The sequence below is a fragment of the Pinus tabuliformis genome, chromosome J (assembly GCF_031772625.1).
Source record: "Pinus tabuliformis cultivar Carrire ecotype Pingquan chromosome J, CPIR1, whole genome shotgun sequence".
Lineage (NCBI taxonomy): Eukaryota > Viridiplantae > Streptophyta > Pinopsida > Pinales > Pinaceae > Pinus > Pinus tabuliformis.
This window is the reverse complement of record NC_142295.1, coordinates 1,549,298,226-1,549,370,314: the sequence shown is the minus strand read 5'-3', so window position 1 is coordinate 1,549,370,314 and position 72,089 is coordinate 1,549,298,226.

The following is a 72,089-nucleotide window of genomic DNA, read 5'->3' as shown; positions in this document are numbered from 1 at the left end:
TATCACTTTCTCACTCTCCTGTTTGACAGATGCATTCTTTTTTCCTTTTCCCTTGGAGGTTTTCTCTTTGCTTTTCCCCTTGGGGGGCTTGTTTCTACCCTCTTCAAATGTGTTTTTTCCCCTTGCCTCTAAATGGGTAGCTTGGACACAAACCTCGTCCAAGCTAGTAGGGTTAAACATCAAGATGGTGTGTCTAAGGTAGCTATGCAAGCCACCAATGTATTTCAGCAAGGTTTCTTGGGTCTGTAAATCTACCCCTAACAAGAGAGCTCTTCTCCTGAATTCTTGGGTGTAGTCTTGGACACTCTGACCCTTAAGTTGTCTGAAATTTTGCCAGTTCATAATGGCTTTCTGCATGTGAGCCAGAGGATAAAACTGTTTTTTAATGGCTAACAGAAATTCAGGCCATGTTAAGGTAACCTTACCAAATTTCTTGATCTCCTCTTTAGTCTTGGCCTCCCACCAGACCAAGGCTGCTCCATCCATTCTCAAAGAAGCCAACTGAATCTTTGTGGCATCATCATGCATATTCTGGATCCTCAAGTAAACTTCCAACTACCTAATCCAGTTGTCAAGCTTTTCTGCATTCACTTCACCATTAAACATAGGTAATTCGAATTTTACATCAAGCTTCAAAAAAGGACTTTTTCCAGAGGATCTATGCTTATGAACAGAAGAAGACGAGGATGAAGAGGAAGAAGGTGAAGATGGGGGTGGTGGATCACCATTTCCTCCATGTCCTTTCTTGGAATGATCATCATTCTTCTTACCTCCTGAAGAGCCCTCTCCTTCATGTGGATGTTTGGACCCTTCTCCAGCCAATTTCTCATTTCTTTCTTGGTACAATATCCTCACCATTTCAGTGAGATCTAAGAAAGCCTTTCTGAAGACTCTTTCTTCTTCTCTTGGATCTGTCTCTATAGGAATTTCTCCTTCATGTTCAGACATCCTTGAAGCTTCTGCTGAGACTCTTGAGGATGAAATTGAAGGTGGAGGTGATGGCTCTCTGGCCTTCCTTGACTGAGGATTCTCTCGTTCTCTAGTCAACTGTCCTTCCCCTCTTTTAAGTTTCAACCTGGTAAGCATCAATACTTGCAAGACAGTTAGAAGATCTTTGCACAAAAATAATCAAAAGACAACTACACCAGAGATTGACTGAAAAGAGCATTTATCTACTTTGCAATTGTATAACAAGAGCATTTCGAAGGCTTCCTGGCTCATTTCAGGCTCTGTCTATAGCTTATTTGACTGATTTTGATACAAAGAAGCAACAATCTAGCTCTGATACCAACTTGATCTGAATTTGAAACTACTTGATCTTTGTTTGCAAGGTATTCAATTCAGAAATAAACATGTTTAAAAGACTTCCATGTCTTGCAGAAAGGAAACACATGAAATTTTCAGCCGTTTATGACCCATCTAAGCATAGCAGAATTATTTCCTTTCACTGTTTAACACATTAAAACGAATTTGTTCTGCAAAATAAACCAACCACAGATGCAAAAGAAGTTGATAAAGTAGTTCATCCCCTCCAGGGCTACGTCTGCTGGGTCCAAAGCCCCCAAATGGGTTTGTCCTTGTTTTTATAAAATGCTAAAATTGAAAATACAGCTGAATAGAAGCATCTACAGGAGAAATAGATGGTAGAAATGGATTCAGAACACTTGAATCCTTCAGGATTGACTATTGGATCACCTCCAATGGATACCTGCAACCCTGTACAGTCTTCCCAATACTGGCCCCTCGTGGCTCCTAGAACTTTCACGGCTCCAAAACGTATGCAAATGACCTCTGATGGCTGTAAGACCTGCACTAATGGCTTCAGAAATGACCTCTGATGGCTGTAAGACCACACGTGGCGGCCTGTGATTGGCTGTCGAAAGGGAATATTCCCTAGAATATTCCAAGGAATATTCCAAGGAATATTCTGCGGAATATTCCTTTTTTTTTTTTTTTTTTAAAAGTCAATTTTTCTAATGTTTTGGGCAAAATATTCTTTTGGCCATATCTTCCTCATACGGCGACCGTTTTTCGAACCGTTTGCGGCCTCGGAATCGGGAGGACGAGCAATTTCCAGTCATTCAGCTTTGAACTAGTTCTGAGCACTTTTAATTTTGAGCATTTTTACGACACTTAGGACATGAGCACCTGATCAAGGCCTCCATAGATGTCTTCATTCCAGTATATGGTGCGAGCTTCTGTTCTACAAGTATACTGCTATATTGCATGCCTCAACCCACAAATGCAGTGGTAGGCTTTGGTCATGCAACATCACTCGAGCTGCTCCCACAATCAATCTATTCTTCCTTTTGGCCACCCCATTCTACCGTGGGTTATTGTGTGCCATCAATTCCCGTTTAATTCCTTCTACAGCGCAAAAGTCTTTACACTGTTGGGAGACATAATCTCCACCATTGTCGCTACGCAAGGCTTTTATTTTCTTTCTAGATTCTTTCTCTGCCAAGGCTTTTATTTTCTTTCTAGATTCTTTCTCTACCAAGGCTTTAAATTCACAAAACCTCAAGAAGGTCTGATCCTTCTTTTTCATAAAGTAGATCCAACATCTACGAGAAAAATCATCAATAAAAATAACATAGTAACTTTGTTTAGCGGTGAAGGCTGTAGAGAAAGGTCCACAAACATCTGAGTGAACTCACTCCAGGATTGCTCCAGCTCTATTATCTCAATCTGGAAAGGAATATTTCACATACTTACCCAAGGTACAACCTTTTCATGTAGTCGTCTACTCAAGTTTTCCCTTGGGTAATCCGGTAGAAATCTACTGCATGATCTTCAAGGCTCCACGGTGCAAGTGACCCAGTCTTCTATGCCATAGCTCACCAACATCTTGGTTCTACACCATCTCATCTTTGGAACTCAAAGCAGCACAGTCGTCTACCTCCAGCTTGTAGAGATTTTTAACTCGAATCCCTATTCACTTTGTCTGTCAGTACTGATATGCCTCAGGGATACCTTTCCTTTACTAAAGACTACATCATAGCCTTTATCATATAGCATAACGACAGACACAAGATTATTCTTCAAACTTGGTACATACTTTATATCAGTTAGGGTGAGGGGAGCTCCATGCTCCCTTTGAAACACAACTATACCTTCACCTGAAACAAGGTACTTTCCATCATCGCCCATCTCAATCCACATCTGGAGATCCTTCTCCTCCAAGGTACTGAAAAGATTCTTGTCACCTGACATGTGGAATGAAGCTCCATTGTCCAGGTACCACACACATCCCACCATGGATGAAACCATGCATGCGATAAGTGAGAAATATAGCTCAAACTGTGAGGCCAATGCCTCACCATCAGATACCTTCGAGGAACCTTTCTTGGATTTTTTCTGTGGACAATTTGTAGCATAATGGCCCACTTCATGACAATGAAAGCATCACACTTTAGATTTGTCAATCTTCTTCCCACCATGGGAAGAACTAGATTTGGAATGGGACGCCTTCCCTTTCCGTTTCCTCGCCTTAATCACTAAGGCTAGATTTTCCTTATCATCTTGCTTCGATGAGGATCCATTTTTGGTGCTTCTTCTTATTTCCTCCTGTATAAGATCCGACCAAAGTCGTTCCCAATCTAACAGTTTTTCTCTTCCATTAACCGAGTCTTGGTAGCTATGCCATCTCTTCGGAAGACTGAGGAGTGCAAGACTCACAATTTCATCATCATCGGTCATGATCCCTACACTTCCAAGCTCATCCCTGTAGGTGGTGATCTTGTTCAGATATGTAGAGATCGTGTCACACTTTTCACACTTGATCTTATGAAGCTTGTCTTTTAGCGCCAGCTTCCTCTGATTGCTGTTGTTCTAATATAAATCTTTCAATGTTTTCCACATCGAAAATGGTGTCTCCTTCCCATGGAGGCTCGAGACAATGCGATCTCGAACTCCCTCCGGGAGGATTCTCCTTGCTCTAGCCACACATTTCTTCCATTCTGCCAGTTGAGTAGCATCAGTCGGCTTGGGGACTTCTTGATCAATGAAGTCCTTTAGACCGTTATCCTCTAATACTACCTCCATGCAATCCTTCTAGGCTATATAATTCGAGTTTCCATCAAGAGCATACTAAAGTCTTAAACCACTAAACGCCATTGGTGAAATTGAGATATGATAAGAACTCGTTTTCTATATTTAGGAACCAAAAACTTTGAACTTCTCCTTTTTGTATACTGTTCTTCGCCTTGATCACCTTTGCTCTGATACCATGTAGAAATTCCCACTATAGATCAACAGATTATGCAATATACTAAAACACAATACAAGATCTACTTCTACAACACTTTGCGGAAGCTTAATTGAATTGAGCAAGATCAAGAGAACACATATAACTGAGAATGAGAAATCAATCACACATAACACAGAAGAAATAACCCGGGGAAAGCCTCAGCCTAAAACCCCAATCTATGTATTATCATACAAATGGAAATTTTGTTCAAGTTACAGAAAGAATCAACTCTCAAGCTATCCTGCTCTCTCTGCAATCAAACAATACATCTCACAGACTAAATAAACACTGCATATGTCCTCCTCAAGCCCTCCAAGCCTCCTATTTTCTTGCGCAGTTTTTCTTGGGGTCCAGTGAAGCCACATGTGTGAATTGGCCTCATCACACTCACAAAACCTGAAGAAGTAACTGCGCAATCCTCAAGGAAAGAATTCCTTCTGCATGCAAGGAATATTCACAATGGAATATTCTAGCAATTGATAGTACACTGCCCCTCCATATAATCTCAACTAGGTCTCTGTCTAAACTGACATGCATGAGTTATTTATGAGAGAATATTCAGTTATCTGAAGTGCAGTAGTTACATGCATGCATGCATTAACTAACTGAACTTACATTAATTCAACAAACTATTTGAATTAATCTAACTGGACTTGAATCAGTTAACTGAGCCAACTAATTACAACTCATCCTTATCTCTTTAACTGATGGATAAATTCCTCAATTAATCGAGAAACTATTGCATGTCCCCTCATAGACTTCATGTTTGATTTTTCTTAACTAATTAACTCAAGATGAATTAATTAATTATTTTACAAATAGCTGCTAAGATCAAATTCGAATTTTACTTCACTATTTTAGTTTAGGGATTGACTAAAATAGGAAGGTATCCTGAAATGATATTTATAGAATTCTATTTTTTGCACTTCCATTTTTCATTCCTTGTTGTTATGTTCAACACTGGCTAAACTACTATTTATAGCAGTGCTATTTTTATCATTTCTATTTTTCACATTTCTTGTTGCTATTTTCAAGAGAGACTAACCCATGAGAAACCACTTTTCCAAGGTACATTAAAAATCAACACTCCCTCTTACCAAGGGAAGTGTTTCTCACCACACCCATTTTGTCACCGAAATAGACATTCTTTCCTCTTGGCAAGGACTTCGTGAGAACATCGACCACTTGATCATCCGTTGATATATACTCCATCTTCACTGCCCCCTTCTGAACATAGCCCTTGATGAAATAATATCTGATGTCAATGTGTTTTGACCTATCATGAAACACTAGATTCTCCATGAGTTTAATGCAACTCTGATTAGCATAGTGAATAACCATAAGTGTTAACTCCTGATCAAATAGGCCATACAACAACTTGTGAAGCCAAATGGCCTCACAACTAGCCTGACTAGCATCCATATACTTAGCCTCAGAAGATCTTAAAGAAATTGAATTTTTCTTTCGACTGAACCACGACATAACTCTCAAACCCAATTCGAAGCAACACCCTGAAGTGCTTTTCCTGTCAGAAGCACAACCTGCCCAATCTGAATTTGTGTAACCTGTCAACCTCACTCCATCTCCCCACCTATAGTCCAGACCATAATCAACAGTCCCTTGCATGTAGCGAAGAATGTGTTTTTCAGCTACCTAGTGCACCTTCCTTGACTCAACCATGAACTGGCTAAGTGTGTTCACTGTAAAGCATATATTTGGCCTAGTGTTAACTAGATACATCAAGAACCAATAAGTTTCCTATACAATGTGGGATCCACCAAACTAGAATCTAAAGCATGAAGTTTCTTCCAGTTGGTGATCATAGGTGTAGAAATGGGTCTACAGTCTTCCAGGTGAAATCTTCTCAACACATCCACAACATATTGCCTTTGCCCCAGAAAGATATGCCCCTCCTCCTGCCACACCTCAAGCCCCAAAAAGTAATGCATCAAACCAATTTCCTTCATTTCGAACTCCATAGAAAGATCCTCCTTGCAACCAATAATTAGTCTCTTTGCCCCAATAATGAACAAGTCATCAACATACAACACGAGAATGATCAGATCATCCCCTACAAGAATGTTGTATAGGTTCGGATCTGCATCACTCTTCATAAAACCCATCTGCTACAACTAAGTATCAATCCTTAAATACCAAGCTCTTGGAGCTTGCTTAAGTTCGTATAGTGCTTACCTCAACTGACATACATGGGTCTCTTGCCCAAGTACCTTAAAACCCTGTGGTTGCTCAACATACACCTCCTCCTCTATAACTTCGTTCAGAAATGTGGTCTTCACATGCATATGATGGATCCGCCAACCTATTTCTGTAGCAATAGAAATAAGGGACTGGATAGAAGTGTACCAAGCTATGGGAGCAAAGGTCTCATCATAGTCAACTCCCTCTATCTGTGAGAATCCTCTATCCACAAACCTTGCCTTGAACTTCTCAATGCTTCCATCCATAGCATGCTTGATCTTGTAGAGCCACTTGGGAGTCATAACTGACTTCACCTTAGGCCTAGGCACCACTTCCCATACATTGTTCTTAATGATAGAGGCATACTCCTCCACCATAGCCTCTCTTCATACCTCCTGGCTGGCAGCCTCCTCATAGCTAGTAAGCTCAGAGTCAACAATGTTGGCAGCCTTGGCTACATAACTGCAAAATTGCTCAGGTGGCACACTCTCCCTGCTCACCTTCTTTAGAGGACCAATGGACTTCGCTTCGTTCAAGTGTCTTAAAGCCACTTGGGTCTCCTCTTCCCTGAAGAAGCTTCCCCATAGGGAACCTCATCCTCTGCCCCCCATTCTAGTGAAGTTGAAGGTCTGCCAACTGACCCTGGTGTGCCTGCACTAGCACCTATCCTCGAAGAACCTATACTGGCACCTGTGCCTGTGTCAGCTTAAGTTCCATGTGAACTTTGTACCAGTTGACTCCCTAAAGAAGTGCTCGGTGAACTCACCAATGGTGCCCCACATGTCACTGACACTGAAGTACCTCCTATACAAGTCAATCCAGAACCCTGAGGTCCTACTCCCTATACCTGACCTCCCTACAGAGGAGAAGTCTATGACTCCCTCTCATCATACTCCCATGATCTTGAATAGTCCCTCTCCTCCTCAAACTTCACATCCATCTTAATCACCACTCTCCATTTAGAAGGAATGAAGATCTGATAGGCCTTCGAAGTCTTGCTGTAACCCATAAACATACCCTTTTTTCCAGTGGTTCCAACTTCGTCCTCTACTCTTTGGGGATATAAGAATATGTGAGACATCCAAAGATATGAAGATGTGCCACATGAGGCTTCTCTCCAGTGAAAGCCTCCTCTGGAGTCATATTCCCCAATACTCTATGAGGACTCCTGTTCTAAAGATAAACAACAGTATTGCAGGCCCTAGCCCACAAAAACAAAGGCAACCCCTGATCATGAGTCATCACTCTAGCAGCCCCAACAATAGCTTTGTTCTTCCTTTCAGACACCCCATTATGCTGGGGATTGTAAGGAACCGTGAACTCTCTTCTAATGCCCTCCTGTGCATAGAATTCAAAAAACCCACCATCGGTGTACTCACCACCATTGTCTGACCTCAAAAAATCTTCCTACGTGTCTGCTTTTCCACAAGATCTTTGAACTCTTTAAAGCAACTGAAGCCCTCACCCTTGGTCTTCAGGAAATGTATCCAAGTCCTCCTATAGTATTCATCAATGAATATAACATAATACTCAACCACCTAAAGACATACGACCACTATCATTAGTATGAATGAAGTCTAGTATACCTGTAGATCTGTTATCGCTTGTTGAGAATGGTAACTTGGTGTACTTTCCCAAAGCATGCCTTCTACAGAGCTCATAATGCTCGACACTGAAATCAGGAACTCCAGTAGTGATCTCCCTTCGTACTCTCAAATCTCCATGATGCATATGCGTCATCCTCTGGTGCCATAACTCGTACAAGTCTCTACCACTGGTGGTACTAGTGTGAGTTCTACCATATGTGCTACTCACCAATGCTCCTACCGACTAAAAATTGAACTTGTATAGTTTCTCATACCATACTCCAATCACTTTGGCCTAAGTGATGGAAGCTCCAATGGGATGCATCAATACCTTCCCTCCTGAGAAAGTGACGTCAAACCCCTTATCCTCCATAGCAGACACTGAAATCAAGTTCTTCTTCATCCCCATAATATATAAAACATCCATGGAATTCAAAGGAGGAAACGACTCCCTCTCAAAGGTCATGGTGCCCACAACAATAGCTCTAACAGTGCGGTCATCTCCTAGTATAATATTAATATCAAGTGCCCTCTTTGAAGACTCTGAAAAGAACTCCCACGAACCTGTCATATGGAGGGAAGCCCCATTGTCTATGTACCACACATCGGATGATGTACTCCTACTAGATGTAGAAGTAATAAATGCAAAGTCCTGGTCAAACTGTGAAGAACTGCTCCACCTCTACTAAAGCTACAATAGCCTTCTTCAATCTGTTCTTCCTCTTAGTACACGTAGCAGCATAGTGTCCCATCTTCTGACATTCCCAACATTTGACTTTGGACATATCTACATCTTTCTTCTTCTTCTTCTTCTTTCCCTTAGCCCCATTTGATGAGGCCTCTTTCTTAGCCTTCCCTTTGTTCTTCCCCCTGGCTGTCAAGGTTACATCCTCCTCATTTGCTATCATCACCCCACCACTATCAGTCTTTTGTATCTCATGTTGCATACAATCATCCCATAATCTATCCCATTTGGGAAGATTCTTCCTAGAGGTAACAACATCTCCAAAGACCTCCCAAGACTTAGGAAGTCCCGCTATAGTTATCCTGACTAACTCCGTGGATGCAACTGTATAACCAATAGCAGTCAAATCAACACGTACCTGTTTGACCTTGCCAAAATAATGAACTACACTTTCGATGTTTGTCACCTTTGATATTCTTCAATTGTTCTTTGAGTACCATCTTCTTGCTCTCAATGGTACTCTGATAGAGAGTGGTCAGAGATGTCCACATATGATATGCATATGTGTTTCCCCTCACCTAAGGAACCACATGATCCTTCAGATTGTCTATCAAAAATCCTTTTTTCCTTTGCATTATTTTTTGTGAATTCAACAAGTTCATCTATAACAGTAGGAGGTACAACCACTTGCCGCACTATGTCCCAAACTGCTGCCTCCTCAAACACTGTCTAAATTTTGTCCTCCCAAACAACATAGTTGGATATCCCATCCAGTCTATCCTATATCCTTAATAACATCGCCATGAATGTTGTCCAAAATTTACAAACCAAGAAAATGGAGAAATGAACTTTCCAACACACCTTGTTGTCCCAAAAGTTTATTCTGTGTGAAATTTCATCTTCCTGTCCCAAAATATCAATTTTTTGTCCAAACTAAGTAAGCTGTCCAAAAATTTAGTTTGTTGTCCAAACTAAGTAAGATGTCCAAAAATTTAGTTTGTTGTCCCAAAATATTGTTTGTTGTTCAAACTGAAATTTTCAACCTATACCTCTGATACCATGTTGAAATTTGATGACTAAAAAAAGTTTCCAACAATCCCAACTCGGTTTTAATTTCACCTTATCACTCCCATTCAGTTAAATGCCATTTCCCATAAACATACATTCAACATATAGAATTCTGGAAAATAAATTTTTAGATTAAAACACATGGGACGTTCAACACATGCCGAAAATAAATATGGACATAACTAGACCAGCAACACACATAAAAATACACACAGATTTTTATTCAACTTAGACCTAGGCAAAACCCCTTCAATCTTCTCTGGGGAAAACCTGTTAGAGAGCTCTTCAAATCTATTTATATTTCAAGTTTAGGAAAAATAAATTTGGAGACAAAACAAAACAAAAAAATACAACTTATCTCTTCAGCCCAAAACTCCTTGAAAATCGTGCCCACTTTGCCTCGATTTCCATGCCCACTTGAAGCTAAAAATATGTATTATATGGATTTTCGTACCATTGTATAGAGTGTATAGATTTTTATTTTTGTTTTATTTTTTCAAAAACTTCTCTCTAACAATGTGAAACTCACAACATTCAATGATGTTCATACTGTACCTTATGTTGTCTTCTAAACCTTGATTTCCATGCCCATCTTTCCCCAGAAATCACTCCTTCAGCTTGCTACAAAAAATTTCTCCTTCAGAACTTTTCTCCAGCTCTCAGCCTCCTTTCTCTAATATGCTCATGAAGAATGAATGCAATCTCTTTTTTATTTTCCCACTTTTGTTTCTCTAAATGACTTTTGGGCAACCCTAAGATCTAAAGGCTCAGATTCAATTAGATCAAGGGATGAGAATTAATGTGCATTTAATTCTCACTTTCTATTTTTTAACTCACTGATTAAATAAAGGACCCACATTGTACTTTATGTCTAATGTCACTTTTCACTTTATAATTTAACATTGACTTTACCACTTATAAAGTCACTTTCACTTTATAAAGTCACACTTAGGAAAATAATTATTTTGGACACTTTTCGCTAAGTAGAGACTAACCCATGGGAAACCACTTGTTCAAAGTACATTAAAAATCAACATATGTTATTATTTATCTCTGCTCTTATGGGTTGAATTCTGATTTCTGAGTAACTATTTACTCATAAATCTATCTTTTAATATTGATTTAACAAATAATGATATGTTGTGAACTATTTCCTCATATTATTGTTTAATTATTTGAGTTACTGATTTAAAAATCAATATCATTTTGTGAACTACTTCCTAAATGTTGTTGGATAATTATTTCAGTTAAGAGGCCTCTGAATATAATGCATTTTGATATTCATAATGTCAGTTAATTGAAATACTTCGTTAGCATGATATTCATTATAAGCCATACATATTTAAATCCCAATCATTAAATATCTTGCTCTTGGTTGGGTTAGATCTATATCTGCCTAATTGAGATAGGATTAGGATTTAGTTTCTTTTGCTTGCATTTTAGAATAATTTTACATTTATATTAATTATACATTCCTCCTCTTCACAAAGAGGCAAACTTTAGTTGTGGCTTGGTTGAGCCCCATATCAGCTTTGGGATCACTTTCTTTCTTGATTAGCAAGAGGGATGATTTGATGTTTCTTCTCCATTGGTGGATGAAAGTCATATTTTAAGTCATTGGAGATTGAGAGAAGGTAACTGGAACTAATTAAACCAGTCGAAACCACCATTCCAAATGGAAAAAGAGTTACTTTAAGGTCTGCATCGGGTGGTCATCCCCAATGTCGTTGCAACGATTTTCGAGGCATCAATAGTACCATATCAATCAAAGCAATTGGTTTCTCATATTGTCGTATGTGTTGAAGCTTATTCTTTAAAACTGAGTGTGAGAATATTTAATATTCTATTACGCACATGGCTACATTGGAAGTACCCCTACACTTGAAGGATACCTTCCTTTCTTTAAATTAGGGTAGGGTAGTATTAGAACAATAAATAAAAATTCCATTTGAAATAAAATTTTATAGCAACACTCTTGAAACTGAAATTCTTAAGGCACAACTACTGAAATTTCTATTTTTAAGCACCCTTGTGGTAAGACTAGTCAGAAGCAATTCACTCTTAATGCCTCATATTCTATAAAGTGACTATGATTGTTGGTTGAGATTAATCATTGGGTAGTTCGGGGGATTGTTATTGTTATATTTAATATTTTCCATTCATAAGCTTAAAAACTTACTTTTGACCTATTCATTCTAACAATCTGCCATCCAAGAAATCATTTCAGGTTTCTGTATGAAGATATTGATGGAAAGCTTCTTATGGTAGACCACTCCTATAAAACCCCAATGATCTCTCATGAGAACCCTAGCACAATCAAGTCAAGGAATATTTCAGTCATTATCTGAGATGTTTTCTTTAAAATGAGTCTTTAGGGTAGAAGGACCAATCAGTAAATATTAGTAATTAAAAACTTTTCATGCCATCCCATGCTCTTAAGGAGCATATTTTCATTCCCACCTGTTAAGTAACCTATTTAAGGTTAATTATAATCATAATTTCTTTTAAAATGATTAATTGAGGGATGGGAGGTCTCATTACGAGCTGACCTACCATGATCATGGGTCCTAACGAGAATGACATTACTACTACTGGTCACCAAGCCAGGGTAATGGTTTTCAGTTAAAAAGCTGGAAGACAAGAGGTCTCATCACAATTCGACTTGTTCATTCTTGTTAGTTCTTGTGAATGACACTGTTGTTAGCCAGTTACCAAGCCAGAAAATTGGCCTTCAATTAATTTCTAAACAAATGTAAAATGATTTCAATTGACTCTGAATTTATATCTAATATATGGGACACAAGTATCTTGTGGGGTTACAAAGCATCCCTGTCAAGGCTATAGACGTCTGCTAGTAGCAGGGCCAAGGTTGTGGTCTTAAAGTTAATTTTACATTATGATTTACTTGGTTTTTTTTGTGTTTCCCTAAAGTCATTATCATATCTCTCTGAGAATGGATTTAATATCATTTCGGTAATGTGATTTGGAGTTCTATATTTCAAAAGTATGAAATTTTTCATAGATGTGGGACCCTTAGTGCAAGTGATTCACTTTGCTTAAACAAGAGAAGCTTCAACTATATGCTTGGGTAATGGTAATATGGTCATCTTGGGAAGGTATTGTTTTTTCATATTTCTTTTTCCCTATATCCATCCATTTTAATGCTTTGGCTTCCATATAATGTCATTTCCATTCATAATAATGAGGTTATTGAAATTGAAGGCTTGCTGATTTGGACTGCTCTTGAGATGCTTTGCGGAAATTTTGATAGTTGGTTATTTCATTATGACACTATCCTTGTAGTTTAGCATTTTTTAATAGAAGACCTGGTATTAGACTTTCTTTGGATCAAACTTGAAGAATAAATAATCCAATACAAAAACAAACCAGCATGCATTATCTTTTAGAACAATCAAATCTAGCATGGAACATTTGTTTACATATGGTTGCAGGAACATTTATGGTTCAACTTTGGTTCTTTGCAAGGGAACATCAGTATAAAAGTTGATTCACTTACATGAGGACATGCAAGTTGATCATCTTGGGGGGGTGTTAGGCCCCAAAATTGTTGTACTTAATGTACCTTTTTTATTCATATGATGCCCTACGTATTCCCTTGTTTTACCAGTTTATGAAATATTTATACGTTCTTTTAATGCAATAACGAATATTTGCACTTGGGTTGTATTTTATATAATAATACATTCGTTATATGCATTTTTAGGATTAATGTTCATTAAAATATTGTTAATGTAGAATGTCTTATTTTTGCATTGCATAGGGATCTTCCACCGAGTATATGTGGGCTACTTCATCATTCAAATTTTCCACAGAGGAAAATGCTAATTGGTAGTATAAACACACATCTAGATTATCTTGGATCCTTTTTGACAGTCATAGGTGCACTTATCTTTCATTGACCTGTTCCTACACAAAAGTGCAACATTCTTACGCTAGAGAGCAACCAATTTGGAGCTTCGACATCTCAACATGCTTCCGGGGAGGAAGTTATTGTCCAAAATGATGTTCTAACACCTTCCCATGAGTTTGATTACACCTAGGTCACACGTGTGGGTCTCTAGAAGAAAATAAAAAAATCTACTCAAAATTCGCATAGTTTTTAAACTACCGAGCTTGACCTCAATTTCTGTGCATCTAGAGGTGAATCTCAAAAATACGAGCAAATGGGTTTTTCTTACCAGTATAAAAAATTATCTAGAACTAAAACCATTTCTCAATATTCACGTTGGCTTAAAATTTACACAAGGGTATTTGAGGCAGTTTTATAAAAGAGTATTGTTTTTCCAGAAATTTAGGATCTTACCCAAATTTGCAAAAATAGCTAAATAGTCAACTTCATGCACGATTTCCGAAATAATGGAGATGAATAAGAAAAATAAAAGAGAGCTTATTGTTGAAAACATGACAAGTTAGGTTGCCTCCAAACAACTTTCCCAAATTTGCATTGGTCTAAGAATTACATGAGGTTCTTTGAGGCAGTTTTATGAAAAATATTGTTTTTTCCATAATTCCAAAATATGCTTAGATTTGCAAAATTCACATCATATTTGTGTTTCTTAAATTATATCATGGTTGAACTAGATTTCCCATCCATGACATATTGTTGGGATTTAATCTCCATATTCTTTGCAAAGGATTGAGTTGTTTAAATCCAAACTTGTAATGTAAAAAGATTATAAAAACAAATCTATGGCTCCAAACCTAGATAGCAAACCATTTCTTTACACGTTGATGCTACTAAGTTGAGTGTTGGGGGTTCTATGCCCTTCCCTTTGATCAATTGGAGGATATACCACCACAAATTTTGTAAAAGACTGAGTTTTTAATTTAATGCCAGGTTCATACGTCTCTTATGTCTATTTTTCTATATTGTTAATTTTGCTTGCATAAGCTAAGAGTTTAACTTAAAGGGAAATGAGCTAGTTGGCTAGGGCTCAGCCAACCCAACTCGTTCTCCCCGATATTATCTCAGTGCGTTTAGATGTAGTGATACTATTTTCCATAGGAGTGGTTTCTTTATGCCTGAGTTTGTAGGTATGGTGAATCTTTTACGAATGCATTTCTTGCTTGTGTGATCTCAGATATGAGGAGTTATGCGTGTGTTGAGTGCTTTATTTCAATTCCATCATTTCCATTCCTTTCTTAAGCATTGTTGCATGTCTTTCCTTTTCTGAGAATTTTACTTAAATCATTTCTGGAAGGTAGCTAAGGTTACAATTTTGATGCTTTAAGTTTTGCATATTTTCTTTATGGAAAATCATACCGTAGTCAAAATATAAAGTATAGCCGTGAGACGATTTCTCTGTATGCTATCTTAAAAATCGTTATAATATCCATGAATGACTATAACTAAATATTGTTGAGAACAATAATCGTAATCACTTTTCTTGAGTTTACATATTTCATGTGAATACATTTGATCTTGTGCAGAATACATATATATTACACAGTGAAATAGATTCTGAAAGGGGTTTATGTTCAAGCTTGAATGGTGGTCTTTCATTTCTACGCATGAGTTTTTCATTTCTACAAGTGTGAATTTCCTTGAATCTTTGCATTGTGTTTTTTAATGAAGTTTGCAGTTGATTTAGGTTTACTTTCATTATGGCTGAAGTTGAAGTTCCTTTCTTGCATTTGTTATTTTATGGTTTACTACATTGGCACGTTAATTTAGGAATGAAAGAGTGTCGAATGTAAGAGTTTTCTAGTGCAGGAATAAGGTGTTTTTGTACAGGAACAGAGTGTTCCAATGCATGAAAAAAATGTTCCAGAACAGGGACATAGTATTTTGGTACAGGAATAGAGTCATTCTAATACAGGAACAAATTTATTATAATACATAAACGAATTTGCTTTGTTTTCCTAGTGCAAGGATATAATTGTTCCAGTACAAGAATAGGGTTATTTTGGTACAGGAACAGAATTGTCATAACATAAACTAACTCACTATGTTTTCCTAGTACAGGAATCACAATACAAGAATAGACCTTCTTTCTAAATCTTTTGAGTTTTGCAATTGATTTATTGAGTTTATTTATTTATTTTAAGAAGTATTTTTCCAATGAAATATTTTACTGCTATTTTCTAAGTGAGACTCTAGTTTCTAGTGTGGTGTGAGCAGTTTCTACACAAGTTGGGATTTTCTTTTGCAGGTTGCTAGAGTCATTCTTTGGCATTTCCAGTGCTGCACCTCAAAGTCTACAAACTCGTGGATTGACAATTAAATTTTGGTCCATTAATATGCTCTATATTATACCATGGTAAATTTTAGGGGCGAATTTTAGCCCAAGGGTGAAATTTAAGGGGTTTTTAATTTTGGAGAGGCAAATTTTTTATAAAACACCCATCTGCAAATATTTAGCCCAACTTTTATTTAAAAAATAATTATTTTTTCATTTTAGCTCAAAAAAGGGGCGGATAAACTATGAAAAGACTCATTTGACCTGATTCGTCTGGTTTGGGAGGTTATATTCCATTACAATTGCTTGATTTTCTTCTTTGCAATGTTAAGTTCATTTGCAATCGCCCATTTTCTGGTTTGAGAGGTTGTATTTGGTGCCACTAAATAAAATTATAAATAAAGTGGAGGTATGATAAATAAATAAAACCTCTTTTTATACTTACTCCAAAGGTATCGTAAATAGATAAAAATATAAATAAACTAGAGGTATGGTAAATAAATAAAACCTCTTTTTATATTTAGTCCATAACCCTCTTTCTATTTAAGAAGGCTCAAAAAAGAAGTTTTATTTAAGTGAATCTTATGGGCCAAATACCATATTTATAAAAGAGGTGTGGTAAATTAATAAAAATATAAATAAATGAGAGGTATGGTAAATCAATAAAACATTTTTTTATATTTACTCCATAAGTCACCTTATATTTACGAACACCCAAGGGTGTAAATAAATAAAAATATAAATAAAGTGGAGGTATGGTAAATAAATAAAACCTCTTTTTATACTTACTCCAAAGGTATGGTAAATGAATAAAAATATAAATAAACTAGTATGGTAAATAAATAAAACCTCTTTTTATATTTAGTCCATAACCCTCTTTCTATTTAAGAAGGCTCAAAAAATAGATTTCATTTAAGTGAATCCTATAAGCCAAATACCATGTTTATAACACCGGTATGGTAAATTAATAAAAATATAAATAAACGAGAGGTATGGTAAATAAATAAAATACTTTTTTATATTTACTCCATAAGTCACGTTATATTTATGAACACTCAAAAAATGCATTATATTTAGGTGAGGCCTATGGGCCAAATACCATGGGCCAAATTATATTTAATACCATGCAAAAAAACATTATTAACCCTAATAATAGTATTAATAAAAATAAAGATGGCACATGGTATTGACCCATGGTATTCACGTGGAATATAGCCTATTTAAAGGGGGAATTAAACTGACATAGATCCATCTTTACTCATCTACTAAAGAGGGATCAAATATCGTGATACGCAAACTAGCATAGAGTGAAAAAATATTTGATCCCTCTCAGGGCTTGGTAGATAAGAGAAAAAATGGATCTTGCAATTTAATGTCACTTAAATATTTTAACTTGGTTAAAATAAAAATAAAAAATAAAAATCAATTATTAATTTTATTAATTTTTATAAATTTCTAATAGTAATAAAAAAACAAAAATCAATTATTAATTTTATTAATTTTTATAAATTACTAATAGTAGTTTTAAGCTCCAGGTTTATGATAACCCAAGGTATTGACCCATGGTAATACCATAGACTATTTAAAGGGGAAATTCTATCATCTTAGATCCATCTTAATTTCCTGTCTACCAAGCGCTGAGAGGGATAAATAGATTTCATCCCTCTAAAAGTGGTAGATGTGGAGTTAAGATGGATATAGGTTGGTTTTTATGATAATGAAGATATTAAATAGACTTAGGAATTATATTGTAAAAAACATCTTTAGGTGAATGGTTAAAGCTACATTTAGTCACTTCACAAAATTTAGTAAAAAATACCAATATCTCCATTAATATTTGTTTTTTCTGATTTTAAAAAAAAATTCAAAACAGTGAAATCTTATCACTCTTTTGGCATCACCTTCGCAGAAGAGAGATAGTCGCTGCCTAGGTTTCCCACCATTTTTCAAACGTTCTCAATATGATATCTTCATGAAAAAGTTAAGGTACTAATGTTGGATTAATTTTTTGAAAAATATGTTGGTTTGTACAACCTTTCATCTTCTCTGTTATTCTTAGTTTGTCGTAATGATCTATAGGGGTTGCGCCATTGCACCATCTTATCCTAATAGGTGGAGATTGTGTACCAAAAAGGAAATTAATCCACATGTTACAACGTTGTTAAAAAATGCAAGACATATGAAGGTAGTGAATTATGCTAATAAGCAATTTAGATTGGGAGAGACGTAATTAAATTTTATTATTTAATTGAAGATTTCCAATTAAAATAATAATAAATCTACATTTATATATTTATATATTGATTGGAAGGCTTCTGACAACGATCACTTCTTTCCATTAGATCCCCTTCAGGCTTTTGGGGTACCTACTACTTTCTTATATTATATAGTTGGGGCTTGCTACTTCTTGGCGTGTTGGGGTAAACAAACTTGATGTGTGTTTTTTGATCTTGCAGTTGGAGTCTATAGAATAAGAAAGAAATTTGATAGCTTGACAAAAGTGGTAGAGAAAAGATTAATCTCTCCTACCTTGACAGAATTGGTCGTAAAGATCAAAACCTACAAGAAATATGTTGTGGAATATTATCAAAACTAATAAAAGGATATCAAAGAGTGTACAGTAAGAATCTTGACAAACACGACCACTGAAACTTGCAACATTGTTTGTAGGAAGAGAAAATTATGTTTATTTTTTCCGAACATGTATGTTAGTATATTACAGTTTAATGAATATGTTTTCCTATTATCATATATGGTTTCATACTAACAAAACATTCGCCAAGACTTCACAATGTTTTATTATTCAGTGAAAGATTTGCCAAGATCTTACAAGATTTTATAATTCAATGAAATATTCGCCATGACTTTACAAGATAATATAACTTGGTGAGATATTTACCAAAAATATATATATGCATATTATATTATTGATAAAATCGCCTCCCATTTTTCCTATGTATCATGGGAATTCACCCATTTATTATACATATAAATTTAGGGTGGTTCTTAAAGTTTTCCCTGTATTACACCCAACACACCCTATCATTGGTCCATCCATTTTGTGATCCTTATAATTATGGGTTTCCTCCCATCTGTGAAAATTTGTAAATAGTAGGGAGCCTTAGCTGAGGCGACAATGGGTTATCACTCCATTATTTCTCTTAGCATATTAGTAACCCTTCAAGGATCCCCTTTTAGGACCCCTGCTAGTTTGAGTGGTAACATTTTGGCACCATTGATGGGGACACAAAACGTGTGTTTTTCCCCATATGACATATTGACATACAATTATTGACAAGTCCATTGAAAGAATGAAGCCCTATTTATTTGATTAACTTTAAGGTCAATGCTTATAGGGTGAAGCAAGCATTTTTCTAGGCATCTTTAAATTCACCCTTGCAACTCCTACATATTTTTTATGTATATCTCAAGTAGGTTGTGTTTCTTTGATAAATTTCTCACTTTGGACATTGCTAGCATTCCTGGGCACCCTAATCATTGTTGAAGAAAGTGTAACTAGGTTTGGTCTTCATAATGACACAATCTTTGTAAATGGTGTAATAAAAGAGAATACATTATTTTTGTATGCCTTGCTACATGGGTTTCATGAGCAAGAAGTGTCCTAGGTCAAAAGAAGTCTTCTTGATGCCATTAGGATTTATTAATATGTCAAAGAGTCATGTCATGTATAAAGACGCTCTTTATGAGCCTATGTAAATGTATACAAGTCTACAAAAGTGTGTAGCAACCCTCCAAAGACCAAGATCAATCCTCCATTAGCAAGCACAAGAAGTCTGTAAGCAAAACATCAAGAAGGTCATCATGTCAGCTTCAAAAAAAATGAATTAAATATATATTTAAATATTGCATTGGCTCAATATAAGGACATGTCGATTCACTTGACAAGTCAGCTCAATTTTTGAGGACAAACCACTATAAATAGGTGGCTAAGATATCTGCAAATATGAGGCATATAACTTGCATTCTCTTCTCTGAAATTTCAGTTTGATATGAGGTGCAGGAAGGAGATCTCAGTTGGGTACATGATCTCGGAAGACCTCATAAATTTCAGTGATGATCACAGTGATAGTCCTCTCCTCCTTGGTGGTGCTCATTTTAGTGGAGGGGATCACGGTCATTGTTTTCTTGTGGCAAAGAAGATATCTAGAATCCTACAACAGTATTAACAATATCAGCATGATTGTGACAAGAAAAATCTCGGAGCATACCATAGTGAGAAAATTTGGATCTGTCTTCTAGCAACCTTGGCATACTAATACTAGTGGTATCTCTGTTGCAGTCTCAGAATAATAAGAAGAAATGACTAGGGTTACAAGAAATAACAAGGGTTACATTCTTATGGTCTCGAAAATCCTACAGTTTCAATATAGAGGATCATGATGATCCCACAGTAAGCACATATACCCTCTCGGCATACTCTCAATCAGAAATGTAATGATACTGGCATTCTAGATAGACGCAACGTATGATGATTCATATCACAATCGTATACATTGATGCTTACTATAATCACACTTGTAATATATTCGTGATAAGGAGGGATCTCTGTGATATGTTCTCATACACTGTCCTGATCTTGGAATAGATGTAATCATGGTAGTTATAGGATCATGATTTTGATCTCGATATAACTCTCATATCTCAATGATCTCATTGTCTCGATGGTATAGTAATGATATCAGTGGTACTGCTGTGAAGGTCTCAGTGTTGCAGCAATAGTGATCTCAATGAAAATACATAAATTATGATCTTGGTGAAGGAGCAACAAGGATGACCTCAGTAAAATCGCAGTAGTAGTGTGATGACACCAGTATAGCAACAATGATGATGTTGATCTCAGTAGTGACATAGAAATGGATTGATGTCTTGGTATTGGAGTGGCACGATGGGTCAAGGGTCATGGTCTTGGTATATGTCAATCAGAATTTTTATAAGAAGAATTTTGTGCCGGTTTTTCTCTCTAAGACAGAGAGGTTTTGGCCCTGGAATAATGCCAAAGATATTTTGTTCTTGTCTCTTTGTTTTTTATAGAAGTTTGATTAAGTAAAGATGCCTACTAATAATGACAAGAAGATCAAGCTAAGATAAAATTGTAAAAACACTTCACAAATTGTTTTTTTTTTTTGCAATATCAGTTATGGTTTTATATATTCCAAAAAAGAAAGGGGAGAAATCTCCTATTACATTTGACGTTGGATGGAGTCATGCAGAAGGATAGAAGTTTGGGAACGTAGTCCCGGAAACCTTTAGACATGATTCCAACAATTCCAGAGATTCTTATTACATTTCTGGCAAACTACCTTACAAACCGGGACAACACTAAAATACACTTACATAACATAATTATTAATGACTATAATAGTTCTAAAACACTTAAGGACAGTTTAATATTTTTTCACTGATTGCTCTTTCTGAGATCTCTATTTATTGCTCTAGTAGTTTGAGATTTCTCCCTCCCGATTCAGCGTAATGTTTTTAAGGTAGTTGACTATCTCCTCAAGGTGAGTGCATTTTTTGTTGAGGGAATCTATTTATGCCTTCTAACTCTCCAATTTTCTCTTCCGATCACAGTTCTCAGCCCTCATTTGAAACCTCAAATCTTGAATTGTCTCTTTTATCTTCTTGATCATAAATTTATTGGCTCGCAAGTGGCACATTTATCGTTTTGAGAGGCTCGATCAACTAGATTTAAATCCATTTCTAAGCGATATTCAAATTTCCTTTGAAGAATGATTTGATCCTTTGTTTTGTTTTGATGGTTTCTAATATCTCTGCTTAAAAAATGCCCTGCTAATTTTCCCCCATCCTTGTTTGATTTCCACCAATGGTCTTTCTTGTTGTAGAGATGTTTTATTACCTTCCCTTTGGAGAAGCAACAACTTGATGGTTTGGACTGAAACAAGGGGCAAAGAAGAATAATCTTAGCATCACAAACAAAGATGAAGTAGGGGGAAATGAGGATGCCAAAGATGAGTGTAGAGATGCGTAAACAACCACAATGAAAATAGAGCAAAGGAGTTAAGCTCACTGAATTATTTAGGGGAAGAGGAGGGGATCGATCGACAAACAAAGCACATGGAGAAGGAATGAGATCACACTTTGGGTTAGCAAGAAAACGATCAAGAGTGGAGCCCAGACTGCGATGATAGGAGATAGAACCAGAGAAACATGGAGCTCGTTGGGAGGAATGTTCAGCGGGATGAATGGGTAGTAGATTATCTGTGAAGATATTATAGGGAAGCCCGAGATATAAAGGAGGGAGGATTGTGAAGGAAGGGTCATACCGCTTAGAGATGTTGCATACCTAGAGGAATGTGATTGGATGTACAATGTCAATCTTCAAATCGTTGTAGTGGCATATTGTGTGCATAGAGGTTAGTGTGGATTCACGGGACCTCCATGCTGTGTCAATTGAGAGTATATCGTTGCAAATATATGTAATTTTGATGCATATTTGCTTTGTTTTGAACCACAGATTTTCATAGGGATATGATATTTTTTTCATGATTTTCTTGCAGAGTCAATAGCACTAAGGAATAGATCTATGATACACCTACACATTCTCTCTTGTTTCCCCTTCGGGCCTGGAAAATTCCATATTTGCATGGTGGTCTGATGTATTGTTGTTTTCCCACAGTATATGCTTGAATGTGACATTTCCTAGGCCTGGCAAATTTTGCCTTATTCTTTTAAAGATTTGACGCATGACAATGTTTTGAGGATTTCTTTTGCTAAACATGGATTCAATTATAATTGATGAGTCTCCCATTATTATTGGATCTATGATTTCCTTTTTTTAGGATCTTGGTTCCCATTAGCAGGCTATATGCCTCTACCTTGTTGTTGGAGGTTTCCCCCAACCCCCACTCATAAGTGACAAGATTTCCCCCCCTGGCTCGAGGAGGATCCCTCCTACACCTGCTCTTCCCAGATTATTTTTGGAGGCCCCGTCGAAAAAGAGACAATGCCTATTCAAATTTCCTTTCCATGTTATGAATTCTTCCTCATTTAATCTTATTTTCCAGTTCTGGATTGGAGGTCTGTCATTGGGACTGATATTCCAGTTACTTCTTATAGTTTCCCTGCTGATCCAATTCCTTTCTTCTTGCTGGAGAAAACTACTGTCTATAGCTTTTAGTCCTTTCATGTTTAAAAATTCTAAGGTGAGTCCCCAATTTTTTGATAGAACTCTTCCAATCTTTAGGACTTGGTCTTTGAAAATGCTGGCTTGTTGGGGCCTGACCCAAGTTTAGAGGTGATTTAGCCAAAAAAATCCTGGTACTACTGGCCCTTTCGGCAACAGTCCACGGAGCACGGACTGAGGTCTCACCTGAAGTAGTATGGGAGGGTGCTAGAACTAAGTTTCCGCACCCTGGAGATGTCTGATGGTTTCAAGTGGTCCACGGTTCAACCCTGCATGTATGTTGCTACGCGCACTTACTGGTTCCTCGTAGCCTGAGGTGCTGCCTTCACACAGTGCTACTCGAGGGCCGAACAGTGTTATTACCCAAGTCCTTACTAGTAATCAGATATTAGTTGATTAACTTAGCTTATTTGTATGCTTTCAGTTATAATTAACAATATTCATCCTTCATACAAGTGCGCGCAGTAAAGAAATACTATATTCGCAAATGATATCAAACATATAATAACTCAGATCAGATAAACAGAATTGGTAACAAAACCTTTCTTTGTTAATCTCTTCTCTGATTTCAGACTCGACTCCACCCTGCACACTCAACTATAGGGGTCCGTGCACTCAGCTGCGGACTCTACTAGGCCTTTGCGCACTCAGCTGCAGAGCCTTTTCCTACTCTATGACCTAAGACACACTTCGTACTTCGACTTAATATCTAGGACCTTTCATACCCATTCTCTATTAAATTCTATCTCCCTTTAGAACTTAGAGCCTCGCTCTATTTATACAATCCCATGGTCTGCAAACCATGGGTAGGCTGACCTTACATTCAAGACTAGGGCGGAAAACCCCATGATTCTAACATACATTTCACGTCTGTAATTCATGGAGCTTTACAACAATATCAACTAAAAACTTGGGCTTTGAGCCCCAAAACATGCCATAGGGGGATTCCATGACCAACAAGCCCCCAACACAAACATCGTGACTCGCCCTTGAGTCACTCTGTCAGTGCGGTGATCTTGTCGCGGAGTCCCTCCAACTGTTCTCGAATGATACTAATGTCCACAACACACTGAGCTATTGCTTGCTGAACTTGTTGCATCCGTTCTTTTGAGACCTCTATGTCCAGTGTGCTTCCCTGCATATGCATGTGCATCCCCTATATGTGCATGAGCTTTCCTTCAATATGCGCCATGATCGTGAAGCCTTGTCAATCCATGGTTGAATGGGCACTTTGATAATTGCCTCCTTGTGTCACAGAGTGTCCACCTGCTCCTTTAATGCCTTAGTTTGTTGCATCTTTGCAAGCTACTGAGTGAGGATGATTTTCTGCGCAGTTCCTCGGACACTTTCATATTGTTGCTGGAGTTCTCGCACCTCTGTTTCCAGGCGTTGGATGTTGGGGTCCTCCTGCAAAGTCGTGAAGACCTCAAGTGCTTGTTCCAACATGCCAGTACAGTCTCGCACTGCACTCCCAATCTTTTCCAACCCTGTTGCGATAGCGCTACCCCACTGTTCTCTAACTTTTGGGGGAGTGGAAGGTTGCGCCTTCAACCGCAGCTCGGAGATCTGAAGATTCAACTCCAACTGAACCTTCGTCATTTCTTCCCTAGCCTCATGGACTCCGGTTTCCAATCTATGGATCCGCACCTCTACCGATAGATATACTAGCATGGCTAGCTCTAGGATGCATCGGCAAGCATCATCTACACACTACTCCAAGTGTTGATTTTGCGACACCAATTCATCGCGCTACAAGGTGAGTTGTTCCATGTTTATCATCTGCTCTGTTAACACCCAGGTTGTTCCCTTTGACTCCTGAGGGAATACGGTCGGGGTAACCACTAACCAAGCTTTGGATTACAGGTTCTAGCCAACCGGTAATCAGAGAGGGCTCTCTCTTATAATTTTGTTAACTTTGTTCTTAAGGTTTTTAGGCTAGTTATGAAGTGAGGGTTTGGTTTTAAATTTTGGTTGAGTGATGTCTTTCAGTACCTAAGATGATCTCTTCAGATAGTTTTAGTCCATTGGGCAATGGAGTCTGTGGTTATAGGCTATTTGAGATGTTTAAGTGGGATTGTTGAAACTGCAGGGCCATTTAAATATTTCATGAAACAAACTTGAAATTGAGATGATGAAGTATGTTTAACCAGTGGAAGGCAATTAAGAATTTTCCACTAAGCTGGTGGTGTGAGAAAGATATGTATTGCCCAGGAGCAGGTTCGAATTCCTGAACGATAATCACTGTGAAAGGTACAGTCTGAAGGTGTAGCAATTAAGAATCACACTCTTATAACTATAACTGAGGAAAACATTCATAACAGCATAGATTGAGTCCAGGGTATTCTATGAATAAATCCTGAAACTATTCTTTTTCTTTGCCATTAAACTGTGAAACATAGAACATGAATGGATTATGAAGGAAATAACAAACATAATGAAGAGGTTAAAGAAACTTATTGTGCCATGAAATACGCAGGATTTTTGTAGCATTCAACAAACACACCATAACGCATCAGACAACACAGAACTTTGGAAATTCCATCAGATTTTTTGTATTAAAACTCTGAACATTTACAACATAGGATCTCCTGGAGGGAAAATCAACAACCCCTGCAAGCTTGTGCGAGGGGGAATATATACAATTGGTTTTACAAAATATCAGAACCGTTGAGTCATTTGATTAATAAATACGTTTACCAACTTTCTGAACAGCAGATAAGGAAGTTATTGCTGCTTTAAATACAAAACGAATACTCTTTAATTCTGTCAGAAGTCTTTTTGACCTTTGGAGGTCACTGAGTCGGTTGAGCATTTTGCATTAATGCTGAATGATGTGTCTTTATGGCTGTGTCGTGCTGTAGCTTTCTCAGCCTTGTCACCTGTAGCTGTCAGTGTTGCTGCGGTGGCCGAATCTGTCTGTTGAGTTGGCTCAGCCCAGTCTTTTTCAGTCATACTGAATGCATCAAATTTTCTGAACATGATGACTTGCATTTGGATGAAAAAACTTGATGAAAGCATGTTGTTTACAGTAATAACCTTATCATGCTGGTCCACCATTCCTGTGTAGGCAATTGATGTCTCAAAATTGCACCTAAGGTTTCATCTGCCTCTGTATATTTGTAGAAATTTGGAGGCACCTCGAATAAATGTCTGATTTCATTCATAATAAAAAACAAATTCTCCACTTTTTCATAAAGGCTCTGCCCAGATGCAGGCCCTACTTCCTCTGGAGTGCTTGATCCTGCAGTGATCTGATTGGTGGCAAATGCAATTACCCTTTTTGCATAGTTCTCATGTGATAGTAGCCTTCCTGCGCTGTTCAGTAAGCTGGGAAGGCCTCTGTTATGCAATACTGTGAATTTTTCCATGAATTTATTTACTTCTGTTTGCATTTCCTGGCATCTTCTATCCAATGTTTGCACCAGGCTTCTCAAAGTGAGCACTCTTTTTATCAATAATATGGTGTCAGTTCTACCAGAGATACCCATGGTTGTCAGCTGAGAGCCTGTACGGTTGTTGAGGACGTTGATCATCCTGTTGGCTATCTCAGGCATGTTTCCAAGAGATGCCCTTGCCTTTTGAATTTCCTTGTGAGCCCTGCTGATGAGATCCATCTGCTCATGAATAGTCTCTATGTACTGCCATTGATCTGTTATTGACTGGCCAATATTGGCCCATAAAACTTTCTTGACCTCAGCCACCACCTTGTCAAGAGTGAGCTCTTTTTCCAGCTCCTTTATCTTCTCCTTAAGAGCTTTTATTTCTCTTCCTTTTTCAACTACACTCTGTTTGGATTTGTCATATTTTTCATTAAGAGTAGCTAGCTTTTCCTTGGCTTCATTCAGCTCTGCCATTTGGGCTTCTAGGACTTGAATTTCATTCATCAACTTCTGCATGTCAAGGCTTGGAGCCTGCTCTGATGTTGGCGTTGGTGCCGATGTTGATGGAGCTGTCTCAACTGTCTGTACTATAGGAGGAGTGACAATTTGAGGGGGTTCCTCAAGGTTGATTACTTGCTGAGGGGGCTGAGATGTTTGTCCTCCTTCTTTCTGTTGTAGGGCTGCCTGCAATGTAGCCTCTGTTTCTACCAATTTTCCTTCTGTCTGTACCAGTTGCTTATGGAGTGATATCAGCGTGGCTGCTACATCTTGGTCCTGCCTTCGCTGGGCAACCTCTTCTGTTTGAGGGTGAAGGGTTGCTGGGATCTTTATCATCTTTCTTAAAGCTGCAATGTCTGGATCTCTTATCTTTAGGAGCTCCTTTGTAGCTTTGGGTTCCTTTGGGTCATGCCCAAGCTCTATGATTATATCCTCCAAAGACCTGATCCTATTGTCTTTGGCCTGAGAGGATGCCTTCTCCAACTCAAGTTGAGCAGTTGTATTGTTCAGACTGTTTTCCAACCTATGTGCCAAGAAGGTCTTATCTGCAAGTGTCGAATACACCATCTCACCCGTTTGCTTGTGAAGTTCTATTTGATCCATAGGGTGGATGTATTTTGCAAGAACCTCAAGGTTGGTCCTTATATAGTCTGCAGCTGACTGTGGCTGCAGCATGGTTGGCATGAAATGACTCATGGTCATTTTCCCCTCTGTTATGTCATAAGCTGACATAAGCCTCTGCTGGTTTGTAGGGGCCATTTTAAGCAATTGATTATAGAGCTGGAGCCTGAGTGGCTCATTTCTCTTTTTTATGTCAATGAATTGTTGCTTGATGCCTGTTTCAGCTCTCCTTTGCTGACTTGAGGAGCTGACCTCTCCTCCAAGGGTTCTTTCTTGTTCCTGCTGAAAGGAACTGGCAGATGCCTCCATGCTTGGTTGGCCCATGCCCAAGGATTGCCCAATAGGCATCTCTTCTTCAGAAAGGGGATTTAGTCTCTGTCTTTTCTCCCCTTGAGTTGTGGATGTGGTGAGGGAACTCTCCTGCTCTCTATCCCTCTTTCGGTTTCTTTCTTCATTCTGTGGAGTTTGGAGCACCGAGGCCTCCACTGTAGTTTCTTGCCTAGGAGGCACAGTTTCTTGAGCCTGCTGCTCTTTGGATTTTGGGGCCTCAGCTGTTTCTTCTTGCTGCATTGGCTGCTCTTTTTGTTGTTCTGCTGTAGGAGGTTGTTTTTCCTGCTCCATCTGCTTTTCTTTACCCTTGCTTGATACCTGATGAACAGTTCTAGCTGCTTGCTGATGGGCTGTAGAGGATGAGGCAACTGCTCCAAGTTGCCTTTGATAGGAAGAGGAAACTTGCCCACAAGTTTCCAAGTCAACCTCTTTCTCAATATTCTTTGCCTCTCTTTGCAGCATTTTCTCTCTAGTGATTGCCTCTTCTAGAGTGCCCTCTTTCCAACTTAACAAATTGGCATATTTCTCAATATGAGGCAATCTGATGTGATCATAGCTACCCAATTTATATTTTACCCTCCTGAGAGAAATGAAATGATTAGGGTCATAAGGTACCCAGCGGAAACTGGTTTGCAATTGGAGGGTCTCTAGGATCCTATCTGCTTCCTTCCATCCCTCCTCCCTTTTGTTGTAAAGAAATGGGCCTAGCTGGTTCCTGACTTTTAGTTGCACCTTCTTGTTTTTACTGTGGAAATGGACCTGGTCTGCATTTCCAAACTGCCTGAAATACTCTAAGGCAAAGAGTCTCATAGGGACATATCTTGGTAGCCTATAAGGGTTCAACTCACAGCCATATATTCTGATTACTGTATGGTGTTGGTAAAAGTACCAATCACCAATGCTGTAGGCCTTTGAGAGCTGGAGTACTCTTTGCATCTCATCGATCAATCTTGGAGGAGGAACACGAAATAACAAGGTCATAGCTGGATGGATAAAAAGGTCTGTGAATTCACAGTAGGTGTATGGTGAACATGAGGTGTGATGAAAAACTGAAGTCCAAAATACTACAGACCTTGGGTTTCCCTGAGCATCAAGCTTCTTGAGAGGAATAGGGAAACTGTCAGGCTGATAAAATAAGAACAAGTGATAGATTTATGAAGTGTATCTAAACACCTTTTCCCTTTCTAGATTCATCAATTGCTCATGAATCTTATTGGCGATGTATGCAGCATAATCATAGTGCACAGCAGGAAGCTTTCTAGGGGAAAAAATGGACAGCATGGCCATAATGGTGTCATCAACATCCTCACATGACCTATACCCGAGGACATAACTGATCAAGTCCACAAGCATTTTGCCCAAGTCATTGAGATATGGATTTCTAATAGGAGGTGTTCTCATAGCTTCAGAGCTTGGCTGAACAAATAATTGATTAATCTTGATGATCTGGGCACTGGACAGCTTGCCCCCTTTCTTTAACAAGTCCATCATGGAAAGAGGAGTTAGTGGCTTTGTAGTGTGAAAGTGCAGCATCTCATTTATGGCCTCATGGGTGATATGGAACAAGACTGAACCTGAGGGACTGAGAACAGCTCTTTGACATGGATCATAGCTAGAACAGCATCGATGGATCAGGTCTGGAAGGACATTGACTTGAGGAAGGTTGAAAATGGGCAAATTGGAGTCCCAAATCCCTAAAATATCAGCTCCACTGAGGTGTTGGGCCTTCAACTCATTTAGCATATGAATGTTAAACTTTGAATTCATTGAGAATGTCTCTGTCATCTGATAATCTTTATCACCCAGGGGTTTCCACTCTAGCTCTCTGTGTGGGGCATTTAGAGGTGGAACATTTAATGCTACTGGTGTTTCCATGGCTAATTAGGACTCTGATTTGTACTAGAACTTGTGTTACTGGATAGAGCAACACAGAGGGGTATTTTTTGCAAGAGTAAGGCAGATTGCAGGGGAAAACAGGGTAAATTGTGGTGAGGGCAATTGAAATGCTCCAAAGAGAGTTGAGCGAGCAAATGCTGGGACTAGTAAAACTGTCTTCACGGTGAACTAGTGCAGCACGGGTTTTGAGTTCACGAATGCGCGAACTGACTGTGAATTTATGAAAACTTGACTAAATGTGGGCTCTGCAGGTGAATTTTGACCCAACAACTGAAAATAATGCTGGTCACGGGGATTTACTGGTAATTACACTGCTTTTTACTCTCCTTTCTGAATGGTTTTGGGTGAATTTATACAAAAACCAGGCACGGAAGAGAACTTGGATAAATACCTGGTGAACCTTTGGCAATGGTGGCAAGTGCGGGCAGACTGAGAGCGCCCACAGTCCTTAAATTGATTTTTTGCAGGTTGACAGCCAAATGGTCGTGATTCACATGCAGAGCGGAACAATATCTCTTTTGGCAAAAGTGACAAAAAACACGTTTTTTGGCGAAAATATGGACTTTTTGGGTTATTGGCGCTTTTTTTGGATGACGTCACCGGGTGGGGTCGGGTACGGAAAGGTGACGTGGTGGCCTGCGAGTGGTCCACAGGGACTGGTGAGGTGGCGGACAGGTCGGAGCAGTGGCGGGCCGGGCGCTGACGCGACGCTGCGTTAGCACGACGTGGGGATGACGTAGCGGTGACGTGGGCAGGTGGTATACAAAGGGTGGTAAGTGATTCCATCGGACTGCTTATGGTACGGTGGTGGTATTGGCAGGCGGCCTCTCGATGAGATTTGGGAGCGACGTGTGGCAGAGGCCTGACGTCACCCTCTGACAATTTCTCGGGAGGTAACGTCCGGTCATCGGGGGCGACCCGATATGGATGTGGGCCGTCGGATGGGAAAGCCCAGATCCGACGGTCGACGGGTCGATAAAAAGCAAGGACAATACGGCAGCAGGGCGCGAATATTTTATTGTTTTTTCTTGAAGTGCGCGCCCAGCGGGGACTTTGGAAATCGACGGAAATATGGGTTTTTCAATGTATTTTTGTGAAAATGCGCATAGTAACAAACTTAGGATAAAGGGTGAAGGTGGGTTTTCTGGTGTATTTTGCAAATGGCGCGGGTTAGGGGTAATAGTGGGTTTTTACAAGGCTATTTAAAAAAAATAAGGTGAATCATTTCAGAGGGTTGTAGAGGGAAACAGGGGTAGGGTTTAGGTTATTAAACCAACGTGGGGTTAGTTTAATCCCTGACTTTGAACAAAGCATCCTGTTTCAGACTTGGACTCAGCATGGTTCTCCAATATTTGGACATATGGCTATAATGCCAGGGGGAGGGAATATACATATTATGGAGGTTTTATACACCATGGTGTTATAGTAATAGGGAAAGGGGAACATAGGGAATTAAGTATAGATAGAGTTAGTAGTTAGTTTTGGAGGGGAATAGGAATGGGAAGTGATAGATACTAAGTTTTAAGGAAACAAACTTAGTTAGGAAGTAGATCAAAATGAAAAGAATTTTACACAAGAAATGTGGCTCTTAAAGAAACAAGAACCAACAAAAGACTTTGACTTCTTCCATGAACATAGGTAGTATTGGGATGTTAGTAATGAATGTAATGGGGGATAATCAGGGAGTTAGACATGCTTCATTGTATTGCTGCAAAACTGCTGAATAAGAGACCTGCACTGGCACCATGTTTTTCCTTTGCTAGGGCCAGTGACATAAAAGAAATCCTGCTTCTGCAACCCCATCTACCTACCCACTCTATTGCCTAGCATTTTTTTGTTACTCCAAGGAGGGTGCACTTAGACTTGCAAACCCTTATGTGCCTTTTCTTTTCCTTTGCCTTTTTCTTTTGATTTTCTATCTAAGGCTAGCCTTATCGCTTCCAAGGCCCCAGATTAAACAGTTGGGAACCTTCATTCTCTACCTAACTACTTTATCTGCCAAGATTGAACTGTTTGGACAGATTTATTTCTCTAATCTACAACAGAAAATTGAAACATGGGATGACCCAGCTTAGACTGTTGGATCACCCATTCAGAAGTGGGGCAGCATCAACCAACTGTAAACATGTGTCTTTCACCAAAATATGAGATCTTTGCATCACCAAAGCAGATCATATTGGCACTTCCCCTGCTAATCATGAAACATGAAACCTATTGGTATAGGTAGCTAACAGTGGCTCCACTTGGGGATGGTTTTTCTTCTTGAAAGACCAAGAACAGCAGGTCAGATTTCCTTGGCTTTTGACTTCTTCTCAAAACTCGAAAACTTTCTCTTTGGACTTCAAACTAGAATCTGCTACCTTTGTGGAACTTGCTGAACTAAAAGCCTTTTCCTGCTTATATACAATACTTCTTAATCTGAGCTATTTACATGCTGAAAGAAAATAGTATATACAACAGATTATGTATAGGGGAGAAGCTATACTATACACATGGGAAGTAATCAAAGTAGTATGTACAGGGCCCTTTTTAGCTTCAGTGCCATCCAAACTTTCCAAGAAATAAGTATTATTTCCTTGTACTGCTTGAATCACAAAAGGCCCTCTCCAAAGTGAGTCAAATTTTCCATGCTTGCCCTTGTCTTCTCTTCTTGAATCCCATTTAAGCAATTTATCACCAATAAAGAAATCTTCAGCCTTGGTTCTTCTATCAAAGGCTTTTTTCAGCTTCTCATGTAGGATTTGAACTCTGTTATACACTTGATCTTTGGTTTGCTGCAAACATATAATTTGGTTTACTCTTCTTTGCATGTCATTTGGTTCAGCGTGACTTTCTTGAAGAAGTTTCATGACAGGGATCCCTAAGGATGAAGGGAATTTGGCTTCCATTCCATAAACCAGTTCATATGGGCTGACTCCTATAGATCTCTTGGTTGTTAGCCTATCCGCCCATAAGGAATTCACAAGCTTCTTATGCCAATTTTTCTTATTCTCTTCCAATATTTTCTTGATGATGTTGATAAGACTTTTGTTAGAAGATTTAGCTAACCCATTGCCTTGAGGATAGTATGCAGTAGAATGGCCCAAGGTAATGTGGAATTTGTGGAAAAAGTTTACCATCTTCTTGGATCTAAAAGCAGCAGCATTGTCTGTTATAATCTTGTCAGGACAGCCAAATCTAGAAAGGATATTAGTCTCAAGGAATTGAATGATAGTAGAATCATTCGCCTGCCTACATGGAACAGCTTCAATCCATTTAGTAAAGTAATCTGTGGCTGTTAGAATCCATCTATGTTGGCCTGAGGATGAAGGATGAATTTCCCCAATGAAGTCCAAGCCCCATTGCTGAAAGGGTTTTTCTGTTGCAATAGGCTTTAAAGGAAGTGGTAGTAACTTTATTTTTCCCTCAAACACTTGACATTTGTGACATGAAGTGGTAAATTTTTTAACATCAGAGAACAGAGTAGGTCAATAGTAACCAGCTCTTAATATCTTATCCACAGTGGACTTCCAGTACAAATGTCGACCACAATCTCCTGCATGAAATTCTTTCATAACATTGTCAATCTCATCCATATTCAAACAGTTCAGCAATATACCTTCATGATTTTTCCATAGTAAAAATTTTGAAGCTTTCATTTTTAGAAATCTAGATTTGGTTCTGGACAATCCTGGGGGAGCACACAGGTTTTGCAATATATAACAAATATCAGAATACCACAGGGATTGTTCAAAGGCTACATTGATCTTTGGAGTCGCCAGCTCTGATTCATTGTCTAGTTGGTTAATGTCCAAGGCTTGAAAATTTGCTTCAGACATCAACTTAGCCAAACCTTGCCCTTTTATCAGTTTTGTAGGTCTTATCTCAATATCAAATTCTAAAATGTTGGCAATCCATTTTCCTCTCCTACCCTCTAAGTTTTCTTGAGTGAGTATATCTTTCACAATGGGACTTGGTACATAAGCTATAACATGGGAGTATAAGATGTAGATCCTAAAGTCTTTGATAGCTTTGACCAAAGCATAAGCTTGTTTCTCCATGATCTGATATTTCAGAGGTGCATCTCTAAGAGCTCTACTAAAGAAAGCAATGGGTTTTTCGTTTCCTTGGTCATCTTTCTGTAATAAGACAGCAGCAATGGTATGCTGGGAGGCAAAAGAGAAAATGATAAATTCTCTGTCAAATTGAGGATTTGTTAAGACTGGGGTTTGGGTAAGGGCCAATTTTATACCTTCAAAAGCTTGATTTGCTTCTACTGTCCATTTTACTTTTGAATCCTTCTTTAGCATGTTGTTTAGTAATCTGATCAATTCTGCTAAGTTTGGGATAAACCTCCTTAAGAAGTTGATCTTTCCCAAGAAGGCTTGTAATTCTTTGATGTTTCTTGGATGGGGCATTTGCAAGATGGCCTGTATTCTGTCTGGGTCAATTCTAATGCCATCCTTTGAAATGATATGACCCAACAGCTTACCTTCTTCCAAACCGAATAGAGACTTTTTGGGATTTAAGGAAATTCCATACTTCCTACATGTTATGAATATTTGTCTCAAATGTTTTAAGTGTTCTTGGTCAGATTTTGAGAAAGGTGTGAGATCATCTAAGTAAATAACAAGGAACTCATGGATCTCTTTGGCAAAAGCAATATCCATTGCTCTCTGAAATGTAGCTCCTGCATTTTTCAATCCGAAAGGCATTTTAACATATTTGAAAGTTCCCCATGGGGTTGTGAATGTTGTTTTATCTTGATCATCAGGGTGGACTAGGATCTGATTGAAGCCTGAGAATCCATCAAGTAATGATATTCTTGAAGCCCCTACCACTCTTTGGAGAATGTGATCCATCTTAGGTAAGGGATAATTGTCTTTGAGGGATACTCGGTTCAAATTCCTTAGATCAACGCAAAGCCTAATCTCACCGGTTTTCTTTCTTGTGGGCACCAAATTTGAAATCCAGTCTGAGAACCTGATGGGTGCTATGATGCCAGCTTTAAACATTTTTTGTACCTCTTTCTCAATTGAAGGGAGAAGCATAGGATTGATCCTTCTCAATTTTTGCTTGAATGGCTTTTGATTAGGCTTGAGAGGGATGGTGTGTTGGATAACAGAGGTGTCATAGGATTTTAAATCCTCATAACTCCATGCAAAGACATCTTGGAACTCTTTAAAGAGGTCAACGTATTTAGGCTTCTGGTCAGGAGGTAAAGATGCAGAAAATTTTATTATTTTGGGTTTTTCATGAGTCCCAATGTTGCATTTTTCAATGGCAGCATTGAGGGGCTGCATTTTCGGTTTCCTAGGGACATCATTTGAGTCAAAAATGTCCTCCAATGGAGTTAGGCCTGTTGGTAGAAAGTTATCTTTTAGCTCTATGATTTCAGCCTCTGTTCCAGCTGCTTCATCAAAATGGAATTGTTCAAGTTCTTGTATTTTCTCCTTGTCAAAGTTAGTTGGAAAAAGCATTTGATTTGCTTTTTTGGGTGATATTGTTGTTTGGTCCTGTTCACTCAATGGTTGTATGTCTTTTACAGAATCAACATCAATGTTCAAACCTGAAAATTCATGCTGCAAGGTTAAGAAATTATTTATCTGTGTGTCATCCTCAAATACTTGCCAGTCTTTAACATTGTTTGGGACAGAAGGTCTGTGTTTTATCTCAGCTGTAAAACAATGGTTAGGTTCAAAAGGCAATTTGCATGTACTAGCAAATGTGGCTAAACTGTGCGCATGAAGGTTGTGGGTTCTAGCTATTTTGGTTATTTGAAACTCACTAAACATTTTGAGCATTTCAATAGTCGCAGACCTGTATGACCTTAGTCTTTTGTCATTGGTGACAAAATTGCCTTTCACTTGTTGAATAATGAGGTCTGAATCTCCCATAATTGAAACTTTTGTGGCCTGCAATGATTTTACCAATTTGAGGCCTAGTAGAAGAGCTTCATATTCTGCCATATTGTTAGTACATCTGAAATTGAGCCTAAAAGCTCGGCCTTCCGCATGATTGCTTTGTTTGTTATGAATCCACACTCCAGCTCCTGCCCCTAATTTGTTGACTGATCCATCAAACTCAAGGAACCATAGGATCTCTTGATTTAAGGGATTTTCAACATTTTCTCTATGACTTTGGCTTATAAGTTGGAGTTCTTGTCTTTCACCTGGTTTGCCTCCTAGAACAGTTTCATTACTAGATTGCACACCCTTGTTTTCTTGGGAACTTGATTCCTCACTTATATGCAGGTCTTGTTCAAGCATGATAGATTTGTTATTTCCCATTGGACTTACATCATCGTTGAACAGAATAAAGGAGTCCATATCTGAATGGACTGCATAAATGGGGAAATTTTGAGGTTTTTCTTCACTGCTCACCATGTATTTCATGAGTGACTCTCTGTATAGCCTCTTGGGTTGCCCAAAAACAGAGATGGTGGCATATGACATGTCTAATTGCAGGGAACCTTGGAGTTTAGCCCCCCATGATCTTGATAACAGCATTCCATACTTGGGTGGGATATCAGCAACTACAACATCCATCAAGATTGTCTTATTTGGGTATTGGACAAGTGACACACAGAGATCCTTTATCAGGCCTAAACACTTAACTTGGATGGAGTCAAATGAAAATAGGTCCTTATATGGTCTGGTAATATCCAGATTTAGCCTTTCCATGACTGATTTGGGCATCAGGTTGTGAGAGGCGCCTGAGTCAAACATTGCATTATGTAATACCTTATCATGAACATGCAAGCTGACATAAAAAGGTAAGATTCCTGTAACTGCTGTCTTTCCATCAACCTCTGGGCCGAAAAGTAGCTCTGGGGTGTCATCCAACACATTGACATCATCTTTATTTTGAGTGAGTTGCAGGGATTTCTTGATTTGTTGTTTATAGATGCTATGCTTGGCTAACTCTGAAAGAGGTATGGCTATCTTCAATTTTCCAATTTCAGCTTCTAAGTCAAAAGGTCTTTCAGATTGGATCTTGGTGTTGTGGTTAACGACCTTTTCTTTTTCAATTGAATTCTTAGAGATTTCTTCTTGATTCTCATTTTGATCTTGAGACTTATCCCTTTTACTCATCTTTTGAGAATTATTGCTTGGATCAGGTTGCAAGGGTGATGTAGCCATTGGTTATTGATTTGAGGGAGATGCTTCAGTTATTTCTTCAACTGTTACTTCATTTGTGACTAAATCAGTTCTGTTAATTGGCTCTGTGACAATAGCCTTCTTGGGCTGCAAGCTATCCTTTGTTTTCTCAGGCTGTGTCACATTTATAGTTCTGCTCCTTAGCTTGTATTGCTTATGAACTTCATAAACAGCGGTGTCATAGCCTTGTTTAAAATCAAATGACTCACCTGATTTGGTTTGGAACTGCTTAATGTCATCATCCTTATGATCTTCTTGACTTAGAAAAATTTGCTGATCATCGTTCAGGCCCATTAGGTTAATGTGGGTATCATCTATCTACTCATTAGAAGTAGATGTTTCAACATAGTTTTCCTGGAATGGTGGTCTAATTTCTGGTTCAGGGCTTGCTCTACCAACATTAGAATTTTGATTTCTTCTAAAATTGGGATTCCTGATTGGGTTATTTTGTGGTGCTTCCCATGATGACTTCCTCTCAACTGATTCTACTCTGTCACCTAATCTCTGCATACCAGTGATTATTGCATCCAGTTTTTGATCCCAACCTGAAGGCTCTTCTTTAAAGGTAGTCTTTCTCTCAGTTCTTGTCCTATTTCTCTTGGCTATCAGGTTGGCTTCTACACTCACTGCTATATCTTGCATTTCAGCTAAAGTTCGGGGAGCCCTTTCCCTTAATTGATATGCCATATTTGAATCAAACCCATCAGGAAAGGTATATAGGGCCAGATCCGGTGGGGGTCTAAGATTTTGGGGAATAGCATTGTAGACATTGTTAAACCGAGCACAGTAGTCCAGGACAGTTTCTTGTGGACCTCTTTTGATTGTATTGTATTCGGATAAAATATGAAGTGGATCCTTTTTCTTCTCCCATCTGTTGATAAACGTTTGATACAGGGCTTCAGGGTCAGCTATTGAGTTTGTTGTAAGTGACCTAAACCATGTTCTTACATCTCCTGTTAGGCTTTGCACAAAAATTTTCATTCTAACCCCATCATCATCTATTTCGTAGTTTTCAAAGTAGTCCTGCATTTTCTTAGTATGTTGAAGGGCTGGATAAGAACCAGTACCATCAAAGTATGAGATCTTGCTTTGGTACTCTTGAGGCATAGGAGCTGGATTGGCTGGTAACTGCAGTGGAGCATATCTATTAGCCATGTTTGGAGGGACAATATGAATAATAGGGATGAATGGGACAAGTGGGGGAAAGGGGATGAAAGGGGTATGTGTAGTTGATGGAGGGGTTGGAAGAATACCTTGTGAAGTGGATGATGAACTAGTAGATTGTGGACCAGTGGTATGAGGATGAAGAGAAGCCTTAGCAGGGGTTGGAATGTCAGTTTGAATACCCGCTTCTGAGCTAGATTCTGATAAAGTCCCTTCTGATTTATGTCTCTTAAGGATTCTTGAAATCAAGTTCGGGTTTTGAAACTCAGGTGATGGGTCAGGATCTGGGTTAGATCTTGTATAGCGAGTTTTCTTCTTAGGAGCCAGTTTCTGTGATTTTCTTTTAGGAGAATTTCAAGGAAGTTAATGGTTTTTTACAAGGACTGATCAGGTAAAGCACAATTGTATGAAACTTAAGAGCAGACAAAGATTGACTGAGACAACTTTTATATGCTTCTGCAAATGCAAAGTAGAGGTTTCTGTAAGGCTGTGTGGCTGTCATTCAAGCCTTGTGTACAGTAGTAAGGATCAGACAGGAGGTTATGAAGTTTATTCAGGTCCCCAGTGGAGTCGCCATTTATGTTAACACCCAGGTTGTTCCCTTTGACTCCTGAGGGAATACGGCCGGGGTAACCACTAACCAAGCTTTGGATTACAGGTTCTAGCCAACCGGTAATCAGAGAGGGCTCTCTCTTATAATTTTGTTAACTTTGTTCTTGAGGTTTTTAGGCTAGTTATGAAGTGAGGGTTTGGTTTTAAATTTTGGTTGAGTGATGTCTTTCAGTACCTAAGATGATATCTTCAGATAGTTTTAGTCCATTGGGCAATGGAGTCTGTGGTTACAGGCTGTTTGAGATGTTTAAGTGGGATTGTTGAAACTGCAGGGCCATTTAAATATTTCATGAAACAAACTTGAAATTGAGATGATGAAGTATGTTTAACCAGTGGAAGGCAATTAATAATTTTCCACTAAGCTGGTGGTGTGAGAAAGAGATGTATTGCCCAAGAGCAGGTTTGAATTCTTGAACGATAATCACTGTGAAAGGTACAGTCTGAAGGTGTAGCAATTAAGAATCACACTCTTATAACTATAACTGAGGAAAACATTCATAACAGCATAGATTGAGTCCAGGGTATTCTATGAATAAATCCTGAAACTATTCTTTTTCTTTGCCATTAAACTGTGAAACATAGAACATGAATGGATTATGAAGGAAATAACAAACATAACGAAGAGGTTAAAGAAACTTATTGTGCCATGAAATACGCAGGAATCCTGTAGCATTCAACAAACACACCATAACGCATCAGACAACACAGAACTTTGGAAATTCCATCAGCTTTTTTGTATTAAAACTCTGAACATTTACAGCATAGGATCTCTTGGAGAGAAAATCAACAACCCCTGCAAGCTTGTGCGAGGGGGAATATATACAATTGGTTTTACAAAATATCAGAACCGCTGAGTCATTTGATTAATAAATACGTTTACCAACTTTCTGAACAACAGATAAGGAAGTTATTGCTGCTTTAAATACAAAACGAATACTCTTTAATTCTGTCAGAAGTCTTTTTGACCTTTGGAGGTCACTGAGTCGGTTGAGCATTCTGCATTAATGCTGAATGATGTGTCTTTATGGCTGTGTCGTGTTGTAGCTTTCTCGGCCTTGTCACCTGTAGCTGTCAGTGTTTCTGCGGTGGCCGAATCTGTCTGCTGAGTTGGCTCAGCCCAGTCTTTTCCATTCATACTGAATGCATCAAATTTTCTGAACATGATGACTTGCATTTGGATGAAAAAACTTGATGAAAGCCTGTTGTTTACAGTAATAACTGTATCATGCTGGTCCACCATTCCTGTGTAGGCAATTGATGTCTCAAAATTGCACCTAAGGTTTCATCTGCCTCTGTATATTTGTAGAAATTTGGAGGCACCTCGAACAAATGCCTGATTTCATTCATAATAAAAAACAAATTCTCCACTTTTTCATAAAGGCTCTGCCCAGATGCAGGCCCTACTTCCTCTGGAGTGCTTGATCCTGCAGTGATCTGATTGGTGGAAAATGTATTTACCCTTTTTGCATAGTTCTCATGTGATAGTAGCCTTCCTGCGCTGTTCAGTAAGCTGGGAATGCCTTTGTTATGCAATACTGTGAATATTTCCACGAATTTATTTACTTCTGTTTGCATTTCCTGGCATCTTCTATCCAATGTTTGCACCAGGCTTCTCAAAGTGAGCACTCTTTTTATCAATAATATGGTGTCAGTTCTACCAGAGATACCCATGGCTGTCAGCTGAGAGCCTGTACGGTTGTTGAGGACGTTGATCACCCTGTTGGCTATCTCAGGCATGTTTCCAAGAGATGCCCTTGCCTTTTGAATTTCCTTGTGAGCCCTGCTGATGAGATCCATCTGCTCATGAATAGTCTCTATGTACTGCCATTGATCTGTTATTGACTGGCCAATATTGGCCCATAAAACTTTCTTGACCTCAGCCACCACCTTGTCAAGAGTGAGCTCTTTTTCCAGCTCCTTTATCTTCTCCTTAAGAGCTTTTATTTCTCTTCCTTTTTCAGCTACACTATGTTTGGATTTGTCATATTTTTCATTAAGAGTAGCTAGCTTTTCCTTGGCTTCATTCAGCTCTGCCATCTGGGCTTCTAGGACTTGAATTTCATTCATCAACTTCTGCATGTCAAGGCTTGGAGCCTGCTCTGATGTTGGCGCTGGTGCCGATGTTGATGGAGCTGTCTCAACTGTCTGTACTGTAGGAGGAGTGACAATTTGAGGGGGTTCCTCAAGGTTGATTACTTGCTGAGGGGGCTGAGATGTTTGTCCTCCTTCTTTCTGTTGTAGGGCTGCCTGCAATGTAGCCTCTGTTTCTACCAATTTTCCTTATGTCTGTACCAGTTGCTTATGGAGTGATATCAGCATGGCTGCTACATCTTGGTCCTGCCTTCGCTGGGCAACCTCTTCTGTTTGAGGGTGAAGGGTTGCTGGGATCTTTATCATCTTTCTTAAAGCTGCAATGTCTGAATCTCTTATCTTTAGCAGCTCCTTTATAGCTTTGGGGTCCTTTGGGTCATGCCCAAGCTCTATGATTATATCCTCCAAAGACCTGATCCTGTTGTCTTTGGCCTGAGAGGATGCCTTCTCCAACTCAAGTTGAGCAGTTGTATTGTTCAGACTGTTTTCCAACCTATGTGCCAAGAAGGTCTTATCTACAAGTGTCGAATACACCATCTCACCCGTTTGCTTGTGAAGTTCTATTTGATCCATAGGGTGGATGTCTTTTGCAAGAACCTCAAGGTTGGTCCTTATATAGTCTGCAGCTGACTGTGGCTGCAGCATGGTTGGCATGAAATGACTCATGGTCATTTTCCCCTCTGTTATGTCATAAGCTGACATAAGCCTCTGCTGGTTTTAGGGGCCATTTTAAGCAATTGATTATAGAGCTGGAGCCTGAGTGGCTCATTTCTCTTTTTTATGTCAATGAATTGTTGCTTGATGCATGTTTCAGCTCTCCTTTGCTGACTTGAGGAGCTGACCTCTCCTCCAAGGGTTCTTTCTTGTTCCTGCTGAAAGGAACTAGCAGATGCCTCCATGCTTGGTTGGCCCATGCCCAAGGATTGCCCAATAGGCATCTCTTCTTCAGAAAGGGGATTTAGTCTCTGTCTTTTCTCCCCTTGAGTTGTGGATGTGGTGAGGGGACTCTCTTTCTCTCTATCCCTCTTTCGGTTTCTTTCTTCATTCTGTGGAGTTTGGAGCACCGAGGCCTCCACTGTAGTTTCTTGCCTAGGAGGCACAGTTTCTTGAGCCTGCTGCTCTTTGGATTTTGGGGCCTCAGTTGTTTCTTCTTGCTGCATTGGCTGCTCTTTTTGTTGTTTTGCTGTAGGAGGTGGTTGTTCCTGCTCCATCTGCTTTTCTTTACCCTTGCTTGATACATGATGAACAGTTCTAGCTGCTTGCTGATGGGCTGTAGAGGATGAGGCAGATGCTCCAAGTTTCCTTTGATAGGAAGAGGAAACCTGCCCACAAGTTTCCAAGTCAGCCTCTTTCTCAATATTCTTTGCCTCTCTTTGTAGCATTTTCTCTCTAGTGATTGCCTCTTCTAGAGTGCCCTCTTTCCAACTTAACAAATTGGCATATTTCTCAATATGAGGCAATCTGATGTGATCATAGCTACCCAATTTATATTTTACCCTCTTGAGAGAAATGAAATGATTAGGGTCATAAGGTACCCAGCGGAAACTGGTTTGCAATTGGAGGGTCTCTAGGATCCTATCTGCTTCCTTCCATCCCTCCTCCCTTTTGTTGTAAAGAAATGGGCCTAGCTGGTTCCTAAATTTTAGTTGCACCTTCTTGTTTTTACTGTGGAAATGGACCTGGTCTGCATTTCCAAACTGCCTGAAATACTCTAAGGCAAAGAGTCTCATAGGGACATATCTTGGCAGCCTATAAGGGTTCAACTCACAGCCATATATTCTGATTACTGTATGGTGTTGGTAAAAGTACCAATCACCAATGTTGTAGGCCTTTGAGAGCTGGAGTACTCTTTGCATCTCATCGGTCAATCTTGGAGGAGGGACACCAAATAACAAGGTCATAGCTGGATGGATAAAAAGGTCTATGAATTCACAATAGGTGTATGGTGAACAGGAGGTGTGATGAAAAACTGAAGTCCAAAATACTACAGACCTTGGGTTTCCCTGAGCATCAAGCTTCTTGAGAGGAATAGGGAAACTGTCAGGCTGATAAAATAAGAACAAGTGATAGATGTATGAAGTGTATCTAAACACCTTTTCCCTTTCTAGGTTCATCAATTGCTCATGAATCTTATTGGCGATGTATGCAGCATAATCATAGTGCACAGCAAGAGGCTTTCCAGGGGAAAAAATGGACAGCATGGCCATAATGGTGTCATCAACATCCTCACATGACTTGTACCCGAGGACATAACTGATCAAGTCCACAAGCATTTTGCCCAAGTCATTGAGATATGGATTTCCAATAGGAGGTGTTCTCATAGCTTCAGAGCTTGGCTGAACAAATAATTGATTAATCTTGATGATCTGGGCACTGGACAACTTGCCCCCTTTCTTTAACAAGTCCATCATGGAAAGAGGAGTTAGTGGCTTTGTAGTGTGAAAGTGCAGCATCTCATTTATGGCCTCAGGGGTGATATGGAACAAGACTGAACCTGAGGGACTGAGAACAGCTCTTTGACATGGATCATAGCTAGAACAACATCGATGGATCAGGTCTGGAAGGACATTGACTTGAGGAAGGTTGAAAATGGGCAAATTGGAGTCCCAAATCCCTAAAATATCAGCTCCACTGAGGTGCTGGGCCTTCAACTCATTTAGCATATGAATGTTAAACTTGGAATTCATTGAGAATGTCTCTGTCATCTGATAATCTTTATCACCCAGGGGTTTCCACTCTAGCTCTCTGTGTGGGGCATTTAGAGGTGGGACATTTAATGCTACTGGTGTTTCCATGGCTAATTAGGACTCTGATTTGTACTAGAACTTGTGTTACTGGACAGAGCAACACAGAGGGGTATTTTTTGCAAGAGTAAGGCAGATTGCAGGGGAAAACGGGGTAAATTGTGGTGAGGGCAATTGAAATGCTCCAAAGAGAGTTGAGCGAGCAAATGCTGGGACTAGTAAAACTGTCTTCACGGTGAACTAGTGCAGCACGGGTTTTGAGTTCACGAATGCGCGAACTGGCTGTGAATTTATGAAAACTTGACTAAATGTGGGCTCTGCAGGTGAATTTTGACCCAACAACTGAAAATAACGCTGGTCATCGAGGATTTACTGGTAATTACACTTCTTTTTACTCTCCTTTCTCAATGGTTTTGGGTGAATTTATACAAAAACCAGGCACGGAAGAGAACTTGGATAAATACCTGGTGAACCTTTGGCAATGGTGGCAAGTGCGGGCAGACTGAGAGCGCCCACGGTCCTTAAGTTGATTTTTTGCAGGTTGACGACCAAATGGTCGTGATTCGCATGCAGAGCGGAACAATATCTCTTTTGGCAAAAGTGACAAAAAACACGTTTTTTGGCGAAAATATGGACTTTTTGGGTTATTGGCGCTTTTTTTGGATGACATCAGCATGACGTCACCGGGTGGGGTCTGGTACGGAAAGGTGACGTGGCGGCCTGCGAGTGGTCCACGGGGACTGGTGAGGTGGCGGACAGGTCGGAGCAGTGGCGAGCCGGGCGCTGACGCGGCGCTCCGTTAGCACGACGTGGGGATGACGTAGCGGTGACATGGGCAGGTGGTATACAAAGGGTGGTAAGCAGTTCCATCGGACCACTTATGGTACGGTGGTGGTATTGGCAGGCGGCCTCCCGATGAGATTTGGGAGCGACGCGTGGCAGAGGCCTGATGTCACCCTCTGACAATTTCTCGGTAGGTAACGTCCGGTCATCGGGGGCGACCCGATATGGATGTGGGCCGTCGAATGGGAAAGCCCAGATCTGACAGTCGACGGGTCGATAAAAAGCGAGGACAATACGGTAGCAGGGCACGAATATTTTATTGTTTTTTCTTGAAGTGCGCGCCCAGTGGGGACTTTGGAAATCGACGGAAATATGGGTTTGTCAATGTATTTTTGTGAAAATGTGCATAGTAACAAACTTAGGATAAAGGGTGAAGGTGGGTTTTCTGGTGTATTTTGCAAATGGCGCGGGTTAGGGGTAATAGTGGGTTTTTACAAGGCTGTTTGCAAAATAAAGTAGGTGAATCATTTCAGAGGGTTGTAGAGGGAAACAGGGGTAGGGTTTAGGTTATTAAACCAATGTGGGGTTAGTTTAATCCCTGACTTTGAACAAAGCATCCTGTTTCAGACTTGGACTCAGCATGGTTCTCCAATATTTGGACATATGGCTATAATGCCAGGGGGAGGGAATATACATATTATGGAGGTTTTATACACCATGGTGTTATAGTAATAGGGAAAGGGGAACATAGGGAATTTAGTATAGATAGAGTTAGTAGTTAGTTTTGGAGGGGAATAGGAATGGGAAGTGATAGATACTAAGTTTTAAGGAAACACTTAGTTGGGAAGTAGATCAAAATGAAAAGAATTTTACACAAGAAATGTGGCTCTTAAAGAAACAAGAACCAACAAAAGACTTTGACTTCTTCCATGAACATAGGTAGTATTGGGATGTTAGTAATGAATGTAATGGGGGACAATCAGGGAGTTAGACATGCTTCATTGTATTGCTGCAAAACTGCTGAATAAGAGACCTGCACTGGCACCATGTTTTTTCCTTTGCTAGGGCCAGTGACATAAAAGAAATCCTGCTTCTGCAACCCCATCTACCTACCCACTCTATTGCCTAGCGTTTTTTTGTTACTCCAAGGAGGGTGCACTTAGACTTGCAAACCCTTATGTGCCTTTTCTTTTCCGTTGGATTTTTCTTTTGATTTTCTATCTAAGGCTAGCCTTATCGCTTCCAAGGCCCCAGATTAAACAGTTGGGAACCTTCATTCTCTACCTAACTACTTTATCTGCCAAGATTGAACTGTTTGGACAGATTTCTTTCTCTAATCTACAACAGGAAATTGAAACATGGGATGACCCAGCTTAGACTGTTGGATCACCCATTCAGAAGTGGGGCAGCATCAACCAACTGTAAACATGTGTCTTTCACCAAAATATGAGATCATTGCATCACTAAAGCAGATCATATTGGCACTTCCCCTGCTAATCATGAAACATGAAACCTATTGGTATAGGTAGCTAACATGCTCGCTAAGAACTTGGATCACACTGCTCTCCCTAATGCATAGCTCTACCGTTATCCCATCCTGTAGCTGATACAACGTTTCTCGCGGAAGGGCAGCCAAATTAAAGCCAAGGCCTTTCAACATGTTAACTGAAAACCTATCAGTCACATTTGCTGCAACTAGGGCCCCTTCTGGTAACACTATCATGTTTTCCATCCGTGCGCGCAGCATCTGCTCTACTGCTGAGGATCCTGCTACGAGGTGGGTAGAAAGGGTACCCACTTGAGGGGGCCGCACCTATAACTCCTGCAGCTATGCCCTAAGGGACCCCAATACAGTCTGATGCACATGCATAAAATTCTGAAGCGCTTCATTCGTGACATTGCAGACCATCTCATCGATGTCATGGAGATCACCTTCATTTAAGGTGATCGGATCAATGGCCAACTTCGAGGCCTTGACCTTCTTCCTTAGTCCTACTCATTATGCGATGTGTGGCTGCTTCAACTGTGTGGATGCGGTCCCTGGGTCTGTGCTCCCTTTTTTTGTTTCTGTTTCCTCTACCTCCTTCCCTCGCAAGGACGTTGCTTGGCCCTCATTTGCCTTTGCGGTTGCTGCCTCTGCCACCTATGTTGTTGTTGCTGCTTCTGCAGCCTTTTTCTGCTCTGCAACTTTTTGTGTTGCTTCTCGCGCTACGTTTTCCTTATCAGTTGTTATTTCCTGCCACCTTTTTTCAGCCAATTGGGTGTCGTGCAGCTTGGCATCATCCTTTTTCTTCTATGCTACTGCCTTCTCTAGTTCTGCCAGATCTGGGGCGCGCCATTCCAGAGGCCATGTCTCCAAGACAGTGAAGATGGCATCATTGGTGGCTATAAATGGGAGCTTCATCCACTGCTTCATTATATCCTTGTGTGCCCTGATGTAGACATTATGCATGTCGGATTTAAACTCTGAAAACTATTGTACACCATAGGTGACAGGCGCGACCTCCAATTGATCCACATCTGGATTCTCATCTCCATGAGCACTCAGAAGATTTTGGTGTCACGTATTCGTTTCGCGTCCTTTGTGGCCTAGAGCGAAGCGTACTTCGCGACCTCTGGTAAGTCTCTATCAATGTTGGGGAATTGACTGTCTTCTGGTAGTTCCCTCACTACAAGCATGATGGATAACAACAACCGCACATAATGAAAGGTTTTACCTTGCTCCTGGGCTTCGCGACAGTTTTGCAAAAATTCCTCACAAAGGAATTCAGACCAGTTGAACTGGACCTCCTCTGTGCACTGCTCAGCCGGTGTGACCACCGAAGCCAGTAACTCATTGGTGCAACACTTTCTCATAACATTTCCGACCAAGAGTTGGGTTGCTATGCGTACCCCTTTGTCCTTGATGCTAGAGATGGCATAGCCCCTCTTCTTCTTCTCCAACTTGTATTTTTCCTTCATGGCTTCTACAAGAGCCAAATCATTGCCCTTTCCTTTGGCTATGGTCGTGGGGTCCTTTCCTTTGTAGGGGAGCCGAGAAATGGAGTGGATTAGGTTTGCCATGATGGGGATAGGCTCCTCTAGCCATAGATACCCATCATGAACCAGGCAGAGCAGCTACCTAATGATGAAAATGGTGATGGGCGCGCAATGGAAATGTGGTATCCATAATAAGTGCAGCAACCCGACCTTTTCCACACCGTGCAACCACTTCTACGGCTCTAACGTTATCACCGCAACCTCAGTGTTCTACTTCATTAGGTTCCCGGTCTCTAGATGTGGGAACTTATCGCGGTTAGCAAGGTCCCAGTCACCAAACTTCATGGTTGGCACATGGCCCAGGTGCGCGCCTTCAAACACTATGCCATTTGGGAGGAGCGGGGTCTAGAGTGAACTCTTGGTTTCGTCCAGGTCCTTCAGCACTCTGGTTTTCCCTTTCTGTGGAGGGACATACGCAGGCAGTTTTGTTGTCGAGCGTATAGGTTGAATGTCTTCCTCTGTGTCTTCTTCTTCTTTTTTTGTGATGATGAGATCCTGCAAATCTTCTTCCTCCTCATCTATGTCAATCGCGACAACTTTCCCCTTTTCTGCCATTGATAGCTTACTGCGTAGTGGGTTCCTCGGGGACATGCGTACATGGGCCATTGCTTGTTTATCTTTCTTGGGCCTCGACGTTCGCGGTGATTTTGGGATTTTTACCACAACCCCGACATCTTGTGGGACATCATCCACCATTTGGGTCTACGCAGCCTCGCCGATAGTTACCTCTTCGATTCCCAAACCATCTTTAGTGGTTGTCATCGTATTTAGGCTACATTCTATCACTCGCAAACTTAAGGGCTTACTTACCACTCGGATCACAATGCTCAATGCTCTTCTCAAACGCTCAACTCTCAAAAGACCAAGTGTTGTTCGCTGGCCAGCCCTTTGTGTTTTATAGAGCCTTTTTTATTCGAATTCGACTGTTCCCCCCAATTTCAGGTCATTAATTCTTTCTTGGTGAAAGATTTTCCCAAATCTTGCACATAAATCGCGTCTTAAATTCTTGTTGCCCACTCCATTTGGCCTCAGATCACACATCCCATTGTGAATAGTGACCTCAATGGTCACTTTCTAGCCAACCTGCGTGGTAGTTCAACCCTCCATGCACGGTCACGAACCTTGTGACGTTCTGCTTCGACGTGCATCTCCCATATCGTACAGCTCCCTGGCAGAATAGTTTATAGTCCCACGCTCTCTTTCAACTGCCCAGAGTGCTAAGACTATTCTTCCTACGGCTAGTCAGGTGGTTTCACCACCCATGCAGGGCTCCATCCCGTCCTCCACCATTCTTTGCTAAGAATCCTCACCTTTCATTGTTGTGATTGGCACCGTGCACCTTACTACTTGCAACGCACTACCCTAGTCACTACGTTTGGTAATATGCGGTCCAAGCCAAGGCAGTAGACTAACCAATTCACGTCAATAGTCCTCCATATTGTTAGTATGATCGTATGCACTTGGCCTTACCATCCTCAGTTTTTTGATGAGAAATGCTTCCTTTATTTCGTCTTCTAGCATCTTGACCTCCGCATCCATCAAAGCGCTTTTCTCCCTTAGCTGTACCCGGTCTTTTTCAAGTCCGCGAAGTCTAATGTTGCCCTGTCATATTTCTTCCTCAAGTCTTATGTGTTTTTTTTCTCACGGTTGTGTGATTCCTTCATTCCGGGCATCGCAGAATATCATATCTATAGGCACTGCTATGCGTAGACTAGGCTTCATATGCTCCATATGGATTACAGCCCCTACTTCATACTTCAGCTTTGAAAGTGCTTGCGCGGTCAGGGTTTTCCACATGGTCCTTTAAGCCCATAGAACCGTTGGTATGCACAGGTCCCAGTCAGTTCGTCTCACATGGTGGACCATGTTCAGCACTTCACACACCTTGTCAGAGGCTTCCCTGCATATAATCTTTGGCACACTTAGTTGTATCATACTTCATCGTTCACGCCTTTGTCGTGCTTGCTCCTGCTTGTTGTTCCTATTTTCTATCGTGAGGATGGTGTGCATTCGTGCAAGCTGTGTACGATATGCCTATACCCATCTGGAGAGGTGGGCATGAAAGTTGTTTCATCCATCATACCCGGCTTCCATCCATAGCTAAGGCTTTCTAAACCGTATAAGCATCATCGTTTTGCATTCGCGCTAGTTCTCAAAACTGCTTTGATGCGCACCCCACCATCTTGCAGGCGTAGCTCGTAGTGCCCATTTCAAAGCGTCAAAATATTGTTGTTCTGGCACCTCTATTTCAAATTTGTTCAGGAATTCATCCACCGCTGTTAACCCATCATACATAGTCAGATCCCTTACCTTTGTTGTCATGCGGCACAGTGATCTTACCGTCATGTTGCAATTGAGCGTAGTTACCTTGTCTAACCAGTTTTGCCATCGTTCTATTTCCTCATTTGAATCTAATGTGCAAGAGCTTTCGCGCTTCCACGAAATACTACCATCCACAGTTGGATTCACCCAATCCCATTCCTGGGTGGTTATCTTGTATATACATTCTATATCATCATCACTCTCATCGTCACGCATTGGCTCTTTGTAGCGCAATCCTTCCGCAAGGTTTAAAAGTACCACTATGCGTAGTGAATTTTTCTCAAAAATCGTTTGTGCTTCTTTAGATTTATCACTCCATTTATGTCAGTGGCCCAATCTATTCCCAGTAGCGTGGGATAGGGATTGTTGTCATCAATAATCTCTATCACTTTGAAATCTACAAGCACACTCGCACCTTCGATGTCTATTGTTATTCCCTGCAACCTTCCCATCGATAGGATCTTCCGCTGGTTTGCCATTAGTAATTAAATAGGGGACAAATACAACACGGGCCTGCCCATGCGTTCCCATGTCTATTTTGGCAGTAAATTTGCATCCGATCCTAGATCCAGAATAACTTGATCTTGTTAGTGCCTAAATCTAGCTCAGGCTAAGAAAGGTAGGATCTAGGGTAACATAAAACCATGCTTAACCTGGTAGCTAGCCCTACTAGGTTGGGAGAGGGCTCTCTCCTTTTCAATCTCCAAAAAAATGGCCTATGAAGCTTGAGATGATTGATGTAATGACTAATTTTAGGCTAGGTATGTGTACAGAAGTGTTTGATTAAATTTGATGATGTTTTGCTGGCTCAAATGTGAAAGGCAGATTTGGGTCCGGGGAATGAGGCTCAGTTTTGCAGAGATCTCTATGGGGCAAGGTAGGCAAGTTATTTGGTACTTCAAATTGAGTGAGATGGAGAGTTTTTAGATAGGTGAGGAGTTGAAAAGCACATGAAAAACTTAGGGATCCTCTTTAAATAGCTGAAAACATAGATAACTAAACAAACCCTAGGTAGAGCACTGCACTTTCAATGTATTCTACCTTTATCCTTGTTTGATTTAGTTAAGATGAAGCAAAGAGAGATAATGGCACACACAAAACACATGTAAACTTACAATTATAGAAGGAAAGACAATACCAAATCAAGATGCCACAGGAATCCCATAAAGTGCTGCAAACCCTGGTCTATTCCTTAGGCAAACTACTGAAATGAATATACAATAAAGCTCCAGGCTTTCCCAAAAGTCCAACCCTTGCCAATGACTGAAAAATTACAAGATATAGGCAACCAACAACTCATACTATCCTCTAGGGATCGAGCTCATTATTTTAGGAGCTGTTCCAAAAAAATCTAAACTGAGAACTAAAAAATAGGCAGTGGAACAACTTGCCTCTAAAAACTAGGAAACTAATTCATTTAGTTACAAACTACCTTTTGATGGATGAATCTACCTCTATAAGTGAAAATTTAGCATAATTAAATTAAAATTCATCAAGTCACATTAAATTACATCATGAGTTTGACTATTAGAAAGAAAAAATCAAACTATGAAGAAACTAGGCGAAAAACAGAGTTTTTTGGCCAAAATGAGCAAATTTCCTCCAATGCACCGTGCTGATTTCCCTATGCGTAGCACCTTTTTGTAGCTTATTTTGGAGGCCTTCCCATGCACCAAATTTGCTCCAAGTGGGCTTGTTGGAAAGGTATACCTGTCTAGTTTCCAAAGCAAGTGGAATTTCTAAATTTTTCCTCCAGTTTCCCATCCAAAATTGAGTTCTTCCAACACTGCTTCATGTATGTCCAAAAAGGGGCAAAAATGTCATTTTTGAGGTGTTTTTGACCTTTTTGGAAGGTCAAAACCTGTCAAAATTTCTTGGCCATTTGTGGGAATTCATATCTTTCCATGAAGAATTTAGAAATGTTGAGTTTCCTCAAAAGGAGGTCCCTAGCAAAAGCGCGTGCCAGGTGGCGCGACGCATTAGGCAAAAAAACCTGTTTTTTAGGCCAAAATTTTCAAAATTGCAAAAAGTGTCCCAAATTTCTTGAAATTTGGGTTGAGTTTCCTTCATCAAGTGTTGTGTTGGGCCAAGAAAACCTCAGCCAATATCTGAAGTCTATCTTTCCCTTTTCGCTTCCTTTATGCCTTCTTCAACTTGGCCTTCAAAATCTTGATTCTTGCTTTGCACACCTTGTTTCTCGCCAAGTAATGATGTGCCATGTGCCTCAACATGGTTTTCTCTCTGTTGGCCTTCTCTAGCATCTTTTCCAAGTGGATATTTTCCCTCTCAAGCCAAGATTCACAATCAGCATCGATTTCTTGTTCAAGTGATGTGAGCTTGACTTTCCTCCTTTTGGAAACTTGCCGGTTGTCTCATATGTGTTGTAGCTCCATAATGGTTTGTTGATCCTCTAGCTGTTTGTTTATTTTCTCCAAATAATTAATGATCCACTTGGCTCTATCTATGTTGGGAGACAAATGTTGAATGTCATCTTGCTGCTCCTGAATGATCTCTTTAAGCTTTGAGCTTTGTGAGCCCAAATCGGTGTCGTCATCCTGAATAAGAATGAAATTTGTCTCCTACCCTCCTGAAGGCCCCTCATCATGTAATGGCTGCTTGCCCTTGTCCTGTACCTGCTATGTTTATGGAGGAAACAAAACCCCTCCCACCCTGGGTGGAGATAATACTCGTTTTGCCGCTGCAAACAACCTTCTAGTGCCCTTTTGATAAGTGACAAACATCGGCACACTAGTGGTTTGTGTCTCATGAATCTCCTGCTGATGTGAAGGTCGTCCTGTCTCATGAAAAACTGTTGGGGGTACTTGAGGACCTGTGAAGACCTCATGTGAAATGAAATGCTCCCATGAGATGTCCTGTAAACCAAGCTGATGCAAGACCACAATTTTGATTAATGCAAAATGATATATACTGTTATACTGCTGCTGAGGAGGCTTCCTATGCACTAAGGTGGTCATGTTCACAATGTTTCGGAAAATAAAATATGGGAGATTCATCATTCTCACCCTAGTGAAGTGCATCAACAATCTGACATGATAGGCATATAGGCGAGAAAACTGGCCCTCACAGCTGAAATATTTAATTATGAGTTTCATCAAGGGAGCATATGTGTCCTTCAGATATCTGAATGGAAGAAATCTGGTGAGATGCCTCTGATAACCAGTCTTGATGTAAGGCTCATAATGCTCTCTATCAACCTGTTTCCTTTTATTCCACTGCTCACCAACATTTGGAATGCCAGTTGCTTGAGAAATAGTCTCGAGTGTCAAGGTGAATGTCACACCTGCCAAAGTGACTTGACCATTATGAAGATGGAGCACAAACAATCTAGCCAACTCATTCTGGTACTGGACTCTCTTTTCCATCTCACAGAACTGATAACAAGATTGGTGTTGAAATCTTGTGACAGCAAGAGGATAGGCCAGCGGCTCGGCAAGTGAAGTGGGTTCTTCTCATACATGTTTACCACCCTTGTGGGGTCTCCTTGGTGCATGCATTTCTCTAGAAGAATCACTGAGTGTCTCCTCATCTCGATCATAGGAAGGATCTGACTCCATGTTTGCCAATGTTTGATTTTTCTTGATGAGTGTGAAGAGATTTATGGTGTCTTTAGGTTTTTTGCTGTCAAGGATGAGAATGTATGAGGGACTGTTGAGGAAAAGTGTATGAGGGGTTTTGGGAATGTTGTTGACAGGATTTTGGGGAATAGAAGAGTTTAGGGAACAATATTTAAGCTTTGGGGCAACAGTTAGGGTTTGGAAATTTTTAACTAGGGGGGTTTAGGATTAGTAATTTGGGGATATGGGATTTAGGAAATGGGTTGATGAAAATGTAATGAGAGGGAGGGAATGTAAGAGTGAGGGAGTGAAATGGCTAGGAGTGAAATTGGTAGCAAAAAACACAATTTGTAAACCCTATACAATTGTTTTTGACCAAAATTGCAAGGAGGTAGGGTTTCAAGTTTTTCTCATTAAATCACCATAAACATCAAGGGAAACTCATTCACTGATCATGGAGGAATGTTTGACTTACTTGAACCCCCGAGGATTGAACAAATTTGGCAATTTGGATGAATTTGTGGGTAAAATTGGGCTTGAAACCCTGTGCGTTGTGCCACAAACCCAGTGCATCATGCTTGTGTAAGTTTTACGCTACAGAGGGCATCCCAATGCACCATGCCAAATGGATGTGCTGCGCCCACAACCCAATGCGTTGCGCCCCTGAAACTTGGCAAATTGCTGCAGTTTTTCCTCCTTTGCAATTTTTGACATTTCTCTTGTTAACTCCTTCTCTTTTGGATGCAAATGAGATTTTTGAACATGACAAATGGTTTATATACAAAAGATTTTAATTTTTCACTTATCAAAAACCTACTTTGTAATGTTTTTATTTGACTTGCTTTTAAAACTCTGTTTTTGGGCAGTTTGTTTTATTTTTGCCTTTAATGAACTGAACACTTTGATTTTTTGTTTGCCTTGCAAGGGATGGAGTTGCTGAAGTTTGGCAAGGTGACTAGGGTTTCCACTGAAGTTATTACATATGAAAAAACTGAAATTACATCAAATTTATACATAAAAACATAAAATACTCTATTTTTCCTCAAAACAGGGTTTCGAGGAAAAAACAATCACTGAGCATGTGATTATGGAAATTATTATTACTGGAACTTTATTTGACCTCCTCATGCACCTGCTGACCGTTATTAAGCATTTTGAAGTCCTTATTGACGAAACCCTAGACCTAATGAGACCTAAAACCCTAAAAATGACTTATGCAGATTTAAAGACAAAAATTGACTGCATATGATATAGATGAATGAAAATGGGCCAACACATGAGGGAAAATGTATAATAAGCCACTACCGTCAGATGATCCATGACCCTAATGGAATCCAGCTGATTGGGTGAGACACCTAACATGTAATGCAACAAGAGAATTTGATCACTAACAGAGGGATGAAGATACCGACACTAACATATCCATTTCAAATTCCCCGATTTGCGCAGTCAATCTCATTTCCCTTCCTATTCGCGATGTGTGCTTTCCAAGCTTCTGAACTACGCGTGGTTCCCCTGATCAAGTACATCTAGTGACGAGTTCTTGCAGTCCTTTCATTGCTTTGCTATCACAAAGCAGCTTCATGCATGTCTCTGAAAAGGTAGTTAGCATTGAAGGATCCATCTCCAGTTCTATTTGATCCGTACTCCCTGAAGTGGAGGCCTCCGTGAAGCTCTTCTTAGCTTCCATGAATTTCTCCTTCGCGCACTCCAAATCAAACTTTGGTTTCTTTTTTGGAGCCTTGTGAACCCACTCGCTCTCTTATGGTTTCTTACCTTTGTCATCTTCTATTGTGACACCGCTTCAGAGAATGATGTTTACATTCGAGTCCTCTTCATGCAGCTCAAACCTCATCATTTGTAGGTTCTGAGTCGGTGGAGGTTGGAATATTCCTTTATCACGCAACCTCGCTATCAGTGTGGGGCAGTCCTCCATCTCATGATCAAATTGGGTACAATATAAACATGATGCTTGTGTCGGATTTGTACAATCACGGGCATAATGCCCTGGCCCTCCGCAATTGTAACAAATCATCTATCCACAACCTCTTCCAAGTCCCATTCCGCCTCGATCTCATCCACGCCCCTGGAATCCAATGCGCGCCATTCCTGCATTTTGATCAAGGGCTCACGTTTCAGTCTGAACTCGGTAGCCAGGGGTCTCATCCATCATTAGTTCATAACTTCTACAGGTGTGTTCATCATGGCCTATTGATCTATAGAAATTACAGAACAATTGTTGGGACATATGCGTATACTTCTGTAATAGATGACAATTATCCGTAGCATGTTTTCCTCCTATCTAACAAATCGCACACCATAATGCAGGCACTGCGCTCGGTCCTACTTGTGCTTCTGGTCTTAATGGCATCGGCCCTCCTCCCACCAAGTAGTTCGCGAAGACTGGACAATGGTCCTTGTCGTGTCCCTGTCCCTTGCACTTTATGCACCATACCTCCTCACGCGCCTCTGGGCGAGTTGTCCTGTCCTATTTCAAACTCTACATTTCCAGACACAAATTTTTCAGTTGCGCGTGGATTTGTTGGACTCCCAGGCCAAGATCTTGTATCAAGGTCTCGTGCAGTCTCATTGCAATCTCCAAAGCTTCGGAAAGGGTGGATAACTTCTGCTATAGCAGCGTGGTCCTTAGATGCGGCGTTAGTGATTCTACAAACCATGCGTGGTGTTTTCCATCCATCCAGGTCATGTTGGCTTTGTGAATCATACTCTTTAGTCTCTGATCGGGGTCTCGCCTAGAAGAATCGCGATTTCCTTAAACCTGATAATCCAATGTGTCTTTGATTTTGGCCTGCTAAATTCCATATTCAGCGCAGTCTGGATATCTGTGATCCCCATGTTTGGATGGTCATTAGAATGCTTAATATACCATGTCAGTGTGCGATCCTGCAACACACTTATCAGCGTTGACTTCTTTATATTGTCATCCATGACTCCTTATGCTTCCCATACCGCTTTTACTACGAACCAAAATTGGTTCGGATCCTCGTTCCCTACTCCTTTGAACACTCGCAATTTTATCGCGCTTGTCATATCGAACTGTGGTGGTGGCGTAGGTGGTGTGGGCAGAGATGGGGGTGAAGATGGTGAGTCTAGTGGTGGTGTAAGTGGAGGTGGTATACACGGAATTCGCTACCTTATTAGACTAATTTCACTTCTTAGTGAAACTTTCGTGAGCTCTTCCTTGCTTTCTCGCCGAGGCGAAATCAAGGGGCTATTCTCTATCTCTGCACTACCTTCGTTTCTATAGATCCTCCCACTCTACGTAGCCCCAAACATCAATTTATTCACATAACATGCTTTTCACACAATAGCATTTTAATCCAAGTATTCAAAAATTTAATGTACTTACCTCGCGATCCTTTGAGGAAGCGTCGTTCTGCCTCACTGTAGCTGATTGACATGTCTACCGCAAATTTAGTGATAAACCCTCCTTTAATTCAATCGAGCAAATGGTCCATAGCACATGCGATCTTATCTTTCGATGCTTCTAGTCTGCACACCAATTCTGGAGTCCACACAATCAATTTATCGAGCCTACACCTTCCCTAATTGTCTGCTAGCTTCGTGATCCACTCATACAACTCAAAGGGGAAGGATGCAAAGAAAATTTTGTGGATTTCCATATATAGGTAGCACTCTAACCATTGTTCCTTTAATACTCGCGGATCCCTGTTTTCTTGTGCCATGAACTCGTGAATCTTTCTGTCCAACCACTCTTCAATTTATTTCTTCATCGAGTTCCAGAAACACGACATTAGACATCCCTCATGCAGATCCTGATCCTAGCAATGGAACCAATTGTTGGCTTATTGGAACCTGACCCGAGTTTAGAGGTGATTTAGCCAAACAAATCCCGGTAATAGTGGCCCTTTCGGCAACAATCCGCGGAGTGCAAACTGAAGTGTCACTCGAAGTAGTATGGGAGGGTGCTAGAACCAGGTTTCCACACCCTGGAGATGTCTGATGGTTTCAAGTGGTCCATAGTTTGACCTTGCGTGTACTTCGCTATGCGCACTTACCCGTTCCTCGCAGCCTGAGTTGTTGCCTTCGCGCAGCCCTACTTGAGGGCCAAACAGTGTTATTACCGAAGTCCTTACTAGTAATCTGATATTAATTGATTAACTTAGCTTATTTGTATGCTTTTAGTTATACTTAACAATATTCACCATTCATACAAGTGTGCGCAGTAAAGAAATAGTATATTCGCAAATGATATCAAACGTATAATAACTCAAATCAAATACACATAATTGGTAACAAAACCTTTCTTTATTAATCTCTTCTCTAATTACAGACTTGACTCCACCTTGCACACTCAGCTGCAGGGGTCTGCACACTCAGTTGCAAACTCTACTAGGCCTCTGCACATTCAGCTATAGAGCCTTTTCCTACACTACGACCCAAGAAACACTTCGTACTTCGACTTAATCTCTAGGACCTTTCATGCCCATTCTCTATTAGATTCTATCTCCATTTATAACTTAGAGCCTTGCTCTATTTACACATTCCCATGGTCCACGGACCATGGGTAGGCTGACCTTACATTCAAGACTGGGGCGGATAGTGCTATGATTCTAACATACATTTCGCGCCTGCAATTTGTGGAGCTTTACAATAATATCAACTCAAAACTTGGGCTTTGAGCCCCAAAACGTGCCGTGGGGGAATTCCATGCCCAACAGAAAATGCTTTTGTTTCTTGTGAGCCATATCTGCCAACATAGGAAAGACGAGAGACTTTTCCAAAACATTTTAATGGTTTGCTTATTCTTCATTGAATATGGATAATTTTTTTCCCATTCAATAAAGAAGTCATTAAAGGTTCTGGAGAAGTTGAGTTCCATTTCCAAGGGACTAGAAAGCTGCTTCCAGCACTCTCTAGTAAATGAGCAATCGAGGAAAAGGTGTTGAATGTATTCTTCTTCATTTAGGCATATTGAACACCTTGATGGGCTGGAGAATCCCTTTCTTTTAAGGTTTTCAGTAGTAATAATTTTTCCTTTTAGAAGGGTCCAACTGAATATTTTAACTTTAGGGAGACTTTCTATTTTCCATATGGACTTCCATGGACTTTCTTTTAAGGTTTTCAACAGTAAGAATTTTTCCTTTTAGAAGGGTCCAACTGAATATTTTAACTTTAGGGAGACTTTATTTTTTCCATATGGACTTCATTTTGCTAAGATTAGAGAGTGTTATTGTTGGGTCTTGAAAATGTCATTCATTTATATTACACTTTCACTATTATGTCCATTATATCACTTCCATTTCATCTCCATTTCACTACCATGTCACCACATTCATCCCACTTTCATTATCATTGAACCACATTTATGTTTTTCCAAACTTTATTAATTCTAAGCCTTTTTAAGTGAATTTGTGGTTAAAAATTAGAAAATAATGTGCATATGCTTATACCTAACAAGTGGGTTGAGATTGTTGACATGTGTAGGTCAAAGGGAGGCTTCTAGAAAACCTTTATGTGGCACCCTAAAGCCAAATTCGAATTTGAGTGGAAAGAATCATGGGATCATGAGGATATGTGTCACATCTCCTAATTGTATTGAAACTCTAAGAAGACATGTGTCTTATTAGTTCCTATTTTGATTAGGACTCTAGAGATGGAGGGAGAGATTCATGGACTCTCATTAATGAGATGGCTTCTCATCTTTTTGTATAAATAGGAGATCTCTCTCCTTCATTTGTTAGTCTTAACTTAGCTTGGCTTTTAGTTCTTTAGCTTGGAGTTTGTAGTTCTTCTTTGATGGATTTGGAAAGCTTTGGAGAGCTTTGTTGTACTTTGTAATTTTGAGGAATTTGAATAAATCTTTGATGTTCTCAACATTGAAGGAGATGTGAAGTAGATGTCATGGAACACATTAGAATGTAAGGTAGAGTAGATTTTATTTTGTAATTTTGCTTTGATTTCATTCATGTATGTCATTTTATTGCTTTCAAGTTTGATAGTTTAGATTTTCCATTCATGCAATTTTAATTCATGCAAGTGTGTTCAACCGGTTGATTGTAGATTAGTTTTTCTTTACATGTTTTTGCATCAAATAGTGACATGAGATTTGCCACTCTGTTGAACTTTTTCTTAAGCTTTTCAATTTCAATTATGCTTTGATTTCAGTTTTATTTATTCGTTGTTGTTAGCTAGTTTAGATATCAAATTCTTCATGTTATTTGACGTTATCTCTGGAGCCATGGCTTAACCCCAAAAAGCTACTTGGCGAGCTATCGGATTATAAGTGAAGTGATTTGATTTTACTTTCATTCTGCAAGTAGGTAGTTTAGATATCAAGTTCTTCATGTTATTTGACGTTATCTCCGGAGCCATGGCTTAACCCCAAAAAGCTACTTGGCGAGCTATCAGATTATAAGTGAAGTAATTTGATTTTACTTTCATTAATCTGCAAGTAGGTAGTTTAGATATCAAGTTCTTCATGTTATTTGATGTTATCTCCAGAGCCATGGCTTAACCCCGAAAAGCTACTTGGTGAGCTATCGGATTATAAGTGAAGTAATTTGATTTTGCTTTCATTAATCTACAAGTAGGTAATTTAGATATCAATTCTTCATGTTATTTGACGTTATCTCCAGAGCCATGACTTAACCCCGAAAAGCTACTTTGCGAGCTATTGGACTATAAGTGAAGTAAATTGATCTTACTTTCATTAGTCTACAATTTTTGGCTTGTTTGAGTGCAATAGTTTAGATTTTATTTCTGTAATTAGATGGGCAGTAGAGACAGTGATTTCATTATCAGTATTTCATCTTTTGTTTGATTTAAGTAGCTGCATATTTACATTCCTGTTCAAGTACTAATTTTATCAATAGCATGTTTTGAGATCTTTTGAAGTGCTAAGTTTTGGAAGTTACTATAAGGGACATAAACCTTGTCTTGAAATCTACATCCATACTTGACCTTTAAAAGTATTCTTAAGACCTTAGAATAGGATTTCCATTTGCATTAAACACTTTAGGAAACCAACAAGAACAAAATCCTAGAAACAACATAAACTATAAAACAACGAAGTAAGAAAAAGGTTAACTAAGCACATATGGTGCATCACACTTCATCAGTTTACGATACCCTGATTGATAATTTATGTAGAGCAATTTAAGACGTTAAATTGACTAGACATTTTGGCACCGTTGCCGGGGAAGTGTAATTAGGAGACCTTATTTCTTACATCTAAAAAAAATTAATAATTTCTTGAGTATGCTCTCCTCCTACACTTTGTGTAATCTGGAGGATTAAAAAAAGGATTGTTATGTAAAAAAATAAAAGAAAAAGGAGACAAAATAAACTTCGTTATTTCAATTGATTCAATAAAAAAAAAACACTATAAAAATAAAATAAAATAAAAAATAAAAAAATGAAACTCAACTGCTTTGAGAGGTTCAACTGTCCAAGATTGATTGGTTATGGTTTGTAGTGGTCCTCAAAACATTGTGTCCTATTTTAATAAGATTCTGCAAATTAGTTGCGGAATGCAGCCTGATTCTGCAGCTAACTGTGAATTCCGCAGCTAATTTCAAAGTTTAGCAGGTTACAAGTGTCCAATGAAGAAACCAACCACATGGGCATCTTCGAAATCATCCCGACATGGATCCTATCCTAATCACCCAGCCCACATTGATAGAAAATCAGCTTAAGACCCCAGTCAAAGTCCTGTTTTTAGTATATTTTACTTGAAGTCTTTGCTGCCTGAAATTGAAAATCATTAATCATTCTTATAAAATTTCACAATTTCAGAGAAGGAAAAAGAAAAAAAATTAATGGCTATCTCCAATTCCAGTTTCCACTGTGGCCTCAATAGAAAATCTAAATTCCTGTTTGAACTTTGGCCTTGAAACAAACCTGCAAAAAAAAAAAAAAACCTACAATGTCAACAATTCTCCCATTTTTTTTAGCTTGAAATATCCTTTGTTCTTTGGCTTTAACCTCAAAATTGAAAGTTGTGGGATTATTCTGAGTTGTGAAGAGCAAAAGCAATCAAATAGTAGATCATCACCTTCACAGTTTCTGCACAAAAATCAGCAACTGAAGTCAACAGCTATAGATGAATCAAGGCTCAGCTCCATGATTATAAACGATTAGGATTTTACTACCCTTTCTCCTGCTGAGCTTCAAAATGAAGATCTCACTGTGTCTGGCACTTGAACAGCTAAAACTTATCTTAAGGTTATCTGACAGAATTGAGGAAAATTTATAGCTAAAGATCGATGGAATAACAGTAGCATTTGCTGGAAAACTACCCATAGCTCAACATGTGAAAAATTTAGTTTGTTTCTATGAAAACATGGGATAGTTACTGTAGAAGATGTTTACTTGCTGCCACTGGTTAGATATTGCAAACTTTGAGAGGTTGATTGCTTCTAATGATGGAGAACAATTGTATGCCATTTTGGAGATTTGTTTCACTAATTCATACGCTGAGAATACATCTGAAAACAAATTTTCTCTCAGAAATTCATTTCACAGCCGAATGCAGCAACTCAGGAAAAACACAAAACACTGAAAAACGTCAAACTTCAAGCGCATGATCTGGCGAAACGGAGATGAATTTGAGAAAAATAAAACATGGGTTTTTTTGGCAATACGGTCAATTAGATAACCCATAGTTTTAAGAAATTTGCGGCAGTTTGAGAGAAATTCTTTGTTCTCTAAAGCCTCTTTTTGCATGCCGTGTGAAGAAAAATGAGCTTAAATTAATGAACAGGTTGTGATTTAATTCGGCTGCCTGAGGAAGGGAATTCTAATTAGGAATCAACTATGTGCTAGCATTTAAACATGATTACACGTCTCCAGCCTTTTGCCACCCGTTTTCACCTACTCTGCCACTTCCCGTTTAACAACAAGATGGTTGAATACGACACTATTTGAACGGTTACTTAAATAACATGAGTGTTTCAAATTCGGAAGGAAGGACTCTTATACAATTAAATTCAGATGTTATTAATGAACTGATAGACGTGGCTTTTCCTCACCGAAACTCTCCACCACGTCCCCCACCATGCCTCATGCCTTCCATTTTTAACTCGTACATCGTTATGCCAAGGTGTCGTGGTCTATTTGATTGAAACTCTTGCAGCTCTATATCTGTATTTTTCGGATGTGGCTCTTGATGTGGCTCAAGGAATAAATTATTTGCATAGTAAATTGATCAATATGCCGCAAATATTATTTCTAAATGCTAACAGAATGATCCAAATCTACAACCTTCATCTATTTCTGTTCATACAAGTCTTCTTGCTTTGAAAATCTTTCTTCATTTCATACTCAACATTTTTCCAGTTCCATACCCATCAGTTTTCTCCATGGTATTCTTCATTTCCTGTTCATACAACCATTTTGCTTCTACATAACCACTCCATTTTCGTATATCCGTCTTCTACATTGATGTTTACACAATAAAAAAAGGCAGAATGGGTGTCATTGTGAGGACAGAGCCCAAAGGAATCATCAAAGTTGTTGAAAAGATCATACATTTCCATTAATCTGATATATTTTCATCACTAAAACTGTTTTTCTTCATATACCATTTACAAAGTTTTTATTTTTCAGGCAGATAGTGAAGAAAATTAAAAAAATATATATCAGATCATTAATAATTGGTCTTGTGCACCAGCTGTGATCTTAGGATCTTTCTCCCTAGTACTTCGCTGCATAAAATCTCTTTTCCAATAACTTAAATCAGAAAACTAATGGTTGGCTATCTTTTAGCGATGGAATGCAGTCTGATTCCGTAGCTAATTGGCAATTCCGCAGCCATTTTCATACTTCTATAGGTTATAGGTGTCAAGAGATGAAATGAACCACATGGGTAACTGGGAAAATGTCAATACATGGATGGTGTCCTATTCATTTGATCCAATTCAATGAGGAAAACCCTGGTCAAAGGATAGTCAAAGTGTGTGTAATCACTAAGTCGCCACACTAAGTCGCCGCATGTCAGGAAAAAATAAAAAATAAATAAATAAATTTTGAATTAATGAAATAAATAAGTTATTTGCTCACTTTTCTGAAGGTATTTATTAATTTTGGACTGATGATGAAAGATGAATGGCTAACTTTTTATTCAAGATTTTTAGCTACAGAAACTGTGTACATTCCGCAGCTAAAGTCCAATTTCACAGTTAAACATCAATTTGCAGCTGAAAAAACCTCATTGTTCAAATCAGCCTAACCTTTCTCATACAAAATCAGATTTTGATGATTCAATTATTTTTGGAAAGATCTCAACAAGATCTACACAATGATAAATCCATCATTAGAGTTTGAAATGGTAAATAATGAAATAAATTGCTGAAAAGAAGCAACATCAACTTGAGTCACTAATTCCAAATCAGGTATAAATTCTTTTGATTTTTCCTTTAAGAACTTGTTTCATTAATACAAATTCTTAGTTTTATGTGTAAATATCATAACTAGAGAGATTTATCACCTCACTCCTTTAATAATCTTACATTCCATTGCAGAAGAAGTATCAGTTTTTTGCAGGTTCCAGGAGGAAGGACAAATGAATAAAAGAGAATGGTGTCTCTCTAAGAGACCAATTTGTTTCATAAGAGGATGATCAACAACAAAAAGAAAATATGTTGATGAAAAATCAAATCCAAACACTTGAAAAACTTTCAGATACCATTATCTCCATCACATCCATACCTCATAATAAACCATTCACCTCATTTCACTTCATATTTTCCATTTACATTCACATACACTTTCCATCTCTTTTTGTCCATTCATAACCCACAAATAAAAACAAGAGGCTCATTCACATTCTTATTGCCCATTGCCATTTCTACTCTCCATTGCCATCTTCCATTTCTTGTCATTTTCATTTTGCAAATAAGCCCTGCTTCAATGCAAATTATTGAGTCGATAGTCCTTTGAGTCTAAGTTCCTTGTAAAGAAACCTTGAGACTTGCATGCCTTAATGGCAAGTTCTCATGCTGACAAACAATGGGAATACATTAATGTCCCTTGTTCATCAGATCTTCTAGGTGACTCGACATTGGCAAAACTATCCGTACCTAGCAAGATGTGTTTGGCAATCTTGACTCTCATTGTCATCAATGGTGAGAGTTCTCGTGTTGACTAGTGCCATCCATTAATGGCCACTAATTCAACAATTTCCTACTATGTTCGACATCAGAACATCTTTTCACATAGTAGGAATTGTGCCAATGAGTTTTGAAGACATGAATACTATTATTTTCAGCATTTTGGAGTAGATTCAACAAGTTTTAGTAGAAGCAATAAAAAGTCATCTTAACTCTTTATCCATGACTCTTCTTGTTCAGCCACCTGAAGAAGAATATGATTAGAATTTTGCAGCCACCACACATACAACTCATCCATTCCAAAGGGTAAGTTAAGTTACGTCATTTTTTAACTTTTTGAACATAGAATTCCATAAAAAGCTAGATTGATAATTGTTGGAAAAACATTTCTCTTCCTCATTTCATAAAATTTCCAATACCATCAGTTTGGGGGGGGGAATACATTCATCTTCATATCTTGCCATGTCCATATCATATTCAGGAGCCCACGTAATTCCAACATATATTAACTATTACATTGTTATTATAAGCATACAATGGCTTTTCAAAAAGTACTTAAAGGATAAATTGGATACAAAACAAAATCATGGTTGTCACACAAGAACCAACCATCATGCAATCCAATAAAGATATACTTTGCAAAAATAATCAAAATATCATTATACAAAGTTCAAAGATCAAAATAGAATGCAACAAAAAAAAATGGTTGTAACACAAGAACCAACCATGTTGCAATTCAAGTAAAACACTTTGCAAAAACATAAAGTTATCAAATGATATCATGCAAAGTTAAGCCAAAGCTCAAGGATCAAAAGAATTAACGTAATATATATTGCATGAGGACATGCAATAACTTCAGTTGGGGGGGTATGTTGGGTCTTGAAAATGTCATTCATTTCCATTACACTTTCACTATTATGTCCATTATATCACCTCCATTTCATCTCCATTTCACTACTATGTCACCATATTCATCCCACTTTCATTATCATTGGGCCACATTTATGTTTTTCCAAACTTTATTAATTCTAAGTCTTTTTAATTGAATTTGTGGTTAAAAATTAGAAAATAATGTGCATATGCTTATACATAACAAGTAGGTTGAGATTGTTGACATGTGTAGGTCAAATGGAGGCTTTTAGAAGACCTTTATGTGGCACCCTAAGGCCAAATTCGAATTTGAGTGGAAAGAATCATGGGATCATGAGGATATGTGTCACATCTCCTAATTTTATTGAAACTCTAAGAAGACATGTGTCTTATCAGTTCCTATTTTGATTAGGACTCTAGAGGTGGAGGGAGAGATTCATGGACTCTCATTAATGAGATGGCTTCTCATCTTTTTGTATAAATAGGAGATCTGTCTCCTTCATTTGTTAATCTTAGCTTAGCTTGGCTTTTAGTTCTTTAGCTTAGAGTTTGTAGTTCTTCTTTGATGGCTTTGGAAAGCTTTGGAGAGATTTGTTGTACTTTCTAATTTTGAAGAATTTGAATAAAGCTTTGATGTTCTCAACATGGAAGGAGATGTGAAGTAGATGTAATGAAGCACATTAGAATGTAAGGTAGAGTAGATTTTATTTTGTAATTTTGCTTTGATTTCATTCATGTATGTCATTTTATCGCTTTCAAGTTTGATAGTTTAGATTTTCCATTCATGCAATTTTAATTCATGCAAGTGTGTTCAACCGGTTGATTGTAGATTAGTTTTTCTTTACATTTTTTTGCATCAAATAGTGACATGACATTTGCCCCTCTGCTGAACTTTTTCTTAAGAATTTCAATTTCAATTATGCTTTGATTTCAGTCTTATTTATTAATTGTTGTTAGCTAGTTTAGATATCAAATTCTTCATGTTATTTGACGTTATCTCCGGAGCCATGGCTTAACCCCGAAAAGCTACTTGGCGAGCTATCAGATTATAAGTGAAGTGATTTGATTTTACTTTCATTCTACAAGTAGGTAGTTTAGATATCAAGTTCTTCATGTTATTTGACGTTATCTCTGGAGCCATGGCTTAACCCCGAAAAGCTACTTGTCAAGCTATCGGATTATAAGTGAAGTAATTTGATTTTACTTTCATTAATCTGCAAGTAGCTAGTTTAGATATCAATTTCTTCATGTTATTTGACGTTATCTTCGGAGCCATGGCTTAACCCCGAAAAGCTACTTGGCGAGCTATCGGATTATAAGTGAAGTAATTTGATTTTGCTTTCATTAATCTACAAGTAGGTAATTTAGATATCAATTCTCATGTTATTTGATGTTATCTCCAGAGCTATGGCTTAACCCCAAAAAGCTACTTTGCGAGCTATCAGATTATAAGTGAAGTAAATTGATCTTACTTTCATTAGTCTACAATTTTTGGCTTGTTTGAGTGCAATAGTTTAGATTTTATTTCTGTAATTAGATGGCCAGTAGAGACAGTGATTTCATGATCAACATTTCATCTTTTGTTTGATTTAAGTAGCTGCATATTTACATTCCTGTTCAAGTACTAATTTTATCAATAGCATGTTTTGAGATCTTTTGAAGTGCTAAGTTTTGGAAGTTACTATAAGGGACATAAACCTTGTCTTGAAATCTACATCCATACTTGACCTTTAAAAGTATTCTTAAGACCTTAGAATAGGATTTCCATTTGCAATAAAAACTTTAGGAAACCAACAAGAACAAAACCCCAAAAACAACATAGACTATAAAACAACGAAGTAAGAAAAAGGTTAACTAAGCACATATGGTGCACCACACTTCATTAGTTTACGATACCCGGATTGATAATTTATGTAGAGCAATTTAAGATGTTAAATTTACTAAACAGTTATATCCAAACTTGACTGAGTAGGCACCTCCACTAGGATCCCATATGATTGTATCTTCATCCTCCATGTTTGTTGGGGTTGCTCCTTTGAGGTGGTGCACTAAGAGATCCCATTGGATTTTTAAATTTGGAGGGAGATTTGGAATATGAAAATCTTGCCAATTTCTATTTTCCCAATGAGAGATAGAATGTAGGGAGGTTATCCCCTTGGCTTACATCCAATGTTTTATCTCTTGGCAACCTGGAAGGGAAGTTAAAGGTTCCTTCCCCATGATTTTGTACTTCACAAATTGTTATCATGCTAAGAAGAATCACCTTAATTCTAAATGCCCTAGATTCTTCAACATGGTATCAGAGAGAGGTTCAGAAGTTAGAGAGAGGGCAGAAAAGAGACATGTAAATATCAAGCTTCAAACAAAGCATCTAAATAATCTGAAGAATATCAAGATCTACATCTTGATCAAAGCCTAGATCAAAGGATCAACCTACAACAACAAGGTTTTTGGAGATCAACAGTCTGAAGGTGAAGCATTCAGAACTTTGGTTCATGGCAACAATTTTAATTCCTCCGACAATTTTGGTCAATGACATATTAATGTTGCATAATACAAGGATTGAAGCAATTCAGTTTCATCTCTAATCATAAGGATCATATATGCAAGTCAATTAACTTGAAGGCTTGAAGACAAGCTTCAACAAGGATCTTATCCGAAGGAAGCGTCAATACATCTGCCTCAATGATAGCCAACATGATCGGGGTGAATATTTCATCTTTACATATCAAGTAAGTATATTTTCATTCTATAATCAAGTTTGGTTCAATGACTTCATGATTGCAAGAAGATCTATAGGTTAGATGGGTCATCTAAGGTCCTTACATGGAATAAGAAGGATTGACAGAATCCTTATGGAGAAGAAAATTTAGTGAACATATTAAGGTCTCCTCTAAATTCATGAGAGGGAAATCTTAAAAGTCATCCCATCTCTATGTAGAAAGAAAGGAGATAGAAAAGAAATATATGAAATGCTAGAAGATGTACTCTCTATAATGCAATAAAGAAGGTAATCTTCATGAGATCTCAATTAGGATATCTGAGAAAGATGATAAGATAATAATCATCTATGATCTTAATAAGAAAGATGGAAAGTGTCATTGGGACATGGAAGTTTCCTCATGCAACAACTTGCAGTATCTATATGGAAGAAGAACAAGTTATGGACAAAAGTGTTGAAGGCTAAAAATACTTAAACATCTGCAAAAATGTAATGGAAGTTTTCAAGACATAATAGTATAGCTAAGATTCAATGCTATGGAAAGAAACTCATATCACTAGAAGGATGGAGGAAGAAGAAAAAGGCCAAGGAAAGAGGAATAAACCTCCACTATGAGTGAGATGGTGTACCTCACAAAAGGGTCCTATCACAAGCTCCAAACCTTTTGCAGATATGATCATGATAATAAGATGCATCGTGGCATCATGGAAACAAGAGCTTGTATGGGAATCATGAAGGACATAGCTCTTGGGAATCTCATTGGACATTAAAGGAAAGGACAAGAAGTCAAAAGGGAAAACATTTGCTAGATGGAAACATGCAAGATCCTCAAGATTCTCTAATAGAAACCTCAACAGAGTATCCACTAATATGGGAAGGTGGCAAGTGTTTCATCAGGAAATCCAACTTTTGGAATTCATGAGATGATGGTCCGATGACATGAGAAATGAAGCAGATCAAGGGATTGAAGATCTTTTCAATCAAGGAAGTTGTTGGAAGAAGCCTAGATAACCTAGAGGTATGTATGCTTGTATTTTTATTTAATATTGTAATGTCATGACATATGGTTGCAGGTAACATGGATCAAGCATGATCGAGAGAAAAAGGATCTCCTCCTCTGAAAGGATGCAGAAAGACATAAGTCACACTAGATGAAATCAACATAATATGTCCTCATATGAAGTATGAGGTGGTTGAATACAATTGAAAAACTCTGATTGAAATCTCCTGGGAATGGGAGATGAGAGGATGGAAGAGATCGTGAAATATGCAACCATGATGAAGGAAATCAACATCCATAGGATAAGGAAGATTTGACTAGGAAATCTCCCGGAAAGATATGGAGACTCTGATGGAAGTCTGAAAAGATGAAGACCCTTGACAATATGTATCTTTGGGAGACATGTCAACATGTATGCAGGGTGTTGATACCTACAAGAAGATGTCACTAGAAAAGGCTATCACCAAAAAGGTAATATGTGATTTGTTTTTGGCTTTTGACCTCTTGGACAAAGTCTAGATAGTGTGCAGGGCCAAGGTAAGGAGAGTTGTGAAGGATGTCACAATTATGTACCTTGTGTTCTAGAGCAATCACCATTTAAGGAAAAGTTAAGATAGATGGCCCTATCATGGAAACCCTAGATGTAAAGCCAAGGAGGATACTTTCTGGGAAAGAAGGAGTGACATGATGGAGGAAAGTGATGGATGGTTGAACCCTACATATGAAGAAATTGATGACATCGAGGTCTTGGATCATCAGTCAACTAGAAGACCCTATAAAGTACTGATGATAGAGTCCCTGTTTAAGAGGGAGCTCTAGAAGGTTCCTATGAGTAAAGGAACATGAGTAAGTTTCTCAGTAAAGAGAAACTTGGAACTCATCCCTGGTTAAGAGGGAGAGTTAGACATGACATTATTGTCTTTAGTTTGGAAGAAAGAATGGAGGATTGTGTAATCATCTAGCATCTGACACTCTTTGAGGATGTGGTAGGGCATCCAAGACAAGAGTGGGAAATAGGACCAATATTCTTGAGGACTAGGAACCCAAGATGAGAATATTCCTAGTAGAATACTCGGAGAACACCCGGGTGGGTATGACCCTAAGAGAGACAAGAATGATGTGTGTCTATTAGTCATTGGTCTCACCAACATTGTGTGCTCTGATCTAAGTGAGAGATAGAGTTGTTAGTCAAAGCCTTGCTATATGAAAACAATGTTGGTTGAAATGATGCTATAATAGGTGGATTAGAAATCTGATTCTTCTAATAAAAAATTCTTCAGATTGAGAATGACAAAGTACCATTATGAATACCTCCCTAGTTAAAAGGGAGTGTTGAAGAAAGTGTAACTAGGTTTGGTCTTCATAATGACATGATCTTTGTAAATTGTGTAACAAAAGAGAATAAAGTATTTTTGTATGCCTTGTTACATGGGTTTCATGAGCAAGAAGTGTCATAGGTCAAAAGACTTCTTCTTCATGTCTTTAGGATTTATTAATATGTCAAAGAGTCATGTCATGTATAAATAAGCTCTTTATGAGCCTTTGTAAATGTATACAAGTCTACAAAAGTGTGTTACAGCCCTCCAAATACCAAGATCAATCCTCCATTAGCAAGCACAAGAAGTTTGCAAGAAAAACGTTAAGAAGGTCATCATGTCGACTTAAAAAAAATGAATTAAATATATATTTAAATATCATGTCGGCTCAATATAAGGACATTTCAGTTCACTTTACAATTTGGCTCATTTTTTGAGGACAAACCACTATAAATAGGTGGCTAAGGGATCCGCAAATGTGAGGCATATAACTCGCATTCTATTCTCTAAAATTTCGATTGGATATGAGGTGCAGGAAGGAGATCTCAGTTGGGTACAGGATTTTGGAAGACCTATGATCTAGGTGGATATTGGTGGCCACCTTACAAGTCCACTTGGACCCCCACAATTGTTTCTTTCAGCTTTTCAGTTTCCTTAATTGTAGCATAGTTTACTATTTTTAACAGTTTTTTGGGTCCTAAACTTCCGAAGCCATTTTGAGGCCCTAAACGACGTTTTTTGGGAAAAATGGGAGAAACATGGGACCATGGACTAATGTTGTTCTTCCAAAAGTTGTAGTTCTCGGATAGATCTTTCTAAAAAGATATTGTGTGCATCAAACGAAGATCGTATGCCAAAGTTACGACCTCGGGAAGTTGATGTACCAATTTACCCAAACGGGGCCCACAGTTTGGCGTTTCATCTTCTACGGTTAGGTTTTTGGATGTTTAGGGTTTTCCATTGTTTCTCAACAATAAATAGGCCTTCGAGCCTCATTGTAACACAATTCAGAGACATGTAGCCACCACATCTCTTCTTAGAGATAAGCTACCATCGCCCTAGCTAGTGTATTTCCATTTTTGTTTGTAAGCATATTTCAGTATTTTACAGTAATGAAATGAAGTATCATTTCTGCTGCATCCATATATGTATCGTTATATCTGTAATTTGTTGCATTCTTGTTTAAATCCATATCAACCTCATCAATTTCGGTGATGATCACAGTGATAGTCCTCTCCTCCTTCGTGGTGCTCATTTCAGTGAAAGGGATCACAGTCATTGTTTTCCTATGGCAAAGAAGATCTCCAGAATCCTACAGCAGTACTAACAATCTCGACATGATTGTGACAAGAAAAATCTCATAGTATATCACAGTGAGAAAATTCATATCTGTCTTCTAGCAACCTCAACATACTAATCCAAGTGGTATCTCTGTTGCAGTCTCGACATAATAAGAAGTAGTGACTAGGGTTACAAGAAGTAACAAGGGTTACATTCTTATGGTCTCTAAAATCCTACAGTTTCAATATAGAGGATCATGACGATCCTGTTAGCGCTTGAATTTGGTCTCAGGCTGAAAAAGACAAAATCCAAGGCAACATCAAACCACTTAGCCTCGTAGCTAGCCCTACGGGGACAGGAGAGGGCTCTCTCCGGGTCTATCTCGGCAAAAGGTCTTCAAAGGGCGGAGATGACCAATAAAGAACACTGATTTTAGGCTAGTAAACTGATAGGGAAAGTTT